Here is a 72,089-nt window from a genome sequence, read left to right as displayed (position 1 = left end):
CTGGGTTTAAACTGCAATGCAGGGCCACTGGATTTGCCCATTGCTCAGGCCAAGGGCATTTCTTCCACTCTGGTCCCACAAAGCCAGGCTGCTGCAATTTCCTCTCCCTAGGTCATATCAGCGATAAACACATACACACTAAACACATACACAGTAAAAATGCAGAAAAGGCTGGCTGCATAAACTAGGAAAGAGAGCACTGTCTTTACTAGCACTTTAAACAGAGCTGGAGACCAATATTCCTCAAAATGGCTGCGGCAGGGACTGACTGAGAGCTTCATGGTAGGTTGAAGCAGAATCATGGACCCTGGGGAGGGTATGTGGAAGCCCCACTGTGGGGCTCAGCAGGAACATTTGTCATCTTACTAGAGAGGTAGATATTATCAGGATTAATCATTTCTCTCAGCTAAATATGGTAACAATTAATGCTCAAAACAAGACCTACAGTACAAGTCAACTTTTAAAATGTATGTATATCTCTTAGTTTTATGCCCAACATATCATTTAAATAGCACCCGTATAAAGAGAACAACTATATTACAGCACCCATCTTCAGAAAATAAGATGACTATTCTTGAGTCTGCTACAAAAAGTGAGACTGTAATGGCACTCATTTGACATTAAATGCAATCCACTCTTGGGCTAATAAAGACATTTTCAGTGTTAATGGAACTAATCTAACACTGCAGATTTCTGCCTCCTCATTTCAATAATTTATTCATAAAGTGTTCAGTTTTTCCTGTGGGACCCTGATGAAGAGTTGTACCAGTAGAGACATTTCTAGGAGCACTTCCAAACTTGTCTCTAGCTTCATTTTGTCTCTCTTTCTTGCTGTCCCTGTTAAATTTCTTCTAGAAGCCAAAATCTGCAAACTTTTTCTAAAATGAATCCATGATCTGTAGGGACACAAACCTTTAATTCTTCGCATTTATGTTTTCAGTTTTTTGTTTCTCTGGGTGTCATACAGTTTGCAAGACAGGCTGACATAGAATAAATAACAAAACAGGAATGAAAATAAGCAATAAAGCCAGGCCTTCTTCGTAATTTGAAAATATTTGTTACAACTGTTCACACCTTCCAGTTGGAGATACCATCCACAAAAGAATTTGAGCACCTATTTTCAAATAACCAGTTACATGAAAAAAAAAAACCTTAGAATCTAGTGCTTTTACATATGATAACCATGACCAGCAAGACGATAGGTATGATTGTGAAATCTAAACAGAAAAATGATGTTTCAATAACTCAGTTCACCTAATATGAATATTTTTAGGTCAGTTTCTCTGTGTCTCTCGATCCTATGCCTAACAGGTCATGGGGCATGCGCTGCATCTCCCAACGCTTCACCAGAAATGTAATGTTGTCATTGCTGCTCAGTAGTGTACAGCTAACAGGAATAAAAGTGGGGGGTCCTTACTCCAGATTTTCCAGCAGACTGGTTTTGACGCTCTACTGATCAGGTACCATGCTGCTGTGAGTCTTTTTTCCTTTCATCCAATACTGTTACTTGGGGATACATTGAGAACCTAGATACATATATGCATGTATATGTGTATGTATATATGCATGCATTCATTATCTGCGCTATCAAATCCAGGTGTTTAACCATTTAGAGTGACAATTCTAAGTGCCAGTACATGTTAAAATAATTTTTGGTTCCAAATGTGCAAATGTCATAACTGCTTTGAAAGAGTGCTAAACTGTGTTTTCCTCTTTTAATCTCCCTCTTATGCTCTCTCTTATACTTTATTCTTGATAGAACTTCTTTAATAGTTCCTTATTCTTTTTCTTAAGATTATACTAGAATTATCATTGTGGAATGCAGTTTAGACAATTTTTCCAGTGTTCCACATTATTGTAGAGCTCTGGATATCAAATAATAATTTGATTCATTTAATATCATGGGCTGCATTAAAAGGCGCGTGAACAGCAGGTCGAAGGAGGTGAATTTGCCCCTCTACTCTGCTCTCATGAGACCTCACTTGGAGTATTGTGCACTGTTCGGGTGTCCTCAACATAAAAAGGACATGGAACTGTTGGGACAAGTCCATAGGAGGGCCACGAAGATGATCGGGGGGCTGGAGTACCTCCCATATGAAGATAGGATGAGAGAGTTGGGGCTGTTCAGCCTGGAGAACAGAAGGCTGAGTGTTCAAGGCCAGGTTGGAGAGAGCCTTGGGTGACATGGCTTAGTGTGAGGTGTCCCTGCCCATGGCAGGGGGGGTAGAACTAGATGATGCTAAGGTCCTTTCCAATACTAACTATTCTATGATTCTATGAATTTTTTCTTTACACTGTAAGAACTTAAAGAAAAATAATGTGCCAAATCTAGATTCATGAGCTCAGAATTCTCATGAAATATTTTAAATTTACGCCTAAGCCCCAAGAACAGATGTCCTTTCTAAAATTAATAGTCAACGTCTCTTGGGTCTGTCAATATTAACCTTAAATTTTAAGAATTGATATAAGAATTGTATTAATTAAATTAATCTTCCCTTGTAATGGGGTGCAGTATCCCTTAAAGATCCCAGAGAGGAGACCCTATGTTAAAAGATATATACATAAGCTTCCTATACATATATTCAGAAGAACTGACTTGGCATTCTTAACCTCAGAACTAATAACCATACTCTTACAAAAAACTCTACAATTAAGGAATTTTTCAGTTAGTTATTAGTCTTGACTAACACTTCTATACTCAGTGAAGTCTTTCAGACTGTTCTTAGAGCTTGACACTATTCTATTTTTTTTTTTTTTTTTTCCTTCTAGGAGTATATCCAGTTTTAGATCACTCAACATTAAATCAGTCTTTGCTATTACCCTTTCATTTCCTACCAGTATCCAGTCTCCCTCACCAAACCTTGAGAATATCCAAGGTATTCTTGGACAACTTGAGAATGTTCAAGGTAATCCCTTTTCCTTCCATGAATATAGGAGGAATTACTGCTGTATAGATTTAAAATATTAGAAATTGCCAATTAATCTGCTCAACACCTTTGACATTTAAAAGTGAATGCAAATTTATTTTACTTCACGTGCATCTGTTATCAGTGTACTTGCTACAAAATTAAATTTATGTGTCTGAAGGTCTCACCTAAAGTCCCCTGTTGACATTTCAGTTGAGTATGTAAATTAAGTGTAATGGACTATAGTCTAACACTTGGCTTTCACTAGTAGTGTTCACAATTCTGACACAACTTAATCAAACAAATTTAAAAAAAAATGTCTTTCCATTCTGAGGTTTCTCAGAACAGGGTGAGCAGGTGGTTAAATTGTACTACCTATAAAGTGGTTTTAGTTATGATGATTATGATGCAAGAGCTTCTTTAAAGAGAAGAATGCAGTCTTGTTATATTGCTTACAGTCTGGTGAAAAGCACTTTGAGAGTATGCAAATTAAGGTAAGAACTTGATGAATTAGAATATTATGTCAGTAATCAGGATAGATTATCTTCTTAGAAACTGCCAAATAAGAGGCCTTTTATAAACAGATAGAAAAAATAATGGGATAAAACACTGGGTGCCATACTGGAAAAACATAAAATACAGGATTGAGGAAGAAATTCATGCTAACATTCCAGAGCACAGTCTAAAAATTCTAGTAGTATTACTGCCAAAAGAAAGAATTAAATTAAATGAAGGAAACTTTTGGCTTGTTATCCCAACTTTTCAACATCATGGAATGCCACAACTTCAGATGAGGAGCAACATCAAAATAAAAGCACCGCAAACTAAAGTCCAGGGGGCATATCTTATTATTAAATCCTTTGAGTTCTTTTTAACCAGGGAATATCTTACATCATTTGACACTGTCCCACATGACATTGTTGTCTCTAAATTGGAGAGACATCAATTTGATGGATGGACCACTCGGTGGATAAAGAACTGGCTGGATGGCCACACGCAAAGAGTTGTGGTCAATGGCTCAATGTCCAGGTGAAGACCAGTAACAAGTGGTGTCCCTCAGGGATTGGTGTTGGGACCGGTCTCGTTTAACATCTTTGTCACTGACATGGACAGTAGGATTGAGTGCGCCCTCAGCAAGTTTGCTGATGACACGAAGCTGTGTGGTTCGGTTGATACGCTGGAGGGAAGGAATGCCATTTAGAGGGACCTTGACACACTTGTGAGGTGGGCTGATGCCAACCTCATGAGGTTTAACCGTGCCAAGTGCAAGGTCCTACACCTGGGTCGGAGCAACCCCAGGCACAGCTACAGGTTGGGCAGAGAAGAGATTCAGAGCAGCCCTGTGGAGAAGGACTTGGGGGTGCTGGTTGATGAGAAAATGAACATGAGCCAGCAGTGTGTGCTTGCAGCCCAGAAAGCCAACTGTATCCTGGGCTGCGTCAAAAGGAGCGTGACCAGCAGGTTGAAGGAGGTGATCCTGCCCCTCTACTCTGCTCTCCTGAGAACTCACCTGTAGTATTGTGTGCAGTTCTGGTGTCCTCAACATAAAAAGGACATGGAACTGTTGGAACAAGTCCAGAGAAGGGCCACGAGGATGCTCAGGGGACTGGAGCACCTCCTGTATGAAGACAGACTGAGAAAGTTGGGGCTGTTCAGCCTGGAGAAGAGAAGGCTGAGTGGAGACCTCATAGCAGCGTTCTGGTATCTGAAGGGGGCCTATAGGGATGCTGGGGAGGGACTCTTCATTAGAGACTGTAGTGATAGGACAAGGGGTAATGGATTAAAACTTAAACAGGGGAAGTTTAGGTTGGATGTAAGAAGGAAATTCTCTCCTGTTAGGGTGGTGAGGCACTGGAATGGGTTGCCCAGGGAGGTTGTGAATGCTCCATCCCTGGCAGTACTCAAGGCCAGGTTGGACGAGGCCTTGGGTGATATGATTTAGCGTAAGGTGTCCCTGCCCACGGCAGGGGTGTTGGAACTATATGATCTTCAGGTCCTTTCCAACCCTAACGATTCTATGATTCTATGAATTTATATTCTCTTCAAAGGTTTTGGCTTCTGGTTTTGTTTGATTTTTCTTTCTGTGATTATTACTGCTAAGTATTTGGACTTGAAAACTGTATTCAGCAGTGCAGTGATGCCATGACATCATTCATTCCAAATTGTAGTCACCTGTTTTATTTAGGAAGTTGTGCAGTATACCTTTTGCATTTTAAAATGTGTTCATTATTAAACAGTGCACGATTTATTGAAGATTTGCAGTCAATATTTCCGAGAATAGACAGCCATAAAACACATGCATGATTTGCAGTCTTTTTTGGATGTAAAACATTTTGCTGTATTTATATATAAAATGTTCAAAATAGCAAAGGTGCACCTTCAACAATTGTATTTTAAACATATTCTTGGATGCCTGCCACTGACGCCAATTTTAATAAAATGTATGAATTGATTAGCTCCCATGATAATTGCACATATAAATTGATTTAAACAGTGATGAGTGGCAGACTAGGTTTTTCTTAAATCATTTCTAATATTTATTTGAACAGATCCTGTTGCTTGAAAGTAAATGGCAGATGTTTTATTTTAAACACAACAAGGAAAGTCTCACTGCTCTGCGCAGCACTTGCTAAACTCAAAGCTTAAACAATGTAAATAAATGTCTGAGAGAAAATAATTATAAGGAGTGTAGGGGGAGGAACAGGATAGTTTTCTGCTAGAGCATGAACTCATCCTATTGCACTGAATTTCTGGGTAATAGTGAGGAGAATGATACAATATAAAAGAAAAGGAGATTTTTAAAAAAATTGAAGATGAATGAAGTCATGGATCAAGGGGAGGGCCATTAGGTGCCTTTTCACAAGAATTAAGCTGAGCCATCCTCGTTATTTCTATGGCACTACACAGACACCTCCTCAAATCTTGGCTTTATGTAACAGAAAAGATTTACTGCTTTCCTCAAGACGGAAACAGTCCAGATGACTACTGGTTCGGTACAGTTAAACTCAGATGCTTGGAATGCAGGACCACATTGGGGTACCTTATTTGAGCTAGATTGAAATACAGACCTCCTGAAGTCTCTTCCAACTTGGACTGGTGTCTGATGCTGTGATATAGAAAAAAATGAGAGCACCTCATGTCCTGAGAACATTTGATGACTTGTTGTATTCACATTGAAGAATTTTCACTTACATCAACAAACCTAAGTCATTGCTTATTCTCTCTGAACTTTTATCATCATTAGAACTGCAAATGTGTAATTTTAGTTTTTTTTTTCCATAGATACTTTTAGGGTACACTTTGAAGGGTTCAGAAGACACTGCAAAGGAAAAGCTTATAGGGAAGTAATCTCTCACAGAAATATACGTTCTAACACATTTAACTACATACAGGACAACATACCTGTCAAACAGGGAACATGGTCACTATTCTCACATAGACACGTAAGTTCACATAATTGTAGGCCACAGAGCTTCATAGGGTCATGATACTTAGAAAATATCCTTCTTTAGCATGTTAGGACAACATTTCATCTACCAATCTGAATAACAGCAATACCATTCCAGCAGATTTATCAGCTTGTGCTGGCTGGTTTTTTTTGCTTATCATCTGTAGCATGTACAAACACATTGCAAGAAAAACACAGATCACCCACTGAGGTAATTTTAATTTGTGTCTTCTGCTGGCTTAGGGGTACATAACCTAACATTATGTAGCATAATAAGGAGCCTCTAGTTCTGTTGTAAGTTGCCTTTTATTTTGGGCAACTGGCATCAAATCAAAGAGCTGGTTTAAGTACTATTAGGTAGATCAATGAAGACTCCAACATTGCAAATATACTAATTGCTTAATAGCCAAGATACATGCAACACAACAGAAAAAATTTAGTGACATTTTCTTCCTGGAGAGAGATTACAATAATTTGATTTTTTTTTACTCTGTTCTTTGCCTGATGAATATGTGTATTTTTGCACAAAGTGATTCCATGTTTCAGCATAAGTGGCAAGTTTTACATCCATAACAAATTCAGCAAGTCAATAAAACTCACCCCTTGAGTATAAAGTTTAAAACTAAATTGTGGGGCTTGTCATTTCATGATGCATCCTTTTGTTCTTCATGGGTGTAGAAATCTGCAAGAGCAGCCTAGGGATTTTTGTATGCTTACTACAGGAATATTAGAATGAACCTAAAAGGTACTGTAAACTTTCTTGGTAGTTATTACTGTAAATCAGTCATCATTTAGGTGTTGAATGGTAAAGTCAATCCACCGTTTAGGTGTTGAATGTGCTTAGCATGTATGTATTTCATGTGTATAAGTTCAGAATATCTTTAACACTGAACCTGTATAGGTGCTGACAGTCGCCTGTAATACCTACTTTTATAGGCAGAACTCCTCTAGTGAATGTAGGAGGGATCTTCACAGTTAATAACCTTTCAATCTATCTTCTCAGTATCATCTCAGCTTTCACAGTATATGGCAGATGCTGTCCTACCCTTACAGTGACCAGGCATTTTCTCTTGGTTAGATTTTTATTTAAATTTGCTGTTCTCTGAGAGATAGACATTCTTCCCTTGTTTTCTAGCTATCCTCTGGAGTGGTAGAACTGGCAATAGCCTAAGGTGGAAGAGTCCCTGAAAAAAGGCTGATCATTCTGTTACTGTGCATGTACCTCATAGCAGTAATTGAAATGAAGAGGCCACTTACTCATTCTTGATATTTCTTTAATTACATCACTCACCATTTCAACTTACATTTCAAAACAAGGAAGGCCACAAATATAAAATGGCTCTAGTAGTAATAACATTCCCTGCAGTCGCCAGGAACAGTTTGTACCAAAGAAACACGGGGCGTATGTTGACTTGACAACCATCGGCAAAGCTTAGTTGCATACATTACACTGTCAAAACACTTTTTAAACCACTTCAGAGGGATTATGCTATTTTATTTCTCATTTCAAGATAAAAATTGCAAACCAAATGATTTCCTGCAAAGTGTCAAATTCGTATTCTTATCCAGCTACCACAGTGAATTTTGTTTTTTTTTTTCTTTCCAATTTTCAGTATTCTATTCCTCTATGCATGAGACATGACTTACTTACTTTCATGGCATCATATATGATTTATATCATATTCTATGTATCATATTGTATGATTTACATCATATTATATAATATGCTAATTATTTAATAATTTTCTCACAAATATAAATTGATAGCCCATATATTTAAAGTGACGATGACTAAGAGTTCTATAAATATAATTACTTTTCATTCTTTAGAGATGAACAGAAAAACACAGAATTATTTCACTCATATGATAAAGATTTAGACAAATCATATGCATGTATGCACTTGAGGTTTTATTTCTACTGCTGTTGCCTGCTATGTAGCACTTTCATAGCCCACCAACCTGATGTCTTCAGGTCACCAATGGCTGGCCCTGACTTCCCTCTGACCATCATTCCAACAAAGAATGAACTTTGATGAAACCAGATTAGTTGTGTCAGCAGTGATCAGATGAGTTCAGCAGGCAACAATCCACCACTGCACACAGCCTCTCCTGCTCTGAAAGACTCTTACAGGAGATGGAGCTCGACATCATGGACTGAATGAACTCAACAGCTTCATAGGGATTGGTCATGTACTAAGGAATGATATCACTCTCTTTGTGTGTGTATGGAGCATGACATAAATGGTATGGAATAAGGGGTGGATACTGTCCTGGTTTCAGCAGTAGCAGTCATTTTTCTGGGAACAGTGCTGATAACACCAATGTTTTTATTTGCTGCTAAGTAATGTTTACTCTGACCAAAGATTACTTTCTGAGTCTCATGCTCTACCAGGGAGGACAGGGAAAGCCGGGAGGAAGCAGAGACAGGACACCTGACCCAAACTAACCAAAGAGGTATTCCATACCACAGCAAATCATGCCCAGTATATAAACTGGGGGCAACTACCCGGAAGAGTGGGATCACTGCTTGGGTCAGGCTGGGTGTTGGTCAAAAGGTGGTGAGCAGTTGTATTCTCTCCCCTTGTTATTTCCTTTACTATTATTATTGGTGGTAGCAGCAGTGGTTTTGTGTTATACCTTAGTTACTGGACTGTGCTTATCTCAGCCCTTGGGAGTTACATTCTTTCAATTCTCCTCCCCATCCCTTAGGAAGCAGGGGGGAAGGAAGGGGACTGGGGATTGAGTGAGGGGCTGCGTGATTCTGGGTTACTGGCTGGGCTTAAACAACGACAGTTCTTTGTATATGTATAAATATATGCACACACAAACTCATTGAATGTCTTTAACTATCACCTTTACAAATACTAATGAAAATGAAAATAAACTCACTAGATTTCCCCAGCAAGAACTTTTTTTATTCATTCTTGAAGTGAAAAAATAAAACAAAACATGAAATACAGACCAAGTCTTGAAAACACTTTCTTTTTCTGAAACTTTTGGAAAATGAGTTAAGCAACTTACCCAAATGATAAGGTGATTTATCCAAATCCATTACTCAGGGAGTTTCTTTCCACTAACTAAAATAGTTTTGGACAAGGCCCATGGCACACATGTTTTTAGCCATTGGTACTAAGAGTTTAAAAGAAATCACAGCAGCATGTTAAAATTACATACCGAAAATATGCTTTTGTGTTATACTAAATATAGCTGCTAGATCATCTTTAAAAAGAGAGCTCATCAAGGTTGTTGAATAACCAGAGTAATAGCTGTCCAGATACTATAATGAGATTTATGTAAAATATTGCATGGGCAGAAATTATAATTGCTTTTTTGTTGTTGTTGTCACAGAAGAGAAGTTTTCATTTTTTAATTTCCAGCCTTGTGAAGTTCAGCTAACAGGCAGAGTTTGCAGTTTAACTCTAGGTTATCACTACTTATATGGCAAATGCATATGCAAAAAATATATGCACATCTGGTAGCAAAATTTCCAAGACATAGCCTATTAACAGACAATATGAATATTTCTGTGATATTTAGTGTGAAATTCTGGGGTTATGAGCACTAAATGCTTTTTGTGTTTTAAGCTATATTTCAGATAAATGATACTGCCTCTCAATATTAATTAAAAAGGCACCTGAAAGATAATACTTCAACTAAAATGAATGTTCTTGGCAGCTGAAAAGAATTACAGAACTATGCCGAACTGATAGTGAGATAATTCAAAGTATTCAAAAAAAAAAAAAAAAGACAAAAAAGCACAGGCATAATGTTTTCTACCAGCTGTGTATCTCCTTAGAGAAACTGAAGAGTTCTTGTGGAGAAGATGTTGTGGTTTAAGCTCAGCCGTAAATCACGCAGTTGCTCTCTCACTCCCCCCTTTCCTTCCACCGCTCTGGAGGGATGGGAAGGAGAATTGAAAAGATGTAACTTCCATGGGTTAAGAACAGTTTAGTAACTAAGGTATAACACAAAACACTACTGCTACCACCAATAATAATAATGATAAGGGAAATAACAAGGGAGGAGAACGCAACTGCTCACCACCTGCCAACCAGTAATACCCAGTCTGATCCCAGCAGTGGACTAGCCCTTCTAAGTAACTGCCCCCAGTTCTATATCCTGGGCATGGAGTGCTATGGTATGGAATACCTTGTTGGCTAGTTTGGGTCAGGTGTCCTGTCTCCGCTTCCTCCTGGCTCCCCCTCCTCCCTGGCAGAGTATGAGACTCACAAAGTCCTTGGTCAGACTAAACATTTGAGCAGTAACTAAAAACATCGGTGTTATCAGTGCTGTTCCCAGGCTGAAAGTCAAAAACACAGTGCTGCATCAGCACTGTTTCACCTCTAAGAAGGAGAAAAATGACTGCTACTGCTGAACCCAGGACAAGAAGACTTGCATGCAAAATATGTCTAGGTAGGTCTCACATCAGTTTCTCTAGTATCTGCTCAAATAACTCCTGTTTATTAGGGAGATACCTCAGCTTCATTTTAGCCTTACTACAATCTCAATCATTTACATTTGGAAATTGCAAATTGCTTTACTTCATAGTTCAGAGGGCTGGAGAACCTCACTTATGAAGACAGGCTGAGAGTTATGGTTTAGCCCAGAGATTTAGCCCAGAGAAGAGAAGGCTCCAGGGAGACCTCGTTGCAGCCTTTCAGTACTTAAAAGAGAGCTTATAAGAAAGACCTGTAGTGACCAGAAAAAGGATCAACGGTTTTAAACTGAAGGGGAGTAGGTTTAGACTGGACCTAAGAGGACATTTTTTATGATGAGGATGGTGAGACATTGGAACAGGTTGCCAAGAGAGTTTGTGGATGCCCCATTCCTGGAAGTGTTCAAGGCCAGGCTGAAAAGGATTTTGAGCAACCTGTCCTAGTGAAAGATGTTCCTGCTCATGGCAGGGGTTTGACTACATGATCTTTGAAGGTCCCTTCCAAATCAAACCATTCTATGATTCTATGACAGTTGAAAAAAACATCTAAGCCTTGTCTGTCTAACCTAATACTTACATTTTTAAGTTGTATAATTTTTTTCTTCACTTCCAATACATTACCAAGTCTTGGGATAAAAAAGTTGTTAAAATGTCATCTAGTGTGACAACATCTCTTCAGCACAGGCAGCCCAGCAGGAACAAGGACGTCTGGTAGTAATCCGCAGATGAATCAGAAAAAAGTAAGAAGGTAAGAGCTTCTCAAGGCACAGAATACTATGGTAGGACTGGGGTATATACTTATAACTTCTCATTGCTAATGTTTTTCTCTTTAGCACATATGTAAGTATATGCCACTGCTCTCTACACAACTCATTTTATGTTTAGCAGTGAAGAGCAAGTAAGGTGTTGGAATAAGTAATTCGACTTTTTTCTTTTTTTTTCCCTACAATACTAATAGAATTAGAAACCGTTTTCCATGCATGCTGCAAGCTCTGTACTGATTACTGTTAGTATAAAACCAATGTGGACTACATATATAAATATATACACACACATATATACATATACACATACATATAGAGATATATATGCATACATATATATATGTATGTAAAGCTACTGAATATATCAAAGATTTTGCCTATTGCTATCTGATCCACATAAACTTTTTTCACTTGAGAGAGACAGAGGGTGAAACAAGGAAAAAGAATCTGTATCTGCAAGGCTTATGTATTGTAGCAGTCCTCCACAAACCAAATTATGTTGCTGCCTTTTCAGGGATGTTGAATATTAAATGATGTTTCTTGCTTTCATTTCTTCAATGGGTGTTTTAGCCTATTCGTAGTGTTACCATATCTGAGTGCAGACAAGCTCTTCCTTAAGTCCAAATAATATACATAGGATACAAAGAAAATAAATATTATTCTAAGAAATTATATTAATTATTAATAAAATGTGATTTATGAAAATATTTTCAAATTATATTAAGTTATTCAGAAGGTCTGCCCAAAGTCAAACTGATAAATCTCTCTTTTCTAAGATTAGAACTTTAAAATTTCTTTTTGCCAATCCTTAAAATGCAATACACATTTGTTAGGGAGAAATATCTATGTTAGGGGATAATGCAGAAAAGGCTGTTCTAACAAAAAAAACATTCAATTTATGGTATGAAAGTCTGCATGTAGTATTTTATTAAGGTATGTCTACTTTTTAATCTTAATTTGATGAAGAAGTATATTCCAGGACACTGTAAAGATTGCAGTTGTCATAAATGTGCTTAAAAAATTAACCAGTGGGGAACCCTTAAATTGAATCTGATAAACAGTTTTTGAAATTACATTTTCAGACTGCTCAACAACAAATTATTTTTAATTGTTTATGTTGACCTTGCTTTTCCTTTAAAAAATCATCTTACAATATGTAATGTTTCCCTGAATAGAAAACACTTAATTAGGCTTAATTTGCACAATCAGGAGTCACAAACAGATTAAAATTTACATTGCAAAACTGTGGAGTATCATTACGGTTACATTAGGTATGGTAGTTATAAGAAATTCTATTGAATAAATATCTGCAGCCTAGGGTCAAACAGTATAATGAAAGTATAAATCCTTCTCTGAAAACATAATTATTTTTTAATTTTTTCCCAAATATTACTATCCACTGTAGAAAGGCTTCATAGATGTAGCTAGTTCCACATATATATATATTATATATATTATGTTTATTTTAATCTGTTATTCCTAGAATAATAGAATGGTTTGGGGGGATATCTAGTTCCAACCCCGTATCACTGGGCAGGGCACCTTCCACTGGCCAGGTTGCTCCAAGTCCCATCCAGCCTGGCCTTGAACATTGCCAGGGATGTGGCATCCACAGCTTCTTGGGGAAGATTTTTGCATGTTCATTTTTTGAAGTGCTATATGATTAAAAACTTTCCCTGGCTTCTTATCCAGATTTATTAAAAGTCTCCTCAATCCGTCCCTTTTGGTGAGAACAAGGCTTAAGGAAGAAAAGAAAATAATCAATCACTTGTTGGTCAAAGCTAACATGAAATCCATTTCTCCTTTGGTAGCTGTCACTGTTTTGTTTTACTTTTTGCTTACTACTGTCAGATAAAAATCTTTTAAGCTGCTTGAAATATTTTTGTATAAACAGAATAACAAGAAAATATTTTTCTAATTATATAACATATAATTAAAGTAGTCCTCCTAATTATTTGATAATTGGAAAGAGAGCTCATACACAAGCAATTTTGTTATTGTATTTCTTTGTTAATTAACTTTTAAAATTTGGTAAGGGAAAGGGCAAAGTACGTAACAATATCAAATACTTCTTCAAACATGAATGTTGTACCATCAAAAATGACTGATAAGTGACTCAGCATCTTGGCCTGAAAAACTGGTGATATTTCTCTCATCTTCAAATAAAAAGAATAGAAAATTATTTAATGGTACACAGAATGATGATCATCAGTAAAGGAATCAAGAAAGTGTACTAAAGAAAATGTACTAACAAAAGTGCTGATGCATGAAGGCAGCTACAGAAAGTTACGTTAACTCCTCATGTCCTCGTGTTAGCTTTGAATGAGCTGGTTTGAGATCAGTCACTAAAAAAAAAAAAATTAAATATATAAAAAATCTGCATTTCCTCTGGATAATGCTCCATCCGTGGCAGTGTTCAAGACCAGGTTGGACGAGGCCTTGGGTGATATGATTTAGCGTAAGGTGTTCCTGCCCACGGCAGGGTGTTGGAACTAAATGATCTTAAGGTCCTTTCCAACCCTAACTATTCTATGATTCTATGATTCTATGGTGTTAAAGAGAGTGAATGGAAATAGTAGAGCTCCCTATTCATACTTTCTGGATCTGTCGCAAAACAAACATTTTTCCCACTGCTGGCTGACATGGGCAGTCAGTAAGGAAGAAAAGGAGATTGTAAGGGGATTTTGAGTGGTTGGTCTCTGAAATCTCTTACCCTTCACCTGTCAGTCCTAAGAACTGGAGACTACAGGGAATTAAAATTGCTTGGGTTGTGAGAACTGGTTTTTCATCACTGCTGAAAGCATTTTCATTCCACTTTGAAAATGCCTGAATATATATTGAAGTGGATCTAAGTTCTGTCCACCAAAATACTATTTAATATGTAGAGGATTACACATTCAGTAGAAGCTGAAAAATAAATGACAAATCTTGGTTGCAGTTACGGCATGCTGATTTAATGCAAAGTGTGATAGCTTCAAATATGTTGTTTTCAATAGTGTGCATTCAATTCCACAGAAGTACATTATTTATTCATAGCAGAGTAGCAGATGGTGTATTGTATTACCATGAATGGATATGTTGTGTAGAAATATGGATTCGATGGGCAAGTATTTCTGACTGGAAAAAGCTGGAGTTGAGAAAAATATATTGATGTAAATGAAAGGTATTGACTTTGACAAAAAGTTGTTGGGTTTTTAAATACATGTTTTGAAAGAAAACTTCTTTATATATAAAAATATAATTCTATCAGTTGGAAAGTGCTGTTACTGATTTCAGAAGCAATTGACAATGTATTAAATGCAGCAAAATGATATTGATTTCAGTGTGTGCTGCACGTATTTCCCTGAAATTGTACTGTATTGAAAAATAAAACAACCACAAATTCAATTCAAATGTTTCCATCCTCAAAAGCTCTGTGCAGATAAATCCTGTCAGTCTTTATGAAATTGTGAGGATTAATTTTGGATTCTTTAATTTTGGTTATCTTTTTTTACATTTCTGAGGCTTCCATTTGAGTAAAAGATGAGCTGCCCCTCATTGACAGCTATTTGATTCCTAATTGATGTGCATTATTCACAGTTACATGTTTTACAGACTTATTCTTTCATTCAAATAAGACTTGAAAAATTGACTTTTTTTCCATATTTTTGTTCTTTATCGTTATCTGCGATCCACAGGATGTAATTCCTTTCATGTGGATTGTCCTTTTTCTTGCTTCACTAGAACCTGAATAAATTTCCTCTTGTTTGGATGTTAGTAGAATTCATATAGAAGCAATGCTGTCTTCTGTTTCAAACTTAGTTTCTAAGACTTCTTTAAGTTTCATCTTTTACTATGGAATTAGCCAATAGGAAAATATGACAGTAATGACAAAAATAATACCTCACTTTTTCCTAAAACGATGATATTTATGTTTCCACAGGGTTTCTATGACTTCTAAATGCAAAAATATCTTATTGTATGGGATTTTATCTTAAATAACAATTTTAAGGAAAAAGTTTACATTTGATAAAATTTAAAATAGTTTGTTAAAATATTTTTATTTTCAAATGTTATCGCAATTTTGTCTACCTCATGTCCCGTTACAAAAACAGTTTCTGTGATCTCCAATTTCCTAGACTGCTAGCTTTTATCTCCCAAAATATACCAGTTAATATTTTACCTCTTGATTACTGTATGTACTCAACTGTTGACAGATTATTTGATCCCCATTATGTCTCTCTTTTCTTTCTGTTTCTTTGCCTTTCTGCAGGGGTCCTATTTAGCTACTTCAAGAACATTCTTAAAGCTAGAGAGGCAGTACTCTCCCCTCCCTTGCAATGAACTGACTCAGTTCTTGGTAAAGAGTCTAGAAAAAATAAATTAGAGCAATCAGGTACACTATAGTTTAATTCTCTATAGTTAGAAATTCTTGCCAGTAAGTAAAACTCTTAAATATAATAAACTAGATTATTACTATGTTGAACTCTGGTAGTGAATTGCATATAATTACCCTAAGGAACAGGTGGATTTTATATACTTACCCTAAGGAGCAGCAGAAGTGCTTAAAAGCATCCAAAGCACTGCACAATATGAAGGGAAATGGAACAGCAGACATAGAAAGTTACATTAGTAGCATTTGCTTATGTGATCTTGAAGCTAAGATAATTATATCAGCTGAGTCCTGTTTCTGTCAGAGGAGAATCCTCAACTGACTGACTGGCGTCAAGATGTTTAAAAAGCAAAGTGAGACTGTAAAACAAGAAAATAGAGATGAAACTATTGGTATTTCAGGTCATATGAACAGAATGAAAATGTGCTGTATTAAAGAATTTTGAAGAAAGCTAAGGTGAAGTTGCATCTTATTCCTGTTGCTGAATTACCCGGGTAATTATAGACCTGTCAGCCTTACCTCCATCCCTGGAAAGGTGATGAAGCAACTTATTCTTGACACTATCTCTAGACATATCAAGGATGAGGGAGTCATTAAGAGCAGCCAACGTGGCTTTACCAAGGGGAAGTCATGTTTGACCAACCTTATAGCCTTCTATGAGCAAGTAACTAGGTGGATGGATGATGGTAGAGCGGTAGATGTGGTTTTTCTTGATTTCAGTAAGGCATTTGATACTGTCTCCCACAGCATCCTCATAGATAAGCTAAGGAAGCGTGGGTTTGATGAGCAGGTAGTGAGATGGATCAAGAACTGGTTGGAAGGAAGAAGGCAGAGAGTTGTGCTCAATGGGGCAGAATCTAGCTGGAGGTCTGTGACTAGTGGAGTCCCTCAGGGGTCGGTGCTGAGACCAGTGCTGTTTAATATTTTCATCAACGACCTGGATGAGGGAACTGAATGTACCCTCAGCAAGTTTGCTGATGATACTAAACTGGGAGGAGTGGCTGACACACCAGAGGGCTCTGCTGCCATTCAGCGAGACCTGGACAGGCTGGAGAGTTGGGCGGAGAGGATGAAATTCAACAAGGGCAAGTGTAGAGTCTTGCATCTGGGGAAGAACGACCCCATGTACTGGTACAGGTTGGGGGTTGACCTGCTGGACAGTAGTGAAGGGGAAAGGGACCTGGGCGTCCTGGTGGATAGGAGGATGACCATGAGCCGGCAATGTGCCCTTGTAGCCAAGAAGGCAAATGTCATCCTAGGGTGCATTAGAAAGGGTGAGGTTAGTAGGTCAAGAGAGGTTCTCCTCCCCCTCTACTCTGCCTTGGTGAGGCCGCATCTGGAATATTGTGTCTAGTTCTGGGCCCCTCAGTTCAAGAAGGACAGGGAATTGCTTGAAAGAGTCCAGTGCAGAGCTACAAAGATGATTAAGGGAATGGAACATCTCTCTTATGAGGAGAGGCTGAGGGAGCTGTGACTCTTTAGCTTGGAGAAGAGGAGACTGAGGGGTGACCTCATCAATCTTTACAAATATGTAAAGGGTGAGTGTCAGGATAATGGAGCTAGTTTTTTTTCAGTGATGTCCAGTGATAGGACAAGGTGCAATGGTTGTAAACTGGAGCATAGGAGGTTCCATGTGAACCTCAGGAAAAATTTCTTTACTGCGAGAGTGACAGATCACTGGAACAGGTTGCCCAGGGAGCTGTGGAGTCTCCTACATAGGAGATATTCAAGGCCCGCCTGTTGCAGAATGGCTCCAAGAGCAAGGCCGTGGGTCATTAGAGGCCTTGTGCGAGCAAAGCAAGGTGTAGGCCTCACAGGTAACCGGAAATCGGATGTGGGAGGAGAATGTGAAGGAAGCTGTGTAGAACTAACCAATACTGTTCTGACTAGTAGGCGTGGCAGAACACCACACGGATATAAGCGATGTGCGCCACGAATAAAGGAGAAGCTTGCTTATCACCCATATTGGGTTGGCGTGTCTTGCTTCTCCTCGCTGCTAACAAATGGCGCCCGAACAGGGATCAGGACTACAGGGCCCCGGCTACCGGGGACCCGGAATACAGGGCCCTGGTTGACGGGGAGCCGGAATACAGGGCCCCAGCTGACTGGGACCCGGATAACAGGGCCCTGAGCAACAGGGACCTGGAACGGCAAGTGAGCGGCACTGGTGGCAGCGGCCGGGGTGCGTGGGCAGTGCTACTGCAGTGGCGTGACTGCCCCGGGTGCTTGGACTGACCGAAAGGAGTCAGCCGCTGGGGCGAGCCAGATACTGCTGCATCAGGAGGATGATCCAGTCTTGGACAATCTGGAGACCGAGGTTACAGGATGATCCAGAAAAGGATGATCCGGAAAAGGCCGGCCATGAAAATGGACTGAGAGGTAGCTCCTGATTTATTACAGTGCTTTTTATAAAAGCGGGGAATTGAGCCTGCAGCTCTAAAGCAGCTAGCAGGTCTAGTGGCTGTAGGGAAGGCTAAGGGATTTTTTGTAGATCCTAATACAGTTTTTGAGGACAGTGAGTGGCGAAAGTTTGGTGATGAACTATCTGACTCAGTGCTTAATGATGATAAAGCAGCAAAGAAACTCTGTAAGCCACGGAGAGAAGTAATAAATTGTATAAAAAGATACAAGGCAGAAAAGAAAACTGCCACTGTAGCAACGGAGAAACTAGGAACAGACGTCCCCGGTCGGTTGAAGCCGGAGAAAGATTACAGCTCAGTTCCCCCAACTCGCGGGGCGCTCCCTGTGCTTGGAGCAACTCCCTGCTCCCCCTACCATCTCAGTTCCGAAAGTAGCGACTCTGAAAAGGACAGAGAAAATATATTAGAAGGGATACGCATGATGAATGTCGAGGAAACTGAAAGGAAGAGGGTGGCGCCTCGGCGCCGGATCGATTGGGGCGCCATTTTGAAGCACGCAGTAGAAAATAGAGATTATGCGCTAGCGGGAGATTTAAAGGAACTGCGAGGCTTTCCAACCCATTATGCCCTAGAGTGGAAATTTTTAACTCAGTTACAGAGAAGCCAGGTCTGCAGATGGCCACATACCGAACGAGAGACATTTGACAAGAAAGACATAGCTGCGAACAACAGAGACCCTGAGTTCGGCCCAGGATCAGCCCCCGAATCCCCTGAATCCGAGCCAGATTTATATCCTCTGATTCCAGACTCTGACTCTTCGTCTCCTGGGTCGGTCTGCTCAGACTTACTGGCCCTGGAGACCCTCAGCTGCAACAATTGATGAAAAAGCTTGAAGCCCTTGAGACTCAGATTAACACATCTCCATCAGTGCCTCCACCTTATCCTCCGTAAAACCCCTTCCTTAAAGAAGGCAAACAGGGGGAGGGGGTGGGAGAGGTATGGGGGGGGGGGCACAAATCCTGCGCACTGTTGGCATGGGTTAATCAAAGATGCGATTATTACTGGGGAATTTTCTGCAATGGGCCTCTCTGCATATCCTGTGTTTACTACACAGCAGGGGGCTAAAGAGTGGGAAGCTCTTGATCTCAAAATAGTTAAGGAGGCCTGACAAACAGTGACCACGTATGCGTTAAAATCCTCTTATACTCAAGCTGTATATGTTATGATTTTATTTTTTTTTGGGATTGACAGGGGGAGCCCATACAGTTTCTCTGTGATACTCATGTACTAGATGTGGGTAAATATAAGTATGTCCAGGTTTCTATCAACCCTTGGAGACCTTTGTAGATACTGCTGGCCACTTCTTCCAGCACAGGCTGGCCACCTGTGTCGGAATGAGTGTGCATTTTGGTCAGTATAAAAGCCCAAGCCTCATACGATGTGGGGGAGGCAGAGCCTCTGCGGGGACACCCGCTAAGGTTGAGCCTGCCACCTCGCACTGCAATGATGCTTCTCGGAGCTGGTTTGCTGTTAGTCTCCACAGGGTCCTTGTGCCACGTTCTGTGCATGGGACAGTAGTGGGAGCAATGACTGTCTGGACGTTGTACTTCAAATGTTGTAGTTGTGTGGAGTGTGCTTGTGGGATCCCATATGCGTGTGTGTGCGTGTATGTGTTGAGGGCAATCAGTGTTTTCTGTATTGTTGGGTTCATGTAAAAGTTTTTAACGGGTAGCTGTTTAACATTTTGGGCATGAAAGGGTTAATGTAAAAGTGCAGCTGCCAGCAGGTTTTTATGGTTGCTGCTGAAGCAGGCAGGCGGGCTTTTACAGGGATAAAAAAAGAAAGGGGGGGGGGAGAGTAATGATGCTCCAAATATGCAGTTTAACCCGCTTCTCAAGAACTGATAACCTGGGGGAGGGGGTATATTTGTGTCCTCCTGCCTACAGGTCCATGGTGACTGCCTGCAAAGTTTGTCAAGCCTTGCCATGAGCTGGACAGACGAATGGAAAAACCTGATGCCTCAGCTACAGGAGCTGACCGTGAATACCCCAAGCAGAATGAGATAGAGGAAGAGAAAGAACGAATAACTGCAAAACATCACTTGGGGACAACTGAAAAGTAACATCCTAAATATGTGTGCTTGTAAAGTAGCTATTATTAGAGGTTGTGATTTTGTGCATAAAACCACCTGTATTTACTAGCTAGTTGCTAATAAGAAACTACAACTTGTATTGTATAGATTTGTCACTTGTAAAAGAGATGTTAGAGCATGAAAATTTGCAGTAGCTGCTAGAAAATGCTAAGGCAAAAGCTAGAAAGATTTCAATACAATGATAGTGTTATAAAGCAGGTAATGGAACAAATTAAGAGGGTGGGAGAATTCCACTGGTAAGAAATTTCTTTGGCTAGTCCCTCGCTGCCATCAGCATCTTCAACATGCTGCTGCACCCTGTAATAGTTACTCTACTAATGTAAATTTTTGTGTGCCTTGCTGAAGTAGCGACCGGATGAAGCAGGTGAAACTCTGCATTGACAACAAGGTGCAAGGACTGAGGCTGACAAAATGCCTGCTACCACAGTCAAGGGCAAGACTGGATTGGCCTCTGTGTTTGCCACCAAGAAGAACCTTTAGCTCTGCTGTTGGCTGCAACCCAGCAGGCGTGGAGCGGTGGGGACTCATGCCATGCCAGACCTTGATGTGAAGTAGACCAGAAAGCCATACAGGAGAAAAAAGGGGCAGGCCCAGCAGCCTGTAGTTGGCATATGTTGGAGATATGATCTAGCCCAAATCCCCTGCTCAAGTAGAGTCACCCAAAACATATATAAAACAAAAAGGGGGAGATGTGGAGACAGTGTTCTCACGGGTAGAATTCATAATTGGTACATAAACTCTTAATAATCCTGAAAGATACAGCAAGGCCATGAGAGGCCCGAAGAAGCTTAAGCAAGCAAGATAAGAGGTTGGAATTCACTGAGTTAATGAGAACTGTGGACTGTTGGCAAGCTTTCAAGGTTGAATTCTCACACCTGTGTTTAACCAATTATATGTTAGTCACTAAGGGTCTTCAAGGCATGTATCCAATCATAATATGCCAAATCACTGCAAGTGCTTCGGCTGGGGCCTTGGCTTAGTTAAACAAGCTAGGCTGCTGGCTTGCTAAGCAGACAAATGCTACATCGAAGGCAATTTCTGATTTGTTGTGTGATGTTGACTCTGTAAGACATGCAACACTGCAGAACCTTTTGTTGTTGGAACAGGGACATGGATGTGAAGAGTTTGATGGAATGTGTTGTATGAATCTTTCTGATCATTCTAATTCGATACATGCACAGCTGAAAACCCTGGCTCAGCTTACCCAAGAATTGCAAGTGAGAAATGACCTAGGGATAACTAAATGGTTATCCTCATGGGGTATTACAGGTTGACTTAAAACATTGCTATTTGAAGGATTGCGCTCATGTATCATTGCTATTTTAATCATTGTAGTTGTTAGACTTGCTTATAGTTGTGTAATGAAACAAGTGAACAGAACGACCCACAATGTTTTACTCACACAAAAGAAAAAGGGGGGAATTGTTGCAGAATGGCTCCAAGAGCAAGGCCGTGGGTCCTTAGAAGCCTTGTGCGAGCAAAGCAAGGTGTAGGCCTCACAGGTAATCGGAAACCGGATGTGGGAGGAGAATGTAAAGGAAGCCGTGTAGAACTAACCAATATTGTTCTGACTAGTTGGCGTGGCTAAACACCACGCGGATATAAGCGATGTGCGCCACGAATAAAGGAGAAGCTTGCTTGTCACCCATATTGGGTTGGCGTGTCTTGCTTCTCTTCGCTGCTACCACCCGCCTGGACAAGTTCCTGTGTGATGTACTCTAGGTTACCCTGTTCTTGCAGGGGGGTTGGACTAGATGATCTTTTGAGGTCCCTTCCAACCCTTAGGATTCTGTGATTCTGTGAATTGCTTAGACTGCCTTGAAGCACAAATCTCAAGAATAGAGCAGAGTGGTAATCTCAGAGATTGGGATTACCACTCTAGTGGAAATTACTCATGAAAGTGGAGTAGTCAAAACCATTCATTCTCTATACTAGACGCTGTATTTCAAATTACAGGAAAAAAAAACAACCAAAAAAACCACAAAAAAAGCAGTATTCCTTGGATAGCATGGGAACTTGGTTGAGCTAAATTTTTTGGCATATTTTCATGAAGATAAATTTAAAGGAAATATAAAGAAAAACAACAGAATTTTAAAAAAGGAATACAAAAGACTAGTACTTGAATTAGCAATAAACTTCACCTGAGAAATCCCTTCTGCTCATTTTGTTAAAGTACAAGTAGCATGCTGAGTTCATTTTGATAGCTTAATGAAAATAAGAGCATTTATGGAGGCAGAAGAAAACAAATTATTGAAGACCCGGAACCATTTTCAATTGTGTGTAGCTAAAAATAGTTGAAATTGAAATGAAAGTTATATTAAAGTAATTATAGCAATGATGAAAAAAGTAATATGAAATATATCATTATATGCACACAGGTACCCCTAAAAGTAGCTGGTCAAAATGTTAGCTAGGTGTTGACTTTTTGTTCAGTTAACTGTAAATATTTAAACAAGAAAAAGAAGATGATACTGGCAAAAGTGCAAGAGATAAAGGTGGGAAATTCATAGAACCATAGTGTGACTTGGGTTGGAAGGGACCTTAAAGACCACTAGTTCCAGCCGCCCTGCCACTGGCAGGGACACCCTCCAGTAGAGCAGGTTGTTTAAAACCCTATTCAACCTGGCCTTGAACACTTCCAGGGAGGGGACATCCACAGCTTGTCAAGGCATATTATTACATATTCAACTCCTCTGAGCAGTCTGTTCCAATCCCTCTCCACCTTCATAATGAAGAATTTCTTCTTAATATCTAAATCTACCCTCTTTCAGTATAAAGTCATTACCCCTTGTCTTATCCCCACTTGTCCTTGTACAAAGTCCCTCTCCAGATTTCTTTTAGGCACCCTCTAGGTACGGAAGGTCGCTCTAAGGTCTCACCTGATCTTTCTCTTCTCCTTGCTGAACAACCCCAACTCTCTCAGTCTGTCTTTATAGGAGAGGTATGCCAGCCCCAGCCATCCTTGTGGCCCTCCTTTGGACTCACACCAACAGGTCCACATCCACCTTTTGCCAGGGGTCCAGAGCTGAATGCAGTACTGCAGATGGGGTTTCACAAGTGCAGAGTAGAATGGGAGAGCCACCTCCCTCGACCAGCTAATAACACTTAATGCAATCCAGTATACAGTTCACTTTTTGGGCAGCAAGCATATATTTTTGGGTCATGTTGAGCTTCTCATCAACCAACACCCCCAAGTCCTTCTCCTTAGAACTGCTCTGAATCCTCAGTTCTCAACCCAGCCTGTATTTGTGCTTGTGATTGCCTCGAACCAAGTGCAGCACCCTGTATTTGGCCCTGTTTCACACAGGCTCACCTCTCAGGCCTGTCACCATTCGTCTGGATAGCATCCCTTCTCAGAGAGGATTACAGAGTCAAGTTCTTCTGATTGTGATGAGGGACCTCATAGTGAAACTGTAGAGCCGTGTATTTTTCCCTTCTCCTTAAAATTATTTATATGAAGTAGAGCAGTTCCAATGAGAAGGACTGAAAGTTCATCACTGCCTCAAAAAAGAAAGAGGTCTCCCTACAAGCAGGAAGTTCATGTGCTGTTTCTGATTTTCTGACTGAAGTAGGTATTCAAATCTCCATTTGACCTGAATTTATTATCTGCTGAGCTACTGCTTTTTCTGAAAAACTTCTGGAACTGAGATCCTTGCACCAATTATAAAATTATGCTTGAAGCAGCAGGTTCCCACAGAGTGTTTTGAGCAAGCTACCGTTTTACATCAGTATGAATAAGCAGAATAATTTCAGAAAACTCTGATGAAGATAATAAAAATTCTGTAACAATATCTTCTAGTTAATTCATATGGAATTAATTTTATAAGTGTACCTTCACTTACTGTTCATCCTACCAGATCACATTTTTTGTCTTTATTAAGATTCTTTTTTTCTGTGGACTCTTAAAAACGCAATAACTTGGGATTAACTTTTTTTTTTTCATGTTTTTAGGAGGGATTATGAAATGTATGGCACATTTGGAAAACCAGACAGACAACTTCAACAAAACAAGAGAAGTTTTGAAGAAAGAAAACTCATCTCAAAACCTATTCTTTGGATGACAATGTGCTGCATATATGGATTTATAATACCTATTTTAGGATTTCCATCTTTTTTTTTTTACTTGATTCAAAAAGGAACCTGAAGAAAAAAAAAAAGTTTAACCTCAAAATAAGAGCAACTGCTTACAAGGACCTGTAGACTTTGATTTCAGAAGGGAGATATAAAGTCCAGGTGAGGAAAAGAAGTGGACCATAAAAATAAATAGCATACGAGTTATATTGTGTATTTTCCTGTTCTAATAGCATATTCTTTGATAGGTCCATTCTGTATTCTGGAAGACTTATAACAGAACAATGTTTATCACTGGCTTCTCATAAGTTTTTAAGAGCTTTTTTTTTTTTTTTTGTGCTAGGTAGAATAAAACACCAACGAAGATAACAAATAGTAAAACAACTTTGTTAGTTTCTCAAAGAGAATCCCTTCTTAGACTTTTGGAGAAAATGCAATACATTTTATTTTAAAAAAAACCAAATGAGGCTCTATAAAGGTTCGTAAGTAATAAGAGTAAAAATTAATAAATGCAAATGAAATAATAGCAACAGATGCACAAAGGAAACAGTGATACAACAGCAGCTGCGTATTGAAGTAGAAAGTCACAGCACTCCATTTTCCTGAAGTCAAGAGAAATGTGAAATTTGCTACAGTCTCATAATGAACCCTGGAGTCATACCTGATGAAGATTCAAAATTGCCCTCCTGGGAGAAATAAGCTGGTGGTAGCTATATGCTCAACATCATCCTTATGTCTTAAAAGATATACAAAAAAACAGGTGTCTGAGCATGCTCTGAGGGTCTGCTAGCATGGATTTTTTTTTTGTCATTGCATAGCCATTCTGTGTGCTAATTACTTCTGTTGCTAAGAAGCTTTGCTCATTCTGAGTCACAGATGATGTGTAGTGCATTTTATCCACTGTAAGTAAATATGTGGTCCAACAACTGCTGAGCAATCTGTGGAATGTAAATAAGGATAGCATATCACTTGGGTGGATGTTTCCATTTGTTATGTAGGAGTTTTGCAAAGGGTAACTGTAAAGGAATCAGCAAATCTAGAGATGTAAATTCACTCTCCTAAATTTATGTTTCAGGAGATAAGTGAATTGTGGTAAAAAGAAGTGTAATGAAATATAGAAATGTTTTTTTTAATTAAAAGACCAAGATGTTCCCAAGTAATTGTATGTATTCCTAAGTGGTATTGCTTTGATTTCATCAGTTCTTGCTCTTTTCGCAGTGCACATTGCCAGTAAAACACATTTCTACATAAAAAGGGATTATACTATTCTGAATTAAAATATCTTTATACAGTTAAAACAACATTCACATAAATGTACAGTACTTTAAGAAACTAGTCTTAAAAGTAATATAATCTCAGATTTTCGAAGTAATTTCTATATAAGAACTGCTGACAACCATAAAACCAAAACCCAATCGGAACGAAATGTCTGTAGAACATACCACAGAGCAAAAAAAAACTAAGCAGGCAGTGAAGTTTTTTTTAAAAAAAAAACAAACACAAAACCCCACAAAAAAACACAACACAAAACAAACCGACAGAACAAAAAAGAATCACATTCAAAATAAGCATAATCCCTGGGGCTTTTTTAAGTGTTGGGGGGGAAGGGGGGGAGAGCTAATCATCTGCTATATATTAATAGACAGGTTTTATTCCATTTTCTTTTGGATTGAGTAGGTAGTGGTCTGTATTTTGACTTCTTAATCTCTGTCTTTAAATGTTCTTTATTCCTTTTCTGCATCACTTCCCATTACAAAACTGAATATTCAAAGATACATATATTTTTATATAAACACATATATACATACATTCTTGTATACAAAAACCTAAAACCTCAGCATTTTCTGTAACTTAATAGTGAGACTGAAATGTTCATAATGAAGCTGGCCTGGACACTTGTTCCTGCTGCACTCTGCCTTGAAGACACCTGTTCAGCAATTGTGTGGCCAGCAATACATTAACAACATTGACTGCTGGACTGCAGGTGTTTGAATCTATAAGGAGGTCATTACGCTACCATTACTCTCCATCTGTCCCTAAGAGAGCAAAGTGTATATGGACCACTGAGACTGCTCACTTCAGAAGACATCTCTCTGTCCATTTATTATCAAATGACACATGCTACATTTCTTGAATTTCTAAGACATCAGCCATTATGAATTTCTATTTGTGAAGTTTATTAAAAATAATACTGCTCCAGGTAAATAGATTTAGCCCTGGGCCTTGAGCACTAATAAAACTGCTTCCAAATTTCCGTGCAAACATTTCATTTCTTTGCCTGTTTTTACTGGAACTTAAAGAAAATTTTTCCCTGGAGAAAGAAGGTTTGGACCTGGAGGTTTACACTGGCTGCTGATGTCAGTCCACAGCAGAAAGTTTGGTAGCAAATATTTCAGTGTAGATAGCCACAGGGCACATTAGAGAGATATTCCTAGACATTGTTCTACTAAATGTGAATGGGCAGGAGTATTTCTGCATTTCTTAATTGTTGAACTCGCTTGTTTGTGATCTATATTGATTAGAAGGGTAGAAACAGAGAAGGCATGTTTTAACTTTGCCAAACAACATTTGTGTGGCATTGTTCCTAGAAATTCATTGAGAGGTAATCATTAAGGAGGAAGGAAAACTACTTAAGCTACAGCTTCCTTACTGGAAATGCGCTGGCAGCTTGTCACTGAGTAATCCATCAGTGAGTCTGAATTTTTTTTATTATGATCACAACTGTCCAGGTATCTCCCACTCTATCTCCCACTCTTTCTGTGCAAATCCAGATATGCAGCTAAGCAGACTGCTATTGCTATTCTTTGTGTGTACAGAATGGAAAAAAATTCCAATGAGGGGAAGCTGAACAGCCCAAATTTACCAGGAAGTAATGGGCTTTAATGAATTATCTTGGCTGAAAATCAGATTAGTATTTTTGATCCTTTAGATAGAAAGATATTAGAGCAACTTGTAAAGGCATAGGGTGGCTTATATTGAGAATCAAAGCATTTAAGTATATCACAGTATGATGTATTTAGCTATAGCAGACACGGACTCAAACTCAATGATTCAGAGCATCCTTTGCAGTCTTACTTTCTTACCGAGTCAATAAACAGAATAATTTTGCTGTGTTGTTGATCTGAATTTGGTCTCCAGATCCTAGTTTTCTGTTCTCAATGATTTCAGAAAACTACAGAATTGTTGAGGTTGGAGTGGACCTATGAAGGTCATTGTGTAAAACTCTACTGCTCAAGCAGGAACGTGTATGGCAGAATTCCTGAGTCCATTTCCAGGTGGTTTTAGAATACTTCTGAGGATGGAAATTTCACAGCCTTTCTAGGCAACCTGTCAGTATCATAGTAAAAAAGTGGTTCTTTAGTCAAACAGAACTTCTCATGTTTCTTTTTGTGTTCATTGCCTCTTGTACTGCTGAGGATGCTAGTAACTGTTGAAACACCAAAAATTTGTAACTGAAATGAATCAGGGGAACCTTTATGAAAATATTTTTCCTGTGTAAATCTCTGCAAAACATTTCTCCTCTTCCTCTCTGCATATCTATGGAAATTGTTTTACAAGTATATGCATGAAACTAAAATTTGTTGTTGTTTTTTTTTTATATATGTAAGTATTAAACTAGAGCTTTAGCTATGGGAAAAAAAGTTTTGTAGTTGACATATGTCATTGTTTAAGCCCAGTCGGCAATTAAGCAGCATCCACCTGCTTGCTCCCTCCTTGCCCCTGATGAGATGAGGGAGAGAATTAGAAGGGTAAAAGTGAGAATACCCATGAATTGAGATAGACAGTTTAATGAGTAAAGCAAAAGGCTGCAGATGTAAGCAAAGTAAAATAAGGAACTAATTCAGTGCTTCCCTTTGGCAGACAGGTGTTCAGCTATCTCCAAAAAAGCAGGGATCCATCACACTTGATGGTCAGCTGCCCCAGCTGTATCACCACCCAACTTCTGAGTAGCCCAGCAGCCTCAGCCTAAGAAGCAGAAAATGCCCTGTGTGCAAGACCTGCTCAGCAATAACTAAATCATCCTTGTATTATCAACACTGGTTGGACAATGCCCTTAATAACATGCTTCAACTTTTGGTCAGCACCGAATTGGTCAGGTTGTTTGACAAGACAATCGTTATAGCTCCCTTCCAACTGAAATAGTCTAGTCTATTCCAGTCTATTCAATAAAAAAGCCTTTTTTTCTTTTTTCTTTTCTTCTTTTTTTCTTTTGTTTTTCTTCTTTCCTTTTCTTTTTTTTTTTAATTTTCTAGTTTGTTTTTTTTTTTTGCCATGTAGCACTGTATCCCTGCAAGCACTTTATTAAGGCTTTTTGCAGACCAACAGAGATTTTTAAAAATAAGTTGTGCAGAATAAAATGTAAGATCATTGTCACAAGATATGTAATAATGGAATACTGTCATTTTGAAGTCTGGGGAAGTAAAAGACTAATTTAGTTCTTAAAGTAAGGAGGAATGAAACTAGATATTTCACGCTTCTGACATAAATGTGGTAAATTTTAAGGACATAGTTAAGAACATATGCTCTTCTAATCTACTATAAGTTGTGTGGAAGAGGTGACTTGTTACATTGGATTTTATTTTTTATTTTTAAACTTTTTTTCTCTAAGAAAATCCATAATCATAATATATATATTAATAAGGTTGCAAACATTTGTAGAAGACAAATATTTAACTCCAGGAGGAACCACTTTATAACAAATAATATTGAAAAATGGATGAGGGGACAGGACAAAATACAAGTTCATCTTTTCATCTGCTAAGTGCTTATTTTCAGTCAATGAAATAAGAACGCTCTCTTCAGAACAAATCCTAACAACATAATGGAACTCAGTAATTAATAGAAATGCTATATTGTCATTATGTTGTGACCAAATTTTTCTTGATGTACTTTTTTCCTATGTGTATTAGATTCACATTGACCTGTCTTTACTGTTAGGCACTGGCTATATCGTGGCAAAATGCGAGTAAGAATGAAGAAGAATGTAACTTATTCAAAGAAAAAAGAAATACAAGGAAGAAATAAGACAACTGTCAATGCAAACAGAAGAGGTCCTATTTATAAGTGCAATGATTGCAGAAAATTTCAGTAAATATAAAATATATGAGAAATTTGAAGTAGCTGGTATGAGGCATAAAGAAGCATATGTCATAGCAAGAAGATCAGAAGGCTACAGTTTACTAAAAAAAAAAATTTAAATATATTAATGAAAAGTAACTAAAGCAGAATCAATTTACATATTTTACTTAAGTTTTGAATATGTTTTGAACAGGTTTCATGTAGGATGTAACTAACACAGAGAAAAGGTCTAAAAGCAAATTATTTTCATAGAGTAAGAATGGTCAGAAAACAAAAAAAGAATAAAGGATCAATTTGAATAACATAAAAGACCAAAAAAGTTTTGTGTCTCAAGAAAAGCACTTTAGAAATATTTATTTAATTAGGTCATGAATCAATTTTAACCAATAAATGCCTTCATTCTGAACTTTTGGGTCAAGTTAAGGGAGAAAGAGGGAACATTTCATATTTAATTGCAAAATTGGATAAAACAGTTATTTTGTGAGTATATTACATGTTTTATAGGTGCCTGGCAAGCTTCTAATGTTCGTAACATAGCCAAAATGCTGCAGGAATGAAAAAATGCCATCTGTGTCTTATAGCTTTATTTTCCTTTTATGACTTGTGTGTTGGATTGTAGGGTGTGAAATCTGTGTGTATGGGGTTTCCATATAAAGAGACTTCCAGTTTTAGTATATTTTCGTCAACTTGCAGGTTTTACCTGTTCAGATGGAAGGAGCAATTCAGGATAAGAATACTCAGAGTTGAATTTACATTTGACTTTCTACTGCAGCCTCATTTGCTTGCCTGAACAGCTAGAGCAGGCAGAAGTCAGGGTGTGAAGGTGGAAGAGCTGGAGTTGGGAGAGATGTTGAGATAAAAGCACTGTTGGGATCTGGTTTTGTCTTTAAGAGGCTGGCTGGTCAGAGAGGTCTTCAGAGGTCTTAAAACAGAGAAAGGAATATATTTCAGTCATCTTGAAATTAGAAGCTCTATGCTTTTTTTAACAAATAATGCAAAGACATGATTGTGCTTAGTACAGTAAAATGTGAGCTGTGATTCATCAATATTTGTAATGCCTTCATTTCTAAAAGTATAAACCCCCACAAGTTCCTTAGCCTCTATCTGTAATCCCAAATACCTACTTCTTTTGATAACCATCATTTATTTAATGCAGAGAGTGATCAAAACAGTAACTATTTTCATGCAATTTTGTTCACTTTTCTGTGCATTAGATTCCATATATGCCGCCGAATACTAACTTAAATGCAAACCACCCTTGTGATCAATTACTTTAATCTTGCAGTTTTAAGTGCTCTATTTGTTGAAACTATTTCTAAGTCTTCAAAACTTCTTATCTAATTTTAAAAGTTTTCTTTTTTTTTTTTCCCCCCAGAAATCAATCTCATATGCAACCATATTCTGACACTACCTATTTTGTACAAAAATATATTCTGGCACTAACATATTATTAATTTTAATACAGGGTTTTCCTCTCAATTACAAGTATATCAAAAGTATAACGCGAGTGCTTTAGCAATGAGGTCCATTCCTTTTACCAAAAGAGGAAATCCAACAATGTACAGATGCAAATATATCTATGTTTCTATTTTCACTTCTTTGTGTGTTTATTGTAACATAAAAGCAAAAGGATGGAAATTTTTTTTTAATTGCTTGTCATTTGTCTCTAGGTTATGTTCAAGTAACAACACTCTTTGCTGTTTATCTCTTCAAACATACTTCTTACCTTTTTATCAATGAAAAGTTAAGTCCAGTCGCCCATACTCTTTTCATACTTGATCCAGCTACAGATCATTAAAAATATCCCTTTTATCTTACCAAGAATTCTGGCCCTTCAGTGGGCTTTCTTCAGACCATAATAAAATCTAAACTTCTCAATAGCAGTGTGCATTCAACTCTCAATCATCTTTCCTTTTGATCCTATAAATATATTGCTGCTTATTCTCATGGTCTTACATGCATCCAGGTATTAACTGGGCATTTACCAAAGCCTTACCAAACAATATTTTCTAAAGCTGCTGTTTTGACTTGTGATGAATTCTGTCTTGGGAGATCTTCAGCCCAAATTTGCTGTGTAAAGCTCTTTTGAAAAGGTCAGAGTGAGCAAAATGACTCAAAGTTCCTTTGGGCACAAAAGCAATATGAATTAATGTTGTCTGTAGGTTTTAATGGCTCTGTTAAGACATAACCAGTTCAGCTTGTTTCTTAATGGTTAGACATTCATTCGGGAGACAGAAACTGGATGTCTGAACCTTGTCAGACTGAAAAAAAAAACCTGAAGCCATCTGTATCTTAAATTAGGGCTATGAATATAAGCTATTAAAGAAAATGAGAAAAATAACAACCTTTCCTTGCCTTTAATAAAAAGGGTACAATTAGATTTTATAACATGTAGCCCATCTTATTTCAGCCAGATCCTGCAAGAAGGCAACTTCAAACATTCCATCCACTGAGGTAAATCTCTGGTGATTTGCTAGGATCCCAGAGTGGATCAAGGTCAATTCTTAGTAGTTGATTATGGAAAAAGATCTTAGATTTGCAAGCATTTTGGATGGGGAAATATATTTTATTTGGTGTTCAGTGTGGCAAGAACCAGGATCCTTCAGTAATAATAGTAAATAGATAACAGTGATCGACAGTAACTTATCATGCAATCATAGAATATTTAGGGTTGGAAAGGACCTTAAGATCATCTAGCTTCAGCCCCTCTGCCATGGGCAGGGACAACTTTCATTTGCTCACAATTAAAACAGTAAAAAAATACATATATTTACAAAATTTTTTTTTTCATTAAATACACCTTTAATAGAGAATGTTTGTGTAAGCCAAAATTTCAGAAATTGTTTTAATTAGTTATCTCACATAAATAGAATGCTATCTAATCTTTCAGGAATGGCATAGAAAGTATATTCAGAACATTATATATTTTACACAAGCTATTCAACAATTATTCCTCCTTTTGAGAAAAATAATTTAATAACTGATTTTAATGGCTGAATTTAATGACTTTCTTAACACAAATACAGTTACATTGTTCTGTAGGGATTGCATCTGAAGAAAATGCAAATAATATGCTATTTGCTCCCATTTTTACATATTCCAATAATTATATTTTCACAATAAATAATAAAAATGTTAACTGAAAATATCAGGTGAGAATAATATAGTAAAGCTGTGAATAATAATGTCTACGCTTAATATAATGTCAGTGCCTTGTATGGTTTGGCCAGAACTATGCAAAAAAAATTAATTTTTTGGTTCACTGTTCAACTCAGAAAAAAAGTTAAGGTCAAATCTGAAGAACTTTTTAATTAAACCGTACATTTCATTTGACACCTACTCCCTGCAGTCATCATTTCCATTTCCTCTGCTCATCTACCACATCAAAGAAAGAAATCACAGTATTTTAAGCAAAATATATTAGACTTTTGGTTTACTTCATCCAAATGCATTTCAAAGTAGATTCACTTCAATGCATTAAGTTTCTTCCTCATCTTCTGATTTCCATGTGGCTGGAACATTTTACCACTCACTCACCTGTGAGTTATTCAGGTGACTAAGATACAGATTTTTCCAAGTGAAAGATTCAGCATCATATATCTTAGACTTAGTCTTGAACTGATGCAGGAGGAATTAACTCTGACCCTCCTGACACAGTTTTAAGTGAAAGAGGTTGTATTACTCATATTATGAATCATATCAGTATTTTAATATGGAGTTTTATTTAATAGCTTCCTCTTAATAGTCTGCTTTCACTACTATTACCTTGTTTGTCGCCTTTCTGGTTTCTGACAAAAGTAGAATTTAGGCATTCCAGGGACAGATAAGTTTCCTAAACAATTCAGATGCCTGAAGGGTTGTCTAGGGTATCCTTCTGTCCTGTGGGTTCTATGCCACATCAGGAACAAAAACCAGGTTTTCAGGTGGAAGTAGGTAGATTTTTTGCCATTAAGCAGCTGCAGGGGTGTGATGCTAAGTGTGTCTGAATAAAGCTGTATCACTTTAGAAGAGCTGAGATGTCAAGATTTTGAGAACAGAGCAAGAGAGGAGACTAGGAGGAATGTAGCCTCATAAAGCCACCCAGTGCATCTGATGCTTTAATGTATTTTGATTTCTGACATGAGAGGTGTGTGTACCCCATGTGAGACTGGTCTGTGGAGCCTTCACATCACTTACTTGGCAACGTGGAGGTCTCATCTGGTTTCAGTTACTTTTCGCCTTCAGAGAAATTAATCAGATTAAAGGGGCTCCTTAAATGTACAACTAAATAAAAGGTCTTCAATCAGTAAGTCATCTACCTGTAAGCTTCACTGAGATTGCTATGCCTTCCTCTCTTCCCAGACTTATAAACAGAGCTGTGGTCTTGTACGTCTCTAGATGCCTGAATCACCTGGTTCCTCAGAGCCTCAAAAATATTGAAGTAGTCATTACAGAACTGAGTACACCAAATTGTGAGGCATATGAGGTAACATCCACTGGTTTATTCACTGCAGCTCTTTCTGATATTTGAAAACAAGTAAATTAAGAGTGAACTCAACCTGTCCTGAGTGTATCCTGGTACCTGTGGAAAAGTACTATGAGAACTACATTGACCAGTTTAGCATTCATTCTAGCTAAATAGAAGGCCATTTACTAATACATCTGAAAATAGCAGCTGGAGTGTAAAGCACCAGAAATGTGCTAGACAGTATTTCACATATTCATCAGCATGTTGGTGAAAGTATCCAAATAAAAGCATAAATTATATAGAAACTTGTCCACTTGATACTGTTCAAAGTAATTTTGGACATAGGGCAGAACAGCTAGAAGGGCAGTTATCAAATCTCTGATATTTGCTTCCAAAGTCCTTAAATATAAATAATTAATTTTTAATATGCAAGGATATCTTGTCCTCAGCTCTGCTCATCAGATAGTTACTTAGGATCTCAGTTTCAAAACAGCTTATTAAAGTTGTCCACAAATTTTCCTTTATTTGCTAAGAAAATGAGCTGGTTTTGGACTTTCTCCACATTTAAGCAAGTGACTTCAGTATAAGTTATGGGAATGTATTAATACAGTCAGAGTACTTCATACCTGGCCGTTTTTTCCTTCTAGAAATGGAGAAGAATAACACAGAAATTCTCATTACAATATTTGGATCATTGTAATGAGAAGTTAGAGACATTGGTATAATATTATCTCATATTGTCAGTACTGATTCAGTATACAATTCTGTAAATGAACTACAAGGTTGGAAAATTGATTAATTTAAAACTGCTGAAGGAATTGCTAAGTTCCATATTAAAGATGTTCATATTTATAATCAATCTCTTTGTAGCTGATTATAGGATTTCATAAATGTAAGTTATGAATGCAAGGGGTAAGTACAGACCCCTGGATTTCCCAGCCAGAGTATGCTATTGAGTTTTCATTATCTCTGTTCCTGAAAAGAATCACAAGTATCTCAAAACAAAAGATCTGTCTGTGCAAAATAAATCCAACTTTTCTTTGGCTAAAATGAATTTGTGCCTTCAATCAGATAGTGATACCACTACGTAGGCAAGCAATCACAGATAAATTACACTTGCAAATTGTGTTGCAAAAAGGACAGGCAGTCATCTGAAAATTTACTGAGATAGTTTTATCTAGTTATTATAGCCTTCTCAGTTCTTCATGGACATTTGTTACATGAAATGTCATAGTCTTGTATATATGACAGCTTCTATATTAAAGTTACCTGACCCTTACTAATATAAAGAAACATCAAGCAGCTTTACTGTTGTTTTTCCTCTCGGTGAGTCTTGACATCATATATGACACCAGGACTTCAAACTGGAATTTTTTGAGAAGAAAGTGACTTCTTCTATTTTGTGAAAATCCATTTAAGTTTCATAGAGTTACAAACTGGTAGAAACTATGACTTTGTGTGGGTGGTTTGTATAATACAACTTGTTGGGGTTTAGTTTTGGCAGTGAGCCAGAACTCTTACACCTTCTGGGCTATGCCTGTTGCATCTCGCATCAACATTTAAATTTGTCAGACTCCGGACAAAAATGTGTTCTCATCAAAGAGCAGGAGAAGAGATGTGACCTACAGATAATGCTCTGGCCTGAGGTCCTTAAACATTTCCAGACAACCATTGCTTTCTTACTCCATATGGCTTAAATTAATAATATCTAATCTCAGAACATATGGTCCTCCAGCTTTAATGGAAAGTCATTAATATTATTGTCATGTTCTGTGTTTTCTTGTCATCTTTCCATCATTTAATGGAAAGTTCTATGTAAATGTCAAATATTATTATTAAAAGATCTCCTGTATACACAGGAAGTGGCCTACATGATGAACCGAGGGACTTTTTCTGCAGGTAAGCATTTCAAAGGCTTGTGTTCCAACTGCAAAATTCTGCAAGACGGGGATCAAAAAATGAGTCTCAATGAAGAAAACTATTGTCTCTGACTGATTTCTCAGAGACACCTATTCTATCTTAATCTTTGGCAATTTTGGCTGCAGAGATGTTCCCTGGGTTTAATGTAGGCATTGATTTAGCGTGTAGTGCAGACCTTTTGAAGGACAGATTAAATAAACACTAAAAGACTGCTTCAGAAGTTTTTAATACAAATAATAATTATATAATCTACTTTATAAAACCTCAGAAATATGTTTTAGCAATATATATATGGCAGGAACCATTTTAAAATCCCATCTCTCTGCCAAATTCCGGCTTCCATTTCTTATTTCCCATTGGAGTCAGAAGGAGATTGTGGTGCCTCTTAAGAGCCCACACCTTCCCTGCCTCCTGCCCTTACTCACTGCTTGACTCCCCCTCTCCTCCCTCAGGTGATCAACAAACAGGGTGTCACAGTTGAAGAACAGCAGCTCCTACACAAAAGCAGGTGAACTGCAGTTCCCAGTCTGCACAATTCAACCGCACATTTATTCTCTAAGTTTTCCTGCTGCTCCAGGTAAACCTGGGCTGTGTCTGCAGTCAAAGCAGCTGCAGAAACACCTCCCTATTCAGCTCTGCACTCAGCTCCTCCCCGCATTAAAATCATGTCCCAGTTCTGGTTTGCATCAAGAATGCCTCACTATGGTTCTGAAGGAATCTTGGAGCAAGCGTCAGTACTGGTTAAGAGGGGTCAGTAAAACCTTCTCTTTCACCTGTGATGGCACCTTTCTTGTATACCATGCTGCAAGAACATATTCCAGTTTTCCAGGCAAGAATTCCCATGCACCGGCTGTCAGCGTGTCAACAGAGCAGAGCAGCAATCAGTGTGAAACTTCTATTAAAAAAATGACATTTATTTAAAACTCTGTTGCAGATGGTTGGGACAGGCTCCTTGTAGCACACAACAGGGCAGACTGTAAGTCCATTTAAGTTCATGGAAATCAAAACTGCCTACCACAGCCTTTGCATGTCCATTGAAGAGTGAAAGAGGAAGTCCTGACAGTACTTCTTCTGCAGCACTTTCCATCTCTTGCCCACAGCCCCTGTTAGTAAGAGGATAGTATTTGCAATCTTCATGTTTGAAATACTGGCTATCTCTTCATTACATTATAAGTGCATGTCACAGCACAGATCAAACATCACAACCAATAAATCTGGACTGGAACAATACATGTGGCTGTGCAGACATTCTGTAATGGGCTCACAGAAATATACAGAGCTCTTCAGAAGAATCAGCCAGGTACTGCTGATATCTGAATTTTGACTGCACCATATTGCTCCTCTCTCCCTGAGTCCCAGAGTGAGTTATTGGGGTATTCCATTCCATTTTGCATCAAGAAGGTCTCACTATGGTGCTGAAGGGATCTTGGAGAAAGTGTCAGTGATAGTTAGGAGGGAATAGAAGAAAGTTCTGTTTCATCTGTGAAGGCACTTTTTCTTTCATGCCTTGTTGCAGGGACACATTCCAGTTTTCCAGCCAAGCATTCCCATACACAGGCTGTCAGCATGTCCATATGCCTTTCACAGAGCCTCCCCATCTCTGCAGCTTTTCCTCTGGAGGCAATGGAAATACTCCAAATACACCAGCCCCTAGTACCACACTGTGGGATTCAGGGAGACAGAGAGCAACATGGTGGTGTCACAATGCAACATCCTTGACGGAAGGCCTTTGGGATTCAACAAACTGGACTTATGTCCATTAAATGGGCTTATGGGATTGTAAACTGTCACTTCCCGGCTTTCCCTCTGAGCTCTACCACACCTTAGGAAACATGTGCTGTCCAAAAGAAGAGTTAATCAAATTTGGTTCCTGTCGGGAATACTAAACCACTAAAAGCACTTTTACACGACTTTAGCAAGCCTTAGTTAATGTTTTTGTGCCCCCTCACTTGAAAGCAGAAATACGCAGAAGATGGTTAAAGCGGTGGTAACCTCTCTTCATGTGTCAGGGAGCACCAGAGGCTATAAAGCTGCATTGTGTGGGAAATTCAGTTCAAGCAGGAATTACGTGGGTAGAACAACAACACCAGGGAGATTCGACACCGGCCAAAGTATTAGAAAAACAAGTGAACACAAACCACAAACATTGTTTGACCTGCAGCATTCAAAAAAGCTATCCAAAGCAGAATTTATTAAAGCCATACACTCTTGGATATGAATAAAATGCAAAATTATTTTGAAGGACTTTCAGTACATTTAGCATTTTATGGAGTATCAGTCTGAACAAGCTTGCCTGTGTACATCCTGATGGAGGCTCTTCTCTCTCTGCAGTATCACTGAGTGGTTTTGCAGAAACAGCAACTGGACAGAGCAGAGGTTCCAAAGAAATCAGTCAGTAAGGTCTGGATAAGGAGGAGAAATTATAAGTAGGAAAGGATGCTCTGGTGCTACACTTACTTGTGCTTACTTAAGCACCTGATTCTGAAATGACATGTTTTCTCTGGTGCTATGGGACACTTGCATGAAGCGAGTGCTTCGCAGTGTAAACCTCCTGCACTGCTGCCTTTACAAAGTATCGCTTTCCTCCCCTGAGTGAACTGTGATAAGAGCAGCCCTCTGCATGGCTGCTGCTCCTCACTGCTCCTCTTGATGAGAGCTAGGCTATTTTCATCTCCTTTTATCTTGTTGCATGTCTACTTGCCTTGGAGAGGTCTCCCAGCACCACAACAACTCCATGGAATGGTGGAGGCTTGGGGAAAAGTGGCTGTAAAGTTGCTTGGTGAAAAATGACCTGGTAGTGTTGGTCAACAGCTGGCTAAACATGAGCCAGCTTGTACTCAGGCGGCCAAGAAGGCCAAGAGCATCCTGGCCTGTATCAGAAATAGCATAGACAGCAGGGAAAGGACAGTGATCATCATCCCCCTGTACTGGACACTGGTGAGGTCACACCTCAAATCCTCTGTTCAGTTCTGGGGCCTTCACTGCAAGAGGGATACTGAGGTGCTGTAGCAGAACCAGAGAAGAGCAATGAAGCTGGTGAAGAGTCTGGAGCAGAGCTGCGATGGGGAGCAACTGAGGGAACTCGGATTGTTTGACCTGGAGAAAAGAAGGCTCACAGGGGACCTTACTGCTCTGTGCAACTACCTAAAAAGATGAAGCTAGGAGGTGGCTGGTCTCTTCTCCCAAGTAACAAGTGACATGAGAACAGGAAATGGCCACAAATTACACCAGGGGAGTTTAGACTTGATATTGGAAGAATGTCTTCCCCAGAAGGGTGGTCAGGCGTTGGAACAGGCTTCCCAGGACAGTGGTGGAATCACCACCCCTGGAGGTGTTCAAAAACTGTTTAGATTAAGTCCTCAGTGACATGGTTTAGTGGAGGCCTTGGCAGTGCTGGGGAGTGGTTGGACTTGATGATCTTAAAGGTCTTTTCCAGCCTGACTGATTCTATGATTCTATTTTCTGATACAGTGCAATGACTGGATGGCACACTGATGTTGCTGAATACAGAGAAACGTAGAAATCCTTAATAGTGCAATATCATTACTGGCATGCACTGAGTAGTTTATGATATCACAATCCAACCTTTTTAATTATGTCATGAAATAAATATTGTTCTACCATGTTATTAAACAAATTACCAAAATCTGCCCACTCACTACGTAAATTGGGCAGTATAATTGAACATAAATAGCTCCCTGTACAAACTAATCTGTTTAAATAGCAAAAATGTTCTTTTCATTTTTCTTTCTAAGTCAATAGCTCTGGCAAGTCAGGAAATGGTTCAGCATTTTCTTTCTTTTCTTTGAAAACTAATACCATATCCCTCATTTATCTGAACAGGGAAAAGATCATAGATGATGTCCTTTAATAAACAACTGGTTAGTTTAAAACCATTTATTAGAACAGCTTGGCAAGCTATGAGATGCTTTCAATAAAATTCAATTTCTAATTATTTATATATGCATTGAGGTCAAAAATTATGTTTTGATGCCCAAAAAAATTATCAGAAAAAAGTTTTTAATGCTTCACAAAAACTTAACATAAAGTTGTCCCAAAGATTCCATCTTGTAACTGAAACTTTTTTTTTAACATGCAACTAAAGTAAATGTGCTGTATTTCTACACAGAAATAAGGATTACAAAAGAGGCAAAGATAACTCTTGAGTTTTTGTTCTTCTGGGAAGAGATACAAAGGAAGATTAAATTAAATTTTGCATGGTTCTGAGACTAAAGAAATGTATAAAGATTTAGAATCTGTGTGGTATTACAATAGCTTCTTAAACATCCCCAATTAATATGTAATAGAAACCATTATTTCTATTTCCAATTCTGAATTCACATATTGTATTGGAAGTTGCTGTGACTTCTCTGAGCACTGTGTAAAATAATGTAGATCAGAATCAAGCATAGGGAACTCAGAAGTAACAACTGGCACACATGGAAGGGTAAAAGAAGTAAATTTTTAAAGTCTTTATTCAATCTAGTGATCAGTTGCTTCAGTTATCTCTTTCTTCATCTGTGTCTTACAATTATGGTGATATATGACTGTTAAACATAACTGCTATAATGCAGTGGGCTGAGAAAGTCTTCGATGCATGAGATTTAACTTCTTATTTTCTTCAATTTCTCTGAATTTAAGATAGTGCTTAAAATACCAGTGCAATTTGAAACAGTAAAATTTTCCAGAACTGCAGATAGCTGAAGCTTCTCCAAACATTGAAATAACATTTCTGTGCAAACTGTCCATGTTTCCTTACTTATTTCCGTGCAAACTGTCCATGTTTCCTTACTTTTTCAGGTTTGCCATACTAATTTAAGACTTTTTTTTTTAAATTTTTTATGTTTCTGCATGCATAGAAGGGTTCTACACAGGCTCTCAGAGAGTCTGATGAAATATTTTATAATGGAAGAAATATGTAACCTAACATAGAAGGGGTTTGGTGCTTTCTCTGTAGCATGAGTAAAAGAGTTTCTCACCTTTCCTAGCAAATTGGTACTAGTACATTTAAGGAAATCCTACTGAATTGTCCCTGTTTGGAGTCTGTTTTAAGATCTCTTGAACCTGAAACTTTACCAAGACTTTGAATGACAGAAATGCATCTAGCAGTATGTTGGCTGAAGAACACCAACAATTCTCAGTCAGAAACATGACTGAAAAGGGAAAAAAAAACAAAACCAAAACCAAAACCAACCAACCAACCAACCAAAACCCCCAAAAAACAAACCCAACCAGCCAAACAATAAAACCAAACCTGAAAAAGTCTTTTTCAAATATGTGACAGTTCTCATGTGTGTGTATATATATATATATATATATGTATATACCTTTCTGTGGAAGGCTGAAGTAGATTGTGTCTAAAGTTCCAGTTGCCTTGATAATTTGATCTACCTTTTATTATTGTTAATCTCTACAAGATACTGGATTGCAGAGATCAGAAGCTGTTGGTCCAGCCATTATTTTTGTTTCTTCCTGAAGTCCATAGATCTGGAAAAGGGGACGTTAAAGGCAGAGATTCATGAAGATCAGCTCCATTTAATGTTGTGTGCCATTGTTATGGTTCTCTCATCTGTGGATAAAGCAGTAAGAAACGTGAGTGGGTGCAAGTTGACGCATTTTGAAAGCTCTGCGTACAGATTAGATAATTTCATTACAGACAAAATTTTTGTGAGGTGCCTACAGTTTTTGAGAAAAGGAGGTAAATTTTAGGTAAATTTATAAAGAGGAAACTAGTGACAAGCTGGTTTTCACATTATAAATCAATGTCATTTTCTCACTAGTCTTTTTCTGCTTATTTTGATATTTTCTTAGTAATAGATGGATTTGCTTATAGTAATTAACTCATAAAGAAGCACCCAGGCATTTAAAATATTTAAAAAAAATGTGTTCCCTTTTTGTGTGGATTACCAGCTCCCCCTAGACACTGTCACCTACTGTCAATATCTTAGTATAACTGCAGTCCTACCATAACACTGTTACAAGCCAGTAACATTCTTTGCTTTGTTAAACATGCCACTTTTTGACAGCTGTACTCTTTCTTCCATCATATTTCTTTTCCTCAACTATCTGCTTGATGCAAACGGAAAAATTGCCCAGTCATTATGTACGAGAAAGACACAGACATATTGATATGAATCCAATGAAGAGTCACAAAGATGAATAAATGATTGGAGCATCTGACATATGAAGAGAGGCTGATAGAGCTGGGACTTTTCAGCCTGGAGAAGTGAAGGTTCAGGAGGATCTTACCTATATGTGTAAATACCTGATGGGGAAAATAAAGAAGACTGAACAGAGCCCTGAGCAACCTGCCTTAGCTGCCCCTGCTCTGAGCAGGAGGTTGAACTGAATGTTCTCCAGAAGTACCTTCCAGCCTCAACCATTCTGTAATCCCGTGATTCTCTGTGATTGCCAAATCAAACTACTAACAAAAAGGTTATTGACATTACATATGATCACAATAAAAAGCCTAGCAATTTAAAAACTATTGCAGAGGAAAAGATGTTATAATATTCACAATGACAAAGGCAAACTTTCATTTATTACTCAAAACTTATTTAACTTACTCATTTTAAAAATCTACAGTTCTAAATTGTAAAAATTTTTGGGATTTATTTTAGAAAAATATAGGGTGAATGTGTTCATCTCAGTGGAAAAATACCACTAACTATACTAAGAAATACCTTTATAGAGTATAAAATATACACTCTTATGAAGTTTCTTTAAAATACGTACCATGGACAATTTCTTCTTCACAAACACAAAGTGTTCATCTTCCCTTGTCTGTGTGTAGGACAGCTCCCCATACATGATATTGCACCTGCTCTTCCTAAAGTAAAAATTATTTTTCTGTTTAAAATTGTTGTCATGTGGTTTTCAACCAACCAAATACAGACACACAGTGACAAGCACGTTCTTAGTTTCTATTAAGGCCTTCTATTCTACCCTTTCAAGTACCTTCCTTCTAGGGTCATTGCTGTCTTAGTTCAGTGAAAATACTTTTACTCCATGAACAATGATTCCTGCTGTGCCAACTTCCATTTATCTGTGGGCAAATTGTATTCCTCAAACTTTTCAATGTGTCAAATAACTATACAAGCCCTACCACCACCCCCCACTATGCAACTGCCCTTCTCTAGGGAGTTTGAAATTACATTATACCCAGTGGCTAAGAAATAGAGACAATGTGCTTTCTCACATCTGTGTATAAATCGGTAAGGTTAAATAGTTGTTAGTTGCCACCCAGAGCAATAGGTACTAACGTAACTGCTAGTCTTAGTAATGATAGAATCCTTGAATTCAGCTAGAAATCTGTTAATACAGCAATGTCAACCATAGCACAGCTAACAAAAAAACTTTCCTTTCTGACTGTATGTTTTATTAGTAATTTATGAATGATTAGTGGCATCTAAAATGTCGTCACTTCAAAAAAAAATGAAACTTCTGATGCAGCATGTCTGTGGCCCCTAATTTAACTGGTCAGTGTGCAGTATTTCTGCTCTTGTCCCACAGTTTTTTCTGCTTGCCCTATAGTCTGAAACTATATATGAAAATAGGCCTTGGTCTATTAGGAGATAAGAATAACTTCAGTGCAAAATCACCTTGATGAGACTACCATGTTGTCATCAATTCTGGTTTAAGATTTAAGAAGAAATGTCTTCAGAAAATTGTCTTATAAAGAAGACAAGCATTTCATATTTATCTCATCAGGACTAATGTCATGCTGAATAATTACATTACATTTCTGTGCAACTGTATCAGTCTTCTCTTTTGCAAACTTTTTACCACATTCACACAAATATTCACATCTCAAAGACTAACCTGAGTTTCTAAAGTTCTCTGGGAAATTTATTATGTTATTTTTTTGCTTTAAAATTACTTAGGTGCATCTTTGTCCACATTTATAATTTAACATTTATTAAGAAGAAGCAAAGCACCTTTCAATATCCCTAATGATTAATTACATTCATATATAAGAAGACCCAAGCACAGTAAAAGCTGAGATAATTGCTCAAAAGTAAAAAATCAAATGTGGGAGTAAAGAGCAAAAGTTAACTTTATATTAAGTGATTCAAATACAACAACTAATTAACAGTCATAAAAACAGACACATAGCCAATGAACTCTGTAGTTTGTTACAGACCAAGCTTAACATTGTGATCCTGTACTGTGACCCAGAAAATCTGCAAACTTTACTAACAGCCACAGAAACAGTAACTAAACCGAGCTTTTCAGTAAGGATGAGAAAATGTGGTCTTTCTCACAATGCATTACTAATTGATATTTGCTGCATTTGAGTTGTGAAAAGATGCGCATGATTACCTTACCATGTTGTTTAATAATATTTGCTCACATGCAGTAAAAATGTTTAAGGGTATTTGAGTTTTCATTTGAATTTTTGATAGGTCTTATCTCACTATTTAGAAGATGAAAAATGTAAATTCCAAGTTGACTGAAATAACTTGACAGTGTAGTCGTTAATCCTTCCTTTCATATAAAATTTGCAGTACACTCTAAAATGTCATAAAAACAAATGCACCAAGAACAAATGAGCAGAAGGGTAAACCAGAAGAGAGCAAAAAGCAATGCAGATCTCACCGTTGCTGCACTGCTGGACCTGCTCTAGTTCAACATTAAGGACGTGCAAATGGGCCTGTGTTACATTTCAAAGAATGGGGTATTATGTATTTCACTTGCTTGTGTAGAATTTCTTGGAGGATTAATCCAAACATATACATACATATGTATTTGCATACGTGCATGTCTGTGCCTACTTATCTAGATTTCATTTATCGTAGGAGAAGAGAAACATAAAATTCTATTCCTATATGTCGCAAGTCAGGCTCTTAAGATAACTATTTCCGTGTATTGACCATAAGCATCAGTATTAGTGTGACTAGTACTTACCCATATTTAAAATATGTATTCAGAACCTAATTTTGCTGTTTGCTTAGGTAGAACTTGTTCCTTTTCAATGAGTTTAAAAAAATGCCAGTAGAACAAAAAAGACCAAGCTAGAACATAAGAAAAATATTTGTAAACTTTTTTGCTGCTATTGTTGGGATTTTTCCCCAGTTGGTGTATTTATCTTTGGATTATGTTTGTTTTGGTGGTTTGTTGTTGTTTTTTTTTTGATTGTTTGTTTGGCGTTTTGGAAGATAGTTTGGGGTTTTTTTATTATTTGTTTTAAAATGGATAGGGAGCTCTAAACTTACTTTGAGTGAAACTAAATTTTCATAAGTCTTCCTCAAATGATCTTGGAATCAGAAAGTTATTATTTAGTGACTTGAGCAAACTGAAATCAGTTGACATTAAAAGAATGTTATTCTGCAATCCTATTATCAAATTACCTGGAACATAACAGGCTCCCAATAGAATCTAAGCATTACATAAAAAATACGAAAATGGAAAGAACAGATAATGTTATTTTGAGGCTTTCTTTCTACTATGTATCTTTCTGTTATTTTGTTTGGTTTTTACAAAGTCATTGCAGTATCACTGTATATAATAAATACACTTTAATTAAAAAAAATAATTGAATAACCATTGAAAATCACTGATCTTGAAAAGGAACTTCACAAATTTTAATGACCTCTGCATGACTTGTGGTGTAACAGAATGTGTAGCCAAACAAACACATTCCTACCGCGTCCTGCTAGTAGCCAAAATAGTTCTCAATTACTTCTAAGTAGAACAAGTCTGAGGATAAACAAAACAATTGCCCAGGTACCCAGGTGATAGTGCTTAAAGGGAATGGACACTGATATAATTCAGGTAATACTGCAAGCCAAGCAGTTTTCAGAAGAGAAACATTTCTTATCCTTAGTCCTAGTACCTCGTCTGAATGAAAAGCAGTTTAATTTATCTTCTGTAGTTTTCTGTAAATTTTTTAAAGGTCATAAAATTATAACTTTAATCTGGGTAGTGTGTGATAAATGTAGTGTTGCTGCCTGAGGAGTAGCCTGAGCTCATAAACCTGAAAGAACATTAACTCTATCCTATCTGAAACCAGGATACTGGCACACTAGACCAGGGACCATCTCTCTGGTTTTAATGTTATCATAATTACTGATAGTGTTTTGGGGGGTTTTGGGGTGTTTTTTTTTTGGTTCAGGCCATCATAAGTGATCATGGACAAGCCTTCAAAGTGCAAGGCATCCTCTATTCTATGTGCCTTTTCAGTACCGTATTCTGACCAGTGTTATGTTCTGCAGCCACCACACGTATTTCATGCACTACCTGTGCATGTGCAGTACCTGCAACCACTCTGATGGGCCACAGTACAGTCCTAACACTATTTCAGACACATTTAACTAAAAATAAAACACATTCAGAAAGGTAAAATTTAGCAAGAAAAATAAAAACTTTTAGTACCCCACGGTACACAAGGAGCATAGATATGATCTAACATGAATTATTATATAAAATGGATAGAGACGGTTTCTACTCTGGAAAAGACCATGGTCCTATGCCCTGCTCATAAAAATAGCTCCGAAGTATGTACAAAGAGCTTTAAAGACCTTTGAGGGATATATGTGAACACAGACTACAGTGCTATCAAACAATTATAAAACCGATTTGATTATAGCCAAGAATGAATTAAGTTACAGGCAGCATTCATTCCCCAGGCTATAGGTTTTCTATGTACAGGCAAAAAAGAAGGGCATCTCGATAAGGACTAAGAGAAAGGATATACAGGGAAAAGGAAGTTATCATCTTCTCTTTTTATTCTGCTTATGAGAATAGATTCTGTGAAAAGAAATGTAGTGTTATAATATAATCTAGTCTAGGTATCACTGTTGAAAGTTATTTAAATTAAATAAAACAAAACAAAATGAGAAAAGGTCCTTATAAGAATAGCTACAGAAATAATTTTAATACTTTACTCATATGCATATACAAGAATGACTATTTCACCTATGAAAATTTGAAAACAAAAATAGAGTATTTCCTCTAGGAGCTTGTATGCTTTAAGTAATCAACTTTCTGCATGCAGAATATTAGAGTTCTGGAGTATCAGCTAAATTGATGACTAAAGAATAAAAAACAGATGCTGCTATGTTCTCCTCATCTTAAAAATACATAATTCTCAGAAGAAGAAAGAAAGCAAAAATTAAACAGGAAGAAATTAAAATATTAAAGTGCTTGTCGCTGATACTAACATCCAGTATCAGCCTTGCTAAATCAACAAACAGTAGATCTGAGGCATAAATATTCTAGTTCTCCATAAAGTAAAAAGAAAGATACAGTTATTAATGATGCACTTTTGCATTTTCCTAAGAGTGTAGTTTGTACACTTTCTAAAGGGTTCTTGCCCAATCCAGTATTTGTTCAATGGGACACAAATTAACTGGCATATAAACTAGTAAAAAAATGAATCCTTGATTTTACTCAAACAGGTGCAGAAATTAGATAAATTTAGCAAAATACTTGAAGATAGCTCTGCCAAAATTAACAGAGTATTTTAAATTCTTTGTTATTGCACATGTCCACCAAATATCAGTCCTCTGGATAAAATCCACCCCTTAGTGGGGCTTATTTGGTTTAGCATAAGCAACTTGCTATATAGTAGTGCTCTGTCACATTAAAAAAAAAAAAAAAAAAAAAAAGATTTAGCTGAATAAACTTTATCAGGGTTTTTTAATGTTCCTAACTACTTTACAGTTTGCTAAAGAAACATCTTCTGCACTTTAATGGAAGACACTGAGTTGTCTACCAAAGCTTTAAGAGAGGTGATTTCAGGGGATATACTTTTAACTGTCAAACTTGAAAATTCTGAGTTTATGTGTGTATGTATGTGTGTATTTATTTGTCTTTCCAAAAGAGAAAGAACATCTTGGTTCCTTCATTGCAATATGGGTGTTTGCAGCCTAGAAAGCCAATAGTATCCTAAGCTGCACCAAAAGAAACGTGGCCAGCAGGTCGAAGGAGGTGATTCTCCCCATTTATTCCAGTCTTATGAGACCCTACCTGGAGTACTGCACCCAGTTGGAGTGTGCAGCACAAGAAAGATGTGTATCTGTTGGAGAGAGTCCAGAGGAAAGCTGCAAAAATGGTCAGAGGGCTGGAACACCTCTCCTCTGAAGAAAGTCTGAGAGCACTGGGAGTTTTCAGGCTGAACGAGGCTCCTGGGAGACCTTGTAGCCTTTCAATATATAAAGGGGGCTTATAAGAAATATGGAAAGAGCCTTTTTACCAGGACCTGTAGTCACAGGACAAGAGGCAACAGTTTTAAATTGAAAGAGGGGAGATTTAGATTAGATATTAGAAAAAAATTTTTCATTGTCTGTGTGGTGAGGCACTGGCAAAGGTTGCCCAGAGAAGTTGTGGATGCCCTCATAGTTGGAAGGGTCCAAAGTCAAGCAGGATGACGCTTGAAGCAACCTGGTCTAGTGAAAGATGTCCCTGTCTGTGGCAAGGGGTCGGACTGGCTGATATTTGAAGATCCCTTGCAACTCAAACAATTCTATGGTTCTGTTTCTATGATTTTGTGAATATATACCAAACATTTAGGACTTCACTCTTTCTTACATATTACCAATACTGTAATTATTCCCTAAAGGTTATTGCCTTCAAAAGTTTCACATTGCTGGACTGAGATAAAAGTTTGTTTTCTGATAAGGAAACAACTTTAGCTTTCCAGTCAGGAATTTCTGAGACAATGAGCAACACAACTTTGAAAACTGAATTTCAGGAAAGAAACTATGTCTTACTCTTGTCTACCATTTGTTCTCTCCTGGAATTGAAGTACTTTCTCACTTTTTCTGTATTCTCCAGAAAAGCTACACTAGTGAAACCTTAGCATTGTTTCTCAGCTTCATGGTTAGAATTCAGAGATCTCTTAATCCTTGAGATTAAAGAACAAGAAAGTACTGTTCTTTTGCTGTTGCTTTCAGAAGCTAAGCTCCATAATTTCCTTTATGTTTCATTTCCACCACTATAGTAAAACATAGGTACATCTAGAAACAACTGTAGTAATAAACTGGGTATATCGGATAGCTGGTGATCAAAACAAAACTTGTCACCTAGTTAGACTAAGGATATAAAGGATGGAAAAGTGTCACTTGTTGTTTTCATGGCTATGATGAGCCTAAGTTAAAATTGCCTATTTCAATAATTTATCACAAAGGGTTAGTTCATTTAATAAAACAAAATTTAGAGAAAATTCAGCAGAAAGAGGATAAAAGAGAAAATAACTTTAAATACTGGAAGTCTCTCCTTTTGAATTAATTTTCTGTCAGTGGGGTTGAAGTATATTGTAAATTAATAATTTTTAACACAGGATCTTCACACATATTGGGGTGAGGAGGAACCATCAGCTTTTCTAAATTATCTTTGATTCACCTCAGAGACCAGCTGTTCTTGAAAATCTGATTATATGAAACAGCCATTTGCATCTTTGGGCTCGGAAATCCCTTCCTGTAACCAGACACATACCATAGATTTCCTGAAACCAAATAAAATAGCAGAAGAGTGGGTGAGCATAGCAGCCCCTTCCAAACCTGAAGGGTTCTTGACCTGAACCATTCTTTCACGAAAGCTTATTTTTCCTTTCTGATTCTTAGGGTACCATGTCACTAATTTACATATCTTTGCTTGTCCTAACATTCATTGTTCTCATGTGTCCATTTAGCTGGTCAGCTCTTGGAAGCTATTTGATTATGTGCATGATCCCAGGGATATCATCAACACTAAAACCAGAATTCAATCAGCAAATTTACAGTCTGGATCAGGCTAAGCATATTAGGTGCCTGCTCCATAATAAGGATATGAAGAGTTGCCATAGACAAACAACACCCAATGCAGTTCCTGCCAATGACTTTTCATTCAGATTCAGTGGTTCTCAAACAGTAAAAGATGACTGAACAACACATCTCTATATTGTACAATGGGAGTTTTAGGAAAGCAACTAAAATACATTTTGCCTTTGTCTTCATAACGTAGACTCAAATTGCGCAATGTAATGAGAGTACAAGTTTAAAAGTTAATTCAGAAAAGATGATTGAGGGATACAAAATCTTTCTGAGAAGCTTTGATTCACTCTAATCTGACATTGGTACAATCAGAGCATACAGTACATGCTGTATTTGTGGTAAGGGTGTGACAATATGATGGGAGCAAGGGCTGGAAGGAAGTTGTTGACGTTATTAATGATGCAATGCTGTAAGCAAAGTTAGGGGAGGGTGTTGCATGACAGGAAAAAGACAGTTTGGTGAGGCAGATACTGCCATAGCCATCTGAGAATTTGCTGTCTGTTAAGCTATGCCTGCTGCTCCCTTACTGCAACGTGATGCCAACACTTTTGAACTGGAGTTAGTTGTTATGCAAGGATGATGTGGTGTTGCACAAATGACCACAACCCCCATTTCCTGTCCCACTGTGCTGTTGGGGGGTGGGAAGGAGGTAGAGAATTTGGAGTAAACATGGGAAAGAAGGGAGGGGTGAGGGAAAAATATTAAGATTTGGAATTATTTCTAGTTATCCTAATTAATAAATTAAAAATTTCCCCAAGTTAAGTCTATTTTGTCTGCAACAATAATTGGTGAGTGATCTCTGTCTGTCCACATCTCTACTCATGAGCTTTTCAATATATATTCTCTCCCCTCTGCAGCTGAGGAGTGGAGTGATAGAATGGCTTTGATGGGCAGCTGGCATTCAGTGAGGGTCAACCCATTATAATAATTTTACCCAGAGGATTACTGAAAGGAAAGGAAGGGAGAGAATTGTATAATGCAAAAAAAAAATTATTTTATTTTTCCTCACCCTACTAAATGTATTAATTTACTATAAAAATCTGCCATCTACTGTTCTGAAAAGAAAGGTAACGGAATTTTTTTTTCTGGCAAAGTAAAAAATTTGAAAAGCAAATAAAAAAAGGTGGGAGATAAGACCAATCCATCGGGATACTTTGTACATACTTCATAAGAAATCATATTGTACAGATTTACAGGAATAGCATAAGCCAGAAAAGAAGAGCTGAGAATGAGAAGCCAAAAGTCTGGAGAGTGATGTGGTGAGAAGAGTGTAGTTATGAAGGTGCCTCTGCTGCTGTTCAGTGTACATCTGTGACTTGGATGTTTTGGTCCCCTACTTGGAAATATTTAGCTGCCAACACAGAGACTCACAGTAGTCACAATGTTGAGCAGTAGGTCAGAAAATCAGCCAAGAGAAAATTCCAAAGAGGATTGTTCCTGAGAATGTTTCTATTCTGTATATTCGTTTATCTCCCTGGATTTACTTCTTCAGATCTATCACAAGGTACTTATTTGCTAAAGTGGAAAAGGCCTTGGAATAAGTTTTTCCAGATCCTTTGGAGTATTACTGTATTTTGATTTTCTTCTTTTGAAATCTAAGCCAATTGAGGATGGAGATGCTGGTGCTGCCTTTTGAATGGTACTCTACCAGCAGAAAAAAATTTGGAGCAAAAGGAAAACAAAGTTTTTTCTTTTCCTTTATATTGAGGAATAGTAACACATTTCTACTATCTGCTGGAGAAGTCCCCTCGAGACCAAATTTTGAACTACAAAATGAAGACTCAGCTTTTGACCACTTAGAAGAAGGAAAAAAAAAAAAGAAGAAAACCATAAACAAATACCACTACCTCTCAGCTAAAAATCAACAAGGGAAAAAACCAACACCACAACCCTACAAGGCAGCATTGTGGTTTAAATCCAGACAGCAACTAAGTACCACATAGCTACTTGCTGCCTGCCTGTTCCCCTCTTCTCCCAGTGGGATGGGGAAGAGAATCGAAAGAATGTGAAAACTGTGGGTTGAGATAAGAACAGTTCAATAACTAAAGTACAATGTACTACTACCAATAGTAATAAAAATGATAAGGGAAATAACAAGGAGAGAGATATAAAATTAAAAAGGAAAAGGAAAAAAATCCCAGTAAACACAAATGATGCACAATACATTTGCTCACCACCTGCCGACCAATACCCAGCCCTACATGAGCAGTGATCTGGGCCTCCCAGGTAACTCCCCCCAGTTTACACACTGGGCATGATGTGCTATGGTATAGAATACCCCTTTGGCTAGTCTGGGACAGGTGTCCTGTCTCTTCTCCCTCTTGGCTTCTTGTGCCCCTCCTCATTGGCAGAACATGAAAGACTGAAAAGTTGCTGATCAGGGTAAGCATTACTATACAACAACTAAAACATTGGTGTGTTATCAGCATTGTTCTCATACTAAATCTAAAACACAGCACTGTCCTAGCTACTAGGAATAAAAATGAACTGCATTCCAAACCAAAACCAGGACAGGCAGCCATCTCTCCAAAAGAGATTTCAGCCTTTGGCATCCAGCTAGATAAAATAGCCTGCCCTGCTAAATGCAGCTAAACTGTGAGAGGAAGTGGAGTTTGAGATCCTGTGGTTATATAACTGGTAGCGCATCTGTTGCACCATTTGAGTGGTTTTGATTTATTAGTCCAAAAGTACTAACTCACCCTCTAGCTTACAACTCTAAGTCATAATGCTTGATTCCATTTCAGAAAACATTTAGTAGCAATGTTGCCTACTGCACCTATCCAAAGGCCAGAGGAAACTGCTATACTGTTTTCTTTTGCTCTCTTTTCAATTCCTTTACAAGAACATTTGATAGAAAGACTAGAAGGATACACATATATATAAGAACTGGCAAGAAAAAGAAATGACAACAGTTTCAAAATAAATGGGACAACTCTCTTTTACTTTAATTTTTATTATGGATATTTACTTTATGGTAACCTACAAAAATAATTCCCTGACACACTAAAATCTTAAACAGTGGTCTGAAGTGCTGTTATAGCATCATTCGCTTACTATGTTAACTATTGAAAAGCAACTGTCTTCACTCATACTTACAGGACAATTCTACAACAACTATTTATGTCCAATACATAATCTATACACTCATAGTAGTAGTAATAATAATAATCTTGTAACATTTTTCTCTGCTTGTCACAATGTATTACACAGTTTATTGTCTTCTTTATCACACATAGTAGAATCCAGCTAACATGAACATGAACACTGGTAATGGTCGTTAAAAAACTGTCTGCTCAACACTTCTGAAAGTATTTGCTTTTAGAAAGACTATATTTGAACTACTTGGATGTAATCCTGTAACCCCATGTGTTGCTTTAAATTATGCTAAACGCTATTTTAAAACCCTATGAAAGAAGAAAAAGATGACCCAAATCTCAATATTTGTTTCAAGAAAATTTGTTCACTTTTCTTCTAAAATGTAAATTTACAAACCACATTTCCTTTATAATATTGCACTATGGGGTTTAAAATTTTTGTCATCATGATAAAATGCTTAGCAAAGGAAAAAATTAAGAATAGAAATCATAGTTTTAACATTATACTAGTGAATTTGAACAAATTTCTAGCCATAATATTTATAATCTTAAATTTATGCTTTTTAAAAAAAGACACATAAACTTGCTGCTCAAGGGCTGTTTTCTGGATTTGATAGAGATTTCTGTCCCAGTGCCAGGTAGAAATATTCCATTAAAATTCTTCTGAATTATTTCTAAAAAATTAACCCCTACTATACATAACAGTCTCCTCTGATTTTGCCTCCTCAGTTTGTCTTACCTTTTCTTTCAGCTTTTCTTAAGTGTTTCATTCAGTTTTATGCTACATTCCGAACAGAAAAATACAACATTATGACCTTGAGAGGGACTTTGTTCCTCAGAAATATTAAACTGATGATAGCAACCTTTCTAAACATACATTTTTCAAACTATTGCAGTAAACAACAGAATTCATAGAAGGCTTACGTAACTCATTTGAAATATAGCGGGCAAAGCAGGGCAAAAGAGCAATTTGATACAAAATACCATCAAGTCAGACTTGGACAAAGTTGAACCTTAGCTTCTGTTTTTCCTCTTAGTTTTAGTATGAATTTCCCCCAAAACATACAATGAAAAATAGTCCTGATGAGCACTTCAAGTGTCCAATACTTCCCTGAGAAATCAGAGAACATGAAGTTAAATATTTCAGGTCATTCTGAAAGGACACAAATTTCATCCTTTTGAGAAGTAGACCAAGATTCACAGAAGAGCACTTAAGATCTTGTTTAGCTTGATTAGGAAGTAGATCAATGAAAAGTCCTTGAGAAAAACTTAAAGCAGGTGGTCTTAATTTTTCCAGGTGTTGTTAATATAGTCTTGGTTAACTCCACATAGCTTGACATTGTTGAGCCAAAATAACAGTGCATTCTGTAGCATGTGGGAAGTTTTTGTAATCAACAAGACTTTTCCCTTCTTCTTTTGTTTTCCCTCCTTCCTCTCCTTTCTTTTCTTTTTCTCCCTCCTTCTTTCCCTCCTGTGATGGTCAAGAGCCCCTTTTTGTGTTTGTCTCAAAACAACTCTCAAGACGGAAGGATCTGACAGCTTGTATTCTCATGGGCAGAAAGCTGGGGAGCAGAGCAGGGATCCTGCTCCAGGAAGGTGGGGGGCACTTCCCTGTGCTGTCTGCCCTGAGGCCATGAAGATCAACTGCCCAGCAACAAACTAACAGGAGACAGGGATAGACACTGTCGCACCTGCCATGGTACAACGTGATATGGGTCAGGGGCTCCTCAGATGCCCTGTGGGTTAGTCTGCTCCTGTCAGAGGGTTCCAAGAGAGCCTGGCCCTATAAAAAGACAAAACCATCTTGCAGCTGTGTTTGTGCATACTGCCACCTTGGACCACAGTGGGGTCACTGACTATAAAGGGCTACACTTGTAAGAGTTTCCATTTGCTGTCCAAGACGTTGCTGGATTCAAGGGGTAGTGAGCCTGTTTCTCTGTTTTCTTTCCTTCTTTCTTTTCTCTTTTGTGTCTTTTATAAGAACCTGCCAAGACTTTTTTTCTCCTGACACAGTTAAGGTAAGTTTATAATGAAATTAATTGTTGTTTTGTTTTTCAATCTCTAGATGGGGCCTGTGGTTTCTCCCTTGAATTGAGCAGAGTGTGGTGAAAGATCACCTCCCTCTGGACCCATAGAGCTGGATGTGACACCTCCCCATCCTTGAAAAAAACATGGGACAACTGTTATCTGCTAGCTATTTAAAAAGTCCTAGAAGCCGATAATTTTAATGTGGTGAGTCAGAGGATCATTATTGACTGATCAATAGAGGATCACTATTTCCTACATTTAAGAGAAATAATTGATAAATAGTGAATCAAACTAGAATGCAGAATGAGAGGATGGTGAAGGAAGTAGGTCCATAACATAATCCTGGCAGACCTCTAGATAGGTCTTCTGCTCTTCTAATGAGAGAAAAATGTATTGTTCCCTTGTTATTTAGGGTCATCAGGGCAGGATAGAGTTTATTTAATGTGGGCATACAACCTACATGTAAAATAAAGCTCTTGAGAAAATGATCCAGCAGAAGTAAATGCCTAAATCACTGACAGAGGTGGGAGGGGGGGAACTGTCTTTGAGAGCCTCCATAAGATTTTGCCCTTCTAGCCTGGGTACTTGCTTCAATACAGATGAAAATAAAAGTCCAGTTTAGTACCTAGGTTGAGTGGTCCAATTCCTGTCCTGTGCCTTTGCTTTTAATAAATAAAAACTTTAAATAATATAGCTCTTACTGAAAACCATAAGCCTTTTACTTCTCTATTTATAACAGTAGAGAAAGTTCCTTTATATCAACAGACATATCTGCATTTCATTGAGAAGGGCAAATGCTCTTACAGCTTTAAATCATGGTGGGATGTAAGAATTTATACATTATAAAAGATAAGAAAACTGGAAAGTAACCCCTCATTAGGAAGACTGTATGAAGTGTAAGGCAAAACAAGAAGCCTTGAAATCCAACAGTCACTTTACTTATTTTTTTTTGTTGTTTGTTTGCTTTTAATAAAACTGAAATATTAGGTAGCATTGTTCACCTCTAAATTCTCTTCTGTGGAAACTAAAATAGGCTGTCACCATGGCATATGCTTCCAGCAGAGGTAGTGGCACATTGCAGCTGTAGTCTTCAGATTTTCTTTATTTTGCGTTAAAAAAATCAAACATAAGCCAAGCTGGTTTTTTTTGGTGTTTTTTTTTTTTGTTCACCTTATTTTCTTGTACAGCCATTGCTAAAGGTTGCTTATGGGGTATGTACTTTTTTGCAAAGGCAGCAGAGATCAGGAATATTACTCAAGAAAATAAAGCACTCTATACTTAAAATTCTTCACCTATAATTTAGTGTAAATTTAAATAGAAACATTTACTGAAGGAAAAGTGAAACACAATGGATTTTTTTTTTTTTCTGTAATTATAAGCACTGACTGCTTTCTTTAAAATACTGGATATCTACGTACAATGAAAAGAAGTCCTAGATAACAGTGTTAATTAAAATTTGAATTGTATCTGTATGAATTACCAAGGGCAGAAGAAAAATCATATACAGAACATTGCTTGATGTTTTGGCTTCCCTTCCCCCCCCCTTTTTATTTTTCTTCTCTCCCCCCCCCTTTGTGCAAGCTCATTCAGTTCAACTGGAGAGTGCAAGAGCATCCCCTGCAGGAACATTTCAGCCCACACTGGTTTTCTTTTTTAACGTGTTTTCCCTTCTGTTAATTTGTATTCATCTTGCATGGTGCACAGTAATTTTGTCTAGAGAATTAGAGAGCAATGGCTATTGCAGCGGTAATAGAATTACTATCAGTGTTCTAAGCTGGTAAAAGGATTGTGAGTTTCAGTCAGAGGATTTAAAAACACATGCTGAAATGTATATTGGGTTCCTTTTTCTGCAGCACTACTTAGAGGTTATTTTTTTCTTTGGGACAGCAAATAGAATTGTTTGAAGCCAGTAAATGTTGCTAATAAAGCTGACAGTAGAACTCTTTGAAAAAGCACCTTTAGTTTTGTACATGATAACAACATATAAATGTACAAGCATGCATATATACATTCTGAAGTGATCTAGCCATCTGTCTCCTCATGAACTCTTGAATTCAATTGGAACTGGGATTCACTAACCACAACAATCGTTATTATTTGCTATTTTATACCACTTTTTTTTTTCTCAGTATGTATTTTCTGACAGAAACTCCCCAACTTTATTTAAACAAAAGGGAAAAGAGGAAAGAAATCATCATTGAATGTCAGAATATTGCATATTTGGCCAAAAAGCATGATTTATGTGTTGCTTCAGTGAGTAACTGTACGATAAAAGTGAAGTAAATGTGGACAGCAATTTTTAAGTCCTGACACAAGTGCTATGGATTTTATACTATTTTGAAGGTAATATTTTGATGAGCACAGATATAGTATAAAAAGGTTTAGCAATCAATTTATATTATAAAACTCAACAATAAAAATCAGACAAATTATGTCTTTTGTTCTCTGGAGGTGTTGGTATTACCTGCATGCATTCTACCTATATGAACTAAAAAGTAGATCTGTAAATCTGGGTTCAGCATAAAATGCCAAGAATTTGAACTGTTTCACCTTATTTCTGAGAAAAGATCCATCCTTCCGGTTTAACTGAAACTACAGATCCTCTAAATTTGTAGTCATGTAAATAACATGAATCAAATCACTTTATTGAAAATTATTTCATGTTGGTTTAAGAAGGAGAAATTGATTGTGGAACTGGGTGTTTTTTCTTTCCCCAAACACCTTAGAAATACAAGGTCACATATACAGAAGAATTTTTTTATTTAATATTCCTCAACAGAACAATACCTGGTAATGAACTGGAACTTGAAATGGAATCCAATAAAATCCACAGTTTTTCTATAACGGGAAGTCAAGTAAGGACCTTGGTATATCCTGCAGTTCTTGTTCTTTGCCCTAGGGTATCTGAAATACACAGTCTATAGAAGAACCTTTCTGGACTGGCACCTGGAGGTCAGTTGGTTTACTTTGGCATGTCCACAGCAAAAGTGATGTTGATATTTAGGTAACTGCATTTCACTTCAAATTTACTTTGCAAATGATCAGATTTGTTAATGATCTAGTGCCATTTTAGGCTTTGTAGGTTTCCCACTTGGGGTCCTGCTGCTATTGTAGAAAGATGCAAGTTTAAAATAAATCGTCTTGCACACTTCTCTGGTGTGTGTGTTTTAATTTGGCAAGATGCAAATGCTACTAGTTTTCCGTGTTTGGTAACATGGAAAAATCAGTTTCTATGTTGGTAACTAATGATTCCCAAACCACTAAAGCTTTTCAGCTTCATATTGTAGATTCAGGAGTCTTCGCATAAGCAGATGTTTTAAGTTTCTGATATCCATAATAGGGACTCAGTAGATCAGCAAGTGTCTGTTTGAGCAAATAGAATCTGGATTTACGTCAACAAACAGTAGTCCTCTATATATAGCTACCTGTGTAACTCTCTAGGCTTTATTGACTTTTTTGATTGGGATATTAAAATATTTGCCTAGAATTGAGTGTGGAGTGTCATTTCAAATGTTGCTAGGCTAAGATAACACATAGATCAAGCACAGCTAACACAATGCTAATAGGAGACCCATGCTTCTGTACCACCATCTGAAAGCCATGTGGGATAACCTAGGATTCCTCATGCAGGTGCTCTACAGTAGGTCTAATGGAAGTAGACACTTGCTTATTTTGACCCTTAAATTTAGCTGTTTATAGCCTGGAGATAAATTCCATTAAAAGCGTGTTAAGTATTACTTATTTATGCAGGTAATTTTTGCTTGTTTCATTTAAAATATCTCTTTAATATTTAGAAGGATCTTAAGGAAAGAGTTCTAACCTTTAAGATGTCACCTTAATCTTAATTTGTCAGGCTGGGTCTGGATTCCCAAGTGCAATATGTTTTGTGGAACAGAAACAGACTATAGTAGCTCTGCTTCTTCCTCCTCAAGCCTCTAAACTAGAAAACGTAAAAATGTCCCTGCAAAAATGGACAAAAAAAAAACAGTGCAATACATCATTATGACTCTAATGGTGACTGAGAGTGGATGACTAGCAAATAGGAAGGGTAATAGTTTCTTCCCCTGTCTATCCTCAGTACACTTCAGTGATTTACAAACCAAGGACTTTTTCAGCAAAAAGTGAGGCCTTTTTATTCTGTAGACACTGATACATTTTTCTTCTCTAGATGTGATTGTTTACTTGGAAACGGCATTGACAAAAAAAACTTTACAAGCCTTGGTAGTGACTGCTGTAATGGTGTTCCATGGTAGACAAGTTCAACAGGGAAATTGCACCTAAATATGACTGAAATTGGACAAGTCACTGTAGATATGAGTTTATAAGGTTTTTTTTTCTAAGCAGTATTTAGCAGGAGGGCCAGGTGGTGGTACCATTTTGGACAGCCTCAGAGAAAGAGCTGTACTACTGTCATTTAGAGAGGTAGATTCTTGCTTTAGAGACAGGTACTAGCAGCCATATGACAGATACAAGCTGCTATTTCTGAAGCTTTTAGGGATTACAGAGCCTTGTAACGCATTGGAAATCCAGGAGTGCAATGCACCTGTTTCTAGTGGTGAACTGACAAGATCAGATACCTGCCACTAGTCCAGACAGTATTGTGAGTTCCACACCTCAAACAAAACATCCTTTTTTCTGCTGAAGAAGAGAAGAAGCTGTTACATGTTGAAAAAAAAATAAAAAAATAAAAAATCAAACCTTTTTTTTTCTGGCAGGGTTTTGGTTTGCTTTGTTTTTTCTTGCTTAAAAAAGAGAAAAAACAGAAGTTGAGAATCTTCACAGTGGGTTCAGGGAGGAATGATTAGTGCAGGCTGGAGGAGAAGTGCTGAAATACACTGCCAGTTCAGTTTCTTCCTGTTTGGGTATTTTTTTTTTTCCTGCAGCTATCACCACCTCACAGATGTAAGAACCACCAGTAAAGAACATAATCTTTTGTTGTTAGCTTCCTCTTTAACTTTGCAAAGTGAATAAAAAGAAGCAACCAACCAACCAAACCCCCCCCAAAAAACAGACCTCTCAAACCACCCACCTGCACTCCGCTCTCCCCCCCATTACAGAAATGGAGATCCAAGAAGGTACTTTAATTTGATTTAATTTTTGTGGATTGTGTCTTTTTAACAACAATTAAGTCCCCATTTTTCTAGCCGATTTTCAAAAATGCTGTTTCTAATTTCACTACTTCTAAATTAAGATGATAAATTTGTTGTTGTCTTGTACCTTCAGGAATAATGACACAGCTTTTATTAGTCTTTGTATTAGTATAATTCAGAATAGCATTCCCTTAAATTCTGAGTTTAAATGATTAGCCCATTGCAGTAACGTTCATTTCCTAAACATCTAGCAGCTTTTAAAGTTATTGGTTGTATTTAATTAGTAAGTGGCTCATAGGCCAAAATGCTGATGCGTCTAAAAATCTTGATGCAGCCACATTAACTAGGAAGTCATTTGGCTCCAGTGGCTTACTCTTAAATATTGAACCACTGGGGAGGACAGTACCTCCTATGATAAGAAGAATATACAGTAGCAGACTGAACTAGCTTTGCATTTAATTGCAAGATGGTATAAATAATTTATTCTGTCATTTTAGAAATATAAAAGCCAGCATATTTCAATAGAAATGACCTACACTTTCTTTTTTTCCTATCTCAGTAAAATATGCAGAGTGTAATAAAAAAAAATTACTAATTTTTAATGTTGCCCATTAGAAGTCAGCTTCCAAATTCCATGAAAATAATACCTTGGGAAAAGAAGAAAAGTCAGAGAGGATACCTGGTCCAAATAATGTTTCTCATTTGATACCTATATATATATATAACCTTTAAACTCATATACAAATAAAAATATAAGTAAATAAATACACATACACACACAGAATGATGTGAAATAAAGATCTGCAACATGTTTTCCAGTCCAGTTCCTCAAAAATCCTGTAATCAGTTCTCAGTGTGTGTAACCTATCCGGTCACGTGCATAGAGACCTCCTCTACTGGACCATGTCAGATACCTTATATTCTGCACCCTCAGTTCTCTACTGTATCTTCATCCCTACATTTGCACTTCTTTTGTTGGGCCCATAAATGTTGGGCTTCTGCAAGAAGGTGAATTAGAATCATAGAATCATAGAATAGTTAGGGTCGGAAAGGACCTTAAGATCATGCAGTTCCAACCCCCCTGCCATAGGCAGGGACACCTCACACTAAACCATATGACACAAGGCCTGATCCAACCTGGTCTTGAACAGTGCCAGGGATGGAGCATTCGCAACCTCCCTGGGCAACCCCTTCCAGTGCCTCACCACACTAACAGGAAAGAATTTCCTCCTTATATCCAAGCTAAACTTCCCCTGTTTAAGTTTTAACCCATTACCCCTTGTTCTATCACTACAGTCCCTAATGAAGAGTCCATCCCCAGCATCCCTATAGGCCCCCTTCAGATACTGGAAGGCTGTTATGAAGTCTCCATGCAACCTTCTCTTCTCCAGGCTGAACATCTTTAACTTTCTCAGCCTATCTTCATACGGGAGATATTGCAGTCCCCTGATCATCCTCGTGGCCCCTCTCTGGACTTCTCTAGACTTTAGGTCTCTAAACTTCCTTCTGCTCTGGTCAGATACACCTTAATACATAGCACTACTGTGCTACAGATACCAAGACTAACTCCAAACAAAGTGATATATTTATACAGCACGTTGAAATGAAGAAAACAAATAATCATTGAAATCCTTGGTGGAAAATCTGTCTTGCGTTAACGTACAACTGTACCACAGGTGGTAACCCTTATGTGTTAACTTGTCCAATTTGTACACAAGTAACAAAGAAGATAAAGTTACTTTGCATCCAGTTGCTGATCTGGTTTATTCATATTTTCTACTTGCTCTGTCTGTTAGATCAGCATTAGCATCATGCCTACCTTTGACAGGGATCAATAAACAAAATTTTTATTAATCTTGACTAGACCTTAGGCTTATAGCTATAAAGCAGGCTCTAAACATATTGACGTGAAAGCTGCCATTTTTATTAAAGGACTATTGATAGAATATGCCTCCTAGTATAGAAATGAACTAAAACTGAAGAATCTGTGGCACTCTTTTTTGTGATCTTAACTTCTTTAGGAAGTTTTAAAATGTAATCATAGAATAATTTGAAATATATTAATATTAAATAAAAATGATCTCTCTGGTTTTAATTTTTTAATTATTACCAGTATTAGAACAGAATTTGACTTTTTTACATCATATATTTGTTATGAAGTCTAGCACAGCCACTGAAGCCAATTGCAGAAATAAATTAACTAGAGGCAAGAGTAGTATTGTGAAGTAACTGGAAATAAAGTAGCTGAAAATGCTGAAGTATTTAAAAATAATATAGGTATTATTAGCATACATTAGAAATGTAAGGATAGCATCATCTATGGTATATTAAGAGATGGTCAGTAAATTATAGTATTTTTTCTTTGCCTAGTTCTTGATGTTTTCAGGGTAGTGTCTATGTTATATTTGTCATTGATTTGTATGTTATTTAAGTAACCAAACAGTTTTAAGTCCCTAGGACTACTTCATGTGAGTTTGAGTACTGTAACTTAGCCACAGGTAAACCCTACGTGCCTCTAATGCATGCATGCATCGTACCAAGTTTTGTGGTGGAGTAATAAGTATTTTACACAAGGAAGTGCTGATTTGAAAAAGCATTTTTCTAAAGTAACAGAGTGGAAGGTTGAAGACTCTAATTTCTGAGGTTAAAAAAAAATGTACAGTAAGAATTTGCAAATAAACTGTCTGCCTCTGAATAATAATAAAAAATCTGCATTCAGACTTTTGGTGTGATGGCTCATCTTTTAATTCAGTAATAGCAAACAGATCTTCAGCTTAAATATTAGTTAACACTTTTCCTGCTACAAATAGAAATATTAGCCTTAGGATAAGGTATTGAAAATCTGTAACAATATTGATTATTTTCAGTAAATCACTTATTTCTAAAAATAAGTTATTAAAGAGTCATAGTGGTGAAAAGGACTGTGCCTGAAAAGTACATAGGCTTTCAGATGTTAATTTTTAATACCTCCTGACAACTAAATAGCAGACTACATTATCCTGGATCCTGCTTTCTGAAATAAAGAAGATATCTGCAATTAAACAGAAGTAACTACGATATAGTTGAGTACTCTTTACATAAAACTTTGCATATCTAGTCAGTAGGCAGAATCACTTAGACATGTTAAACTAACACTATGAAAGTATTAAAACAAAATGAGAGTAATGAAAAACATTTTTTTCTGTGCAGTTATTTTTGTCAGGGGAAGAGGGAGTTTGGTTCATCTTAATTGCAATGTGTGGAACTGGCATGCCCCATGTTGGCCATCTAGAGCTGCTTTATAACAAAAAAAAAGAAATAGCTACCTTCAGGCTGAGATTTATCTTGCAATAATATTCAGGCCTAAAATAGGTCATGTAACTTGAACACTAGATACTTTTATTCTCCTTCTAATGACCTCATCTCTGAGCCAGATAATGTGCTCAGGTACATGACGGTTTTATAGATGTCTGAAGTCATCTTAAAGGGAGACTATTTCCATCACAGGTATCTCCGCTAATTCTTCCTGTCCCTGGCACTCTTCGTGTCCCCCTTAGGCCCCCAAAAAACAAAAGGAAAAAAAGAATTGGTGAAAAAAGCACCTTCATAAGAATTCAGAATAGAAGTATATAGACAAATATAAATGTAATATATATTATATATTTTATATTACCAGTAAAAGCGTCAAACATCTGCTTGCTCACCTACATTAAACATCATTATTATCTGCACAGCATCCTACAGGGATAACTGCATGCAATCTGTAGAAGGCTATACCCACAGAAGCTGTACAGTAAAATTCCATTTTTCCTAACGTTTTCATAGTAATGTTAAACCATTTTCCTTGACTGGTTATAGGTAGAAGAGTTTTAATAATTAGCATATATCCACTTTACATATATGTATTTTTTATATATTGGCATAATAATCTACTCAACATACTTGTAATTAAAAAAACAAAACAAAACCAAAAAACAAACCCAAAATGTTTCTCCAAGGTACTATTAACTACACATTTTTTAAGTGATATATAGTCCTTGTGGGAGAGACCAAATGCAGTTTAACGAAAGATAGAATTTCATTATATTTCTTTACATTTTGGAAACTGCTGGAAAACATATTGCTTTGGTTAATGTAATAGAAAAGTACTGACTTCTGTCCCAGTATGTCCAATTGTCCCTGGGTTAAAAGACACATAATGTCAAGTAATTCTTTATTAGCCTGACTTAGAACTGGGATTCAAGTACCTTCAAGTGACATGCAAACTACCTAAGGTGCTGAAAGTTGAGACAGGCTGGAGGTGTTCCACTTTGTATAAATAGCAATTGGAGCCACAGCTTAAATCTGACTCGTATTTCCCAAGCAGGTGCCTTAATCAGTGGTGTAGAGACACAATCACTCATTTGTTCCAGCCCAGTGAATATTTATTTATTTAAAATGGAACAGCTCCTACAAGAAAGGCAGAGACTGATGTAGTGTGTTTTAGAAGCAGGGTAATTACATAACAGAATTTATGTTAGTCAATAAATCCTTGCAACAGGGAATCACAAGATAAAACTATTACAGAGAGTCTCAGTCATATATTTGGACAGTCAGCAGTTCTGAGAAATGGCACTCTACTTGGAACATATTTCTTTTTAAAAACAGACTTCCTCAGAAATGGAAGAACAGCTCTGTTCATATTGGTATTTTAGGCACAGAAATACTGTACTACCTCTTTCCATGATCCCTAATCCACCAACAGACAACATTGGATATGACTCCAAACACTTGGTAGGCTTTGTTCTAGCAACAATGTGGTGCCTAATCCTGGAAGAACAAAACAAAACAAAACAAAACAAATTTTCTTTTCCAATAGATCATTAACTCTTCAAGGAGGTAAGACTATCTTTCTGTCTTTCTACTTTGATAAACACACCACATGAATGGCTGTTGGTTGCAGCTTTAAATACTATGGCAAAATAAATTATTTATGCTACCTATCTACATTAATACAAATAATGGACTCTCAAACAGATTTAAAATATTTGTAAGAATCATAGCCCCGACCATTTGAATTACTGACATTATTGTTAAAAAAAAAAGAAATTAGAGCAAAACCAATCTTTTATTTATAAGCATTAATATCCTACCCATTGGGTTTTAATATTGTTTATTCAAGTTGCCTTTTCTTCAAGTAAAAGATCTTTCATATAACAGGAAGGCAATAACATAATCCATTATATGTCCTTTGCTGAACATGCAAGCTCACCATTTCTTTTGCAAATTAATGTACCATTTTTATAACAAAAGAAATTTTCTGGGAAAAAAAATTAGAATTTTCCACAGTTTAGTATTTTATAGTTTTATAAAAATATTAATCAAAAATGGAAAAAAAATTATGTCCCATAATTCATTGCAAACATGAGTTGTCATGAAATTTGTGAACAAGAAATGATTTTTTTTTGTCACAAAGTAGAGATGAACACCCGATATGACACGATATCTTTGTTTTTTTTTAACTCCTACCAAAAATTTTTTTACAAAACTTTAACATTCTTTTACCTTAAAATAAAGTTTCAGATTTTTACTTCAAATTAGTGGTTTTTGAGGGATCTTAGACAGACACTTCAGCTTAATATGGCTGTGATGTATTTCTATATAGGACTGTTGTAGACCTGTATAAGATAAACAAAATCCATGAACTACATATTTGTATAACCGACACAGAACTAAGGAATCAGTTGATCACAATGACAAATATCACTCAGGCCAAGACTGATAAATAATATATATTTTGCCAAGTGGGGACATAACAAACCAAAGATTGCTATTTTATTTAGAGTTCTTGGCTGACACTGAAAATCAGATAGTTTTCACCATATTAAGCATCTTCTAATGACTGATTAGATCTTTTATCCAAGCATTTGACATATTTAATTTATATTACAAATGATTAAATCATTCGCACTTTCAGATCTCTTAATCAGTAAATTCATATAAAATTTCAAGTATTTGATATGCTTGTGAAAGCATAAAGAGGCAGAGAAAAGATTAAATGCATCCATTTATGGTAGAGATGTGCTTCTACTGTGCAGCATGCCTGATATACATATAGAAAGAGGCATCAGAAATAGTAATAAAAAGGCTCTGAAAATCAATTCACATTGTATGATTTTCATAAACATATCACTTAAGGTGAAAGTTCTGAAATTCTTTCAGGAACTAATTGAAATAGGCTGAACTTTCCTTTTTATGAAACCATTTGAATAGGTAGGTAGGTTCAACAAAAACATATTATGCAAAGAAATTTAAACTACAGAGAACTATGCAAAATGATGAGAGAAAATATGCTCGTTTGAGTGTAGGCCTGTCAATTCTTGTGATGTATTGCGGTATCAGATGATGTCAGAATGTGAGACTGATTTAAGGTGAATATTAGAGACAAGACTGGAGAGTGAAGGAAATCAAATTCATTAACATCACCATGTATCACACGTTTCACTGAAGCTTATGTGTATACTGAGATGTTAAAGAAAAAGTACTTGATACACACAGGCTTATTTCCTGTTTGTCCCTATCAACAAGTTTTTTCAGGTGACATAGAAGCACATTTTTTATGCATAGGGGTCAAAGCCTGCATGATCCAGCAATATATTTTGTAAGAGTTTAAGCTAATGGTTATGAAGGAAGCATTTAGAGATGTATCAGGTAGTGATCACATCTGTGAGCTGGAGTCTAGTTAACTGAATGATAATATAAAATTGAAGCAATGACACTATGGACAGTGCAAGGCAATATTAACGCTAGAATTGTTCTACAAATTTGTCTTGCAATTCCTCACTTATAGTTAAGTAGAATGAGTATTTATGGCTATATTAGTAGGTTTAATGATATCACCAATCCTTTATTTCTCCTCAGCACCAAAGATCCAATTTTCTTGCTACATATGCTGACAGTGACCCAACATCTGCTCTTAACTTTCCAGTGAACTTTGGCAATTGAGGGCGTTGACCTAGTCTGAGTGCTCAGATACATTTTGCATTCCTATATAGAAGCTTTAAAGGAGTTTTATCATTTCAGACTACAAATCAATCTGAAAGGAGGATGGAAGCTGTTGCAGCCTGGAATACAGCAGATACGAATCACTTAAATGAGGTGATTTTTACAAAAGTTGCTGTCATTCAGGCAACTGCATTTGAGGAGCTACTAACACTCACAGGTCATTCATTAATCCATTACATGGGTTCATCTGCTAGAGCCTCTTTACACTGCTCGAGGTAATTTTCTGGTAATCAGCTGGATGCCAGCATTGCTCTGAAAGATTTGTTCACTTTCCTAAAATTTTAATTTCTCAGACTCCGAGGTTTTCTTACAGTCTGCTGTCTAAAGAGAACCTTGCAGTTTAGGGCCAGTTGAAGCAGTCATGTGCTTATGATCGGGGTAAGAATATCACTAAAATAAAAACAAAAAGCATTGAACTCTCAAACTTTGATTGCTCTTGAGTTATAGACAGCTAAGCCTGGTTACGCACTTTCTAACTTCAGGCAACTTTATAGGAGTTATATTTTTAGAAGTGGCTTGTAGAGAGAAAGGTGAGAAATGGGGGCTGTCAGCAGGTGAATTACATCTCTAGAATTCACTATATTCTGCTGAATGTTGAGGAATGATGGGCAATGACAGTCCTAAGTTAAGCATGTCAGTTTGATACTTAGACATGTGATGAACCTGTGTAACATTGTATCTGTGTGGAAGAAAGAGTAGCCCATTCTGCATCTTCCTTCTGTCAAAATTTGAAAAGCAGAGGGGAAAGGGAAGACTTGTATGTAACATCTTTTAATCTCTAGATTTGGGACATTTACCTTTGAAAACTGTTCTAGTATTCCTCCAGTCTGCTTCACATCTTCTGACTTTAAATTGATTTCCTCTTCCTTGATCTGAAGCATTTAAGTGTGAATTAAAGATTGTCTTTGGAAAAAAAAAAAGAATGGGATTAGAAACAGACAGACATAGATCACATAAGAATATACTAAATATCCCCTTTAATGTGTCATTTGACAAACACATGTTACCTTTACACACAACTTCCTGAAGACACAGTTTGTGACTGTATGTGGCAAATGTATTGTCTTAAATCTACTTTAATCCTGAAGGTCAGTCTTACCATGGAAAGACTGAAGTAAAAAAAGGAATCATGTACTTAAACCATCGGAATGTTACATACCACCAGGTTCTGTGCCCACTTCAAGCAACTGACCTCATTTTCCCTGGTCTTCCTTTTGGTGCTGCTGAACCTATAGACACCCTTCTTGTTGACATTCACATCCTTCAGCAGATTCAAGTCCAGATGGGCTTTGGCTTCCCTAACCCCATCCCTGCATGCTCAGACAGTGTCTTTATATTCATCTTGAGTCAACTGTCCCTACTTGCATCTCCTGAATGCTTCCTTTTCATGTTTCAGTTTAATCAGGACCTCCTTGCTCATTCATGCAGGCCTCCTGCAACATTCCTTTGACTTTCTGCACCTGGGGGTGGACTATTCTTGAACTTGGAAAAAGTGAGTTTGGAAGAAGTGATCCTGGAAAATCAGCCAGCTCTCCTGGACTACTCTTCCCTTTAAGCATATTAAATATTCTAATAGCTGCTATAGCCTCAGGTGCACTTGCTGAGAATAAGCACTTTTTGAAACTGTCACCTGTATTAATTATTTTGGATTACAAGTCTAAAAAAACCCAAGTTTCATGAAATCATGAAGTCTTGCTCTGCTAAGTCTGTCATCAATCACCTCTAATATAATAAATGACACATACCTGTTCCGAGGAGAAAGGTTTAAGAAGTTGCATTTTTTTTCTGCAGGTTCTTCAGCTCTCTGGTGCATATTATTACCCACATTGCTTTCTTAAGTCTCTTCTGTCTTTCAATTTCCAGAAGTACTATGATGAAAAATACTTTCTTTTTGTATTTAAGTGTTCCAGAGTGGGAGGATGGACCATCCACTACTCAGAAAGAACAAGAGGAAACTTTTAAATTATATTTTTTACCTCTTGATGTGAGATGTACTATATGTTATATCTTTCTCTACACTGTACAAGGTTAAAGATTAAACCCATTTCTTCAGTTTTACACATAGTTTTATCTTAATTTAAAGTGTTCATGCTTTAACCTCAAAAGAGTGCATTTCAAACTCATTTGTGCTTGGGTTTGTCCCTTTGAATTTTTTCCTTTATTTTTTTTTTTTTCCCTTTTATCAAGGCAAAGCAGAAGTTGGAAAATAAATGTGAGTGACATTTTATTTCCATTTACTCCAATTTACATTAGTACGTGTACCAGTTTAAAAGCATTTAAAATCAAGAGATTATTGACTAACTGACAAGTCAAGGAAAGGACATTAGCTCAGAACATGTCGATTTGTCATTGCTAAAAATCAGAATGAAATTTATATGGAGTTAGTGAATAGTAAAAATCTCTAGTCATGTATTACCTCTCATTTTAGCTCTAGCTTTTTTTCCCCACAAATGAACAGTAAGTTTCCAGTAAGCTTTTCATTTTCTTCCCCAGTTTCAACTGATTATTTTCTTCTTTTTTTTTTAAAGAATCTAGTAATTATGTATTTTATCTCTTTCCCTCCTTTATATTAATGTGCAGCTATATATATAAGATAGGCAAAAGAAATATTTTATGCAGCATTACAAATGTACTTTCCAATTAGTTTGCATACTACTGGGCATCTCAAATTAACACTAGATAAATTAGTTAAGCATTTTGAAATTCAGGATTAAAATAGTATCCAAATGTATTTAACATGAAGAAAACTCTGAAGAATATTTTAATCACCTAGCTCTGGTCATACATGGCCAATTGAAATACTTCAATTAAGCATTTTCACTCTTTCAAAGTGAGATGAAAACTTAGTCTTCTGAATTTTTGCACAGGGAATAATAACCTCATGATCAGTAACCTCTAGAAAGAGATAGAAACCTGAGGACATCTACCACTGCTTTCGGATAATGAATCTGCTGGCAACAGAAGTGAGATTCTGATGATTTGATGTTAGAAAGTTGATCCAGTAAGAACAAAAGAAACTTTTAATTCTTCTGTCTTGGGAAAGAAAGAGCAGTTCAAACCATCTTTTGTGGCTAAGCTTAAGCTGATTTTTCACATTAAAAAAAAAAAAGAAAGGAAAAAGAAAAAAGGTGGCGGGGGTGGGGAAGGTTATTCATTTACAGAAAGACAAGAAAGGAAAGAGGTCTCTATTGTACATTTAGATTTATCTTGAGCTGTCTTTAGCTGGTTGGATTTAGCCCTTACAATTAAGAGTGTCTAATATCAAAGTTCAGACATTTTTTCTGTTTCTTTTTCATGCAATTTAAGGAAAAAAATGAAAAAATAATAAGCCTTTAAATGTTTAACAGTGAATCTGAGCAAACAGTCACTGATGAGACACAGGCATTTCTAAAGAGCTATTCAGCCCACCAGGATCTGAGTTATGTCCTAAAACCATTTATCTCTTGCCACTTCTACAGATTGAGCTTTGGCAAACAGATGTCTAACTTAGACTCGTGCCAAATTCAGGTGGGATGAATAAAGACCATTATGTTTCTTTTAAGGTTCTATGGTCAAAATTATTGTAAGGTCTTCCCTTCAACACAGGTATAAGTGAACTATTACATTAATTATGTATATGAAAACAAAAAGGAATTCAGCCACTGAGACACTACCTGAAAGTGCATAAAAAAAAAAAAAAAAAAAAGGAGGACCCTCTTTTCCTCCTTTAACCCCAGCCATGTCATTAATCTGGCTAATACTCTGACTACTAAATAGAGTTTAGTGCCTGCTCAGGGACATCGGAATACATGACAACCTCTTTATCCTGACACTGAATCCAGTATTAGCATGGCTTGGTATTTCATCTTCAGTCTTTGTTGCTATCGTTTATGAATATTCACAGAATTGTTAGTCTGAAGGTATACCCAGAATCCGTGACATTTCTTTGTAATGTACTACCTCATTAAGAATGTCTTCTGCATCTATTTTCTCTTTTTTTAATCCCCTTTTCATTTAACAGAGAAATTGCTTGTCAATAAGCTGAAAGAGTTAAATGACTGAATGTGTACCCTAAAATAAGTACCCTAAAAAAACGTGTGAAGAAACTGATGCACCAGCTATATCCAGGGGTAGATTAAATGATACATAAAATTATACTCATAAAATTAAATTATAGTTTAAAGAAAGTTTCCTAGCTGAAAGCCCTTTGGATTGATTTACACTTCATGTTTAAGATGAGGTTGAGAGGTCCGCAATGAAGATTAGTTAATGTCATCTCCTTTGCAGATAAAATAAGACAGCTATTTTTGTTTGGACAAAATGTTAAGTATAAAAAGCTGGGGTTTTTTGTTGTTATACCCTCAAATTTAGTAAAATTTTTCACTTTCCATATAAAACCTATCTTCAGGTATCTTCTGCAACCTTTTGAATATTATATAAACGTCAGTGACTAATTGCTTGAGTGTTTAGCAAAATCATTAAAAACAGTTGATTGAAGGTTTATGCCCAGTACAATTACCATATTGTGCATCAGGTCTCTGAAACTTTAGAAACTTCACTATGTCAGAAAGTTTTCTCTGCAACTACATTGTTTTAGTATACAAACATATGTACAGTGAATGTCATATACCAGAAAAAGTTTAGTGATTTTTAAACAGTATTCTTACTGTTCAGAAAGCAGCGCAAATATGATACCTTTTTGATTATTCTGCAAAATTATAAAAGACTCAACTTTTTACTGAAAATTAATAGACAAATTGCTTGACATATATCAGGTCTTCAACATACTAAGTAAAAGATTTTTGCATTTAGGATGATAAAAACACACAGTAATTTTTTTTTCCCTAAGCTTTCTGAAAATAATCAGGGTTACATTTGTAAAAATAAAGAAATAAATGTTTGAAGGCAGACTACTGATTCTGTAAAGACACTAGTGTCAAATTTGTCTCTGAAATAAACTAGGACTTTTTCTTTTCCTTTTTTTTTTTTCTTTCTTTCTTTTGAATTACATAGATCTTGCCATGGATATGGTAAAAAAAAACAGAAATATGAATTGCTGAGATAAACAGTTGAAAAGTGTCAAATTACCATCAAAGTCAATCGGGGATAAACCACGCCCCCTAGCGGTAAGAGTAAGATTTTAATTTTTTTTTTTTTTTTTTAC

Source organism: Pezoporus occidentalis, unplaced genomic scaffold (genome assembly GCF_034315485.1).
Source record: "Pezoporus occidentalis ecotype Australia unplaced genomic scaffold, CSIRO_AGI_Poc_V1 ctg81, whole genome shotgun sequence".
Classification (NCBI taxonomy): domain Eukaryota; kingdom Metazoa; phylum Chordata; class Aves; order Psittaciformes; family Psittacidae; genus Pezoporus; species Pezoporus occidentalis.
Note: the sequence above shows the minus strand (reverse complement) of the source record.